Below are 72,089 nucleotides of genomic sequence, written 5' to 3' on the forward strand. Positions count from 1 at the left end.
GAGTTATTTTTTCTGTATTCAGTATTGCTGCATAAATTATTTTGGCCTGTGATTTCATAGAATTTTTATTGTTATTTATATGCCTCCTTCTTTTTTATTTATTTATTTATTCTCCCACTTTCCTAAATTCTTTGATGTGCTTCTTAAGTAATTTTCAAGCAAATATGGTTCATAAGTTGAATTGAAGTCAGTTGATAAGTAGTTTTCCGTTGTTGACACTTTAATTAGTTTTATGTTAGAGTAGAATAATCTCATGTGAGCTCATTTCTAAGTGTATTTATTTCAGTTCAAAGAAAGTTTAATCAAATTTTTGTTTGTTTCTTTGTAGCTTTCCTAATTTCTTGGACAATGCAATCATGCTATTTAATGCTGAATGGTGAGATAGAGATTTGATTGACTGATTCACTGTGAATTTCAAAGGGCATTTTTGGATTATCTTGGTATGATTGTTTTCCTAATTTTATTTTAGTTGTTTTTCTTTTCCTGACTGTACAAATGGCTTTAGTGAATTCAGTTATTCTAAATGTATAAGTGCTGTAGCAAATTTGTTATCCTTGCCTGTGAAAATGTGGCTTGATCAGCTTCTTTGCTACACTCGTAACCAGACAGGTTGTCAGTTCGAATCTTGTTGTCAGCGAATTGTCCAAACATTTGTTCCATGATGATTTCTTTTGTGTTGTCTCTGTTTTCTTACAAATTAGTTGTTCCAGTTATTATTATTGTTATCATGAAATGTAATTGCATCTTTCTAAACATGGGAAGTTCCAGGTGTTTTGTTAATTGTTATAATTATCTGAATTTGAGATGAGTGTTTTTTCTGTCTGCAATGAATTCCCGATAATTCATCTACATGACATGCATGTTTGCTTTATGTACTTAACGAAATCAAATTGCCATTTTAATGCACTTCTGTCCAAATGGCAATATTTACAAGGTATTCTATAGCTCCATTTGAACCCTCTTCTCAGAACACATGAAACATCTTTTAGAAACTGAGATAGAAATAAATAACTTTTGCAATTGTATTTGTGATACAGAAGCTCTCTTTTGTGTAGATTTCAAAGAAATTTTAATGTGACATATCAGATGAGATCATTTCCTTCACTGTGCCGTTGCCTGTTTCTCAGTGACATTTGTTTAAATGTTGGCAACGAGTTGTCATACCACGTGCTGCTTCTCCAAGTGAGCAGTTAGGCCAGATGCAGTGCGTGTCACCCACGGAGGAGGTTGTGTCTCTGCGAGATGGGTCCAGAAGCCTTCTGTGGGGGAGAGGAGGGCCGAATTATGTGGAAGAAAGCATTGGCCCCCCCTCAAATTTTTTTAAATTTTTAAATTCTTTATCGCTTCTCGGCCTTTTGGCTAAGATCAAAGTGTAGTATCTGTTCTTATCAGCTTAATATCTGATAGGGCCCCCATCGGGTGCCTATTGATGTTAAACTAATTTTTGGAACATGTACCAGTTTCGCAATTCATTGCAGCTGGTACGCGCGGTTATGTTGGCTTGCACTGTCCCAACGTTAGCCGCATTTAATGCAAAAAATTAGAATTCATCAGAAATTACCAGTAAAAAAGCCTTACCACCCACAGATGTCTCCTCACATGAATGTTTGCCGTCTCTTTCCTAACCATGGAAAAGCCCTGGCAAGTCGCTGAGTACAAGTCACCATGTGTGAATTTCAACATGTCGCCAAATGAAAATACTGCAACTGTATCTTCCTCAGGACACACAGAAATCCCTGTTTATTTAAAATCTTGTCATTCGTTTCGTCTTTTCCACCGTCACCTGCATTTCTCTGAAGCGAATCTCTGTTTCTGCTTGTTAAGTGTAAAATGATATGTTTGTAATTAAATTGTCTGTATTCATTCATGAATTGTGTTTATTTTGTAATAATGTGGCAAAGCTGACTGCATTTACTTTCTCTTTAGTTAAAATGGGTGACTTGAATGAACATTAGATTTTTATACAAATCACCCATTGATCAATAGTTAAAAGTGCAATGTTACATACAAAATGTGTTCATTTAACATATATCAAACAGGAAAGACTCATTGAAACACAACGAACAGACCAAAAGAAAGCAAGATTAGCTTTGTGTCTTTAAAAACATCAGAATTATTGATGTAATCTCTGTATTTCCTTTCACATGTAAATGCTATCCACTTTACATATACACTCTTGAAATGTGATATTACTTTTCATAAATGCTTAAGAAAGCATTAACTTAACTTCACCAGTCTTTGTAGTAATTATTCCTACTGTGATGTAGCCCCACTCTACCCTACGTTTCCCTCTTCCTTCTAGGGTGCGTATCGCGCGTCCTGCGTTTGTGCGGCCATGCGGGGGGGCCCCCACTTTTTTGGGCCCGCGGCTAAAGCCGCGGGCCCAAAAAAGGCGAAAAGGGGGCCGCCCAAACGCAGGACGCGCGATACGCACCCTAGAAGGAAGAGGGAAACGTAGGGCGCTGTGCTAAGCATCGACTTTATTCTTCGTTATATATATTTCTGCTTTTTCATGGCATCCTCCCCCCGTCTGGCTAGATGGCTCCGTGTCCGTCGCACACGAATCGAGAGTAATCAGTCTGCCTGCAGGCGAGCTTTCCCGTGGAGATCCGGTTCAGTTTTACCTCTAGCGATGCACTTGGCTTGGTCGCGTCATTGGATTGAAGTCGTGTTTTTCGTCGCTCCTGCATTTTGGTCCAGAAGTGCGGAAATAATGGTACCAGCATCGTAATTTTTATATGTGTGTGTGCAGCTAAGTGAGATCTACTGCTTCATATTATTTTTGTCTTGTTTCGTCAATTAGTTTCCATGTTTTTTGCGAAAAATGAGTGAACTTTGCCATTTTCGCGCCAAAAGTGAAGCCCCCGGAGTGGAAAAAAGTTGTTATCTGCTTGTTCTTCGAAGGAAAGAGCGGTTTTCTGGTGAAATATATACTCCGGAGTGATTTCTGCATCGATTGGTGTGTTACAAGCAAGTTTTGTGCAAAAACTGTGTGATTTATTAAATGTGTTCTTCTTCTTCTCCCCCTATGTTGTGCTACCATTGGGATGAAATTGGATTAATTTAAACCGGGATCCGCTCCGGGTGAGTACACATTGGTTTTATTTTCACAGAGATCTTGTAATTCCGATCATTTTGGTACTAATTTTGTGTGATTCGATGCGGTAGATAAGAAGTTATGTTAATTTTTGTGTTTTCGTATTGTCCGTTTGGAAACGATACTGTGTTAACTGTACAATTCTACCTATTTTTAATTTATTTATGCTTTAATTTAATGTTTAAAATTTATATGTGATATATACAGTATGCATATTGAATCGGGGAATCGATCTGTAGTATTCATTTTTGTTTTTGAATCGATTTAATGTGTTATTTCAGTAGTTTTTATGTGTTAATTTTAGCACGTGGTCTCGCCGATGCTCCGAGTATCGCGGTAAAATCGTATTGTTATTATCGCTAAAATTGATTATTCTTATGTGAATATCATTCACATAAGTCTATTATTTAATATAGTGTGGATATTTTTAATGGTTATTTTGTGGATTGATATGGATGGAGTCGGATTAAGATTAGTCATTCCCTTTCGGATGACACTTTGATCATAAATGCCGGCCCTGGCGGGAGAATTAAAATTGATTATTATTCTGTTTTCCTCTTCCCTAATAATTTTAAAAGTACTCTAATATTAATCTTGAACATTTAAAGTATGTTTTAAGTTCATTGGAGATGGATTCTCTAAGATTAATTGATTAAGATTGATATTTAATTCTCTCCGTGTTGACTTATGAACAATAATGGTGGTGGCGTCCTGTTCGGAAATTAAACGCTTTGATTTCTCTCTTATTTCAATTAATTGGGAGAAATTTATACCTGTAAATTATTGCGAGGGAGTTTTTTTAATGGATATGGAGTGGTTTTAGTGTACTGTAAATGCTATGTAATTAATTTAGTTTGAATTTCGTTTTCACCGTCTGCTGACCAAACAAGGCGCAGTTTGGGGCAGTGATTACTGATTAGAAAAACGATTCTCTTTGGGGCTTCGTGTGCCCCCCCCCCCCCTCCGCTTGTCGTTTTGTCGCATGGTCTCTGAATCTGACTAGTTTCGATTCCATTTGCTCTTGAAATCTAACATTATTCCCACTTCACATTCAATATTGTTATTCCGTTCCTTGCTGAATGTATGTTTTTATTTATGTGTTTTTATTAATAAATATTTCTTTTATTTGTGACATATTCAGATTATTTTTTCCACTGAACTAATTTTGTTTTGATCATTATGATTTTTTGATTCTTACCATTAAGGGATTTTATGTGCTTTTATTCTTTTAATGTTGATATCCCTTTTCAGGCGTTTATTTACCCATTTATTTATTTTATTTTATTTCATTATGCATTTGGTACCTTGATTTATGCATTTATTTTTCTCTTATGCCTATTTGTTTTTTGGATCTGTATATTGTCTGATCTTATATCTCAATTTTATTACGATTACCAATATTAACATTTTTAAATATTTTTTGAACATATATATTACTGTATATACCATGCATGTCATCACAACTGATCTCTGCATTGAATGTACTATTTCCCTGTCATTGTTATTTTTATTTATTATATTTTTCTTCATTTTGCCTTTGATCCCTTACTTTAATGTTTTGTTTATTAATCTGTTTTCACAATATGAAAATTCTTACTTATTGATTTCCTTGTTTCTTCTCAAGTTTCTTAAGTGTCCTTGTTAATTTTAAAATCTCTTGTTTTCTTGCTTTTCCCAAAAATGTATTTCTAACTGAAGCCTTGTTTTAACCTATTCCCCACTTATCACCAGTTGTGAATTAACTTTTTCAAGTCATAATTCTATTTTGTCTTTTTATTATTATTATTATTATTCTTTTTTGGTCATGTTTTGTCTCATCAATCTGCACACAAAGCAGTGAATTCTCTCCCCCCCCCCCAATTTATTTGGTGTTTTTCATTCTTTCATTTATTTTCTTTCTCTCTCTTGAATTTTGGTTCATTTGCCCCTGTCCCAATCATTTAAATTTTACTTCCATTTCATACTATTTACTAAAATTGTGTGTGGCAGTGGGTACTGATAAGAAAGGCGTTTCGTTTCAAAGCGATTTTGCTCCCCCCCCCCCCCATCGACTTGTTATGATACTGTCACGTGATCCCCCGAGCTGTCAGATTTCTAAATCTGATTACTAATAACCACTTTACATATAATTTATTTCTTCCGTTACCTTACTGAATATATGTGTTTAATGATTCTTTCTTATTATTTAATCTTGTTGATTTCACGTATTCGGTTTATTTTTCTCCGAAACTGATCCTGTTTTAGTAATAATGATTTCTGACTTTCATTTTTTTTCCCCCTCTGTTTGTTTGTGTGTTTTTATTTATTTTTTCATTCTTTTAATACTGATTTCCTTTTTCATGCTTTTTATCTATCTTTAAATTAATTTCGATTTATATATATTTGATATTTCCGTTTATGCATTTTTCCCCCTTTCATGACCATTTTATTTTGCGATTCTTTTTATTGAATATTTTTATATCTCAGGGTTTATTGTGATTTTATCATGATTACCAATGAGATCATTTCTACATACTTTTGATCATATACACTATTTATTGTATCTTCCATATATGTGCACACAACTGACCTTTGCATTGAAAACACTGTTTGCACTGTGGTCATGTCACTGGGCTGCGAACCACAAGGTCCTGGGTTCTATCCTAGCTCATCGCAATCCGCCACAATTTCAACAGTTTCCTGCTCGAAAGATTTCCAGGCAATGTAACAAGCTACTGGTGCCTCACAGTCCAACACGAAAACCTTGCTGCTGGCATGTTTTGAAATGAAATTGCGTGTCAGATTTTGGTTTTCTAGTGTCGGATATTCCCCACTTGAATAAGAAGTTTTGCGCTTCAGAGAGGGTTAAAAATGGCAGAGGGTGAGTATTTTGTTGTTTGTTTTAAGTTTTTAATCATTATCATAATACTTGAAAAATTTTCATTTCTAAATGTCACTTCTTTTTGTATTATTATTATTTTCCTACCTCTCATTTATTTGCGACATAATTACTTTCTTATTTCATGCATAATATTTGCCACATTGTTTATTACTCAAATCTTGTGGAAAAACTGATTGCCAGTGCTATCACTAAATTCCTTTGATTTTTTTTTTTTTTTTTTTTTTCTTTAGAGAAACCTTTTTTATATGTATCTCCTTGTGAGTATGCTTTCTGTGACTTTCATTTTAATTTCACTTTTATTTTTAATTAGCTTACATATGTGTCCTGTACATTATTTTGTGTGTGTGTGTGTGTTTTCATGTTTCATTTGAACTGTTACTTTATTTTTAATACTTTTTAATATGTCAATTCTTACTATTATTATCTATGCTCTGCAATGCCCTGTGTTCATCTTGAAATTCAGCATCTGTGTTCAGCATTTTTCTGAGCCTGTTTTGAGCAGGCTTGAAACTGGACTGTGATGGTAATATAAACATTTTTGATTTGAACTTGCGTATATATACTGTTCTGTATTTTTTAGGAATTAGAAATGTTATTTATGTGCACGTATATTATTTTCTGTAGCTTACTTTGTCGTCTTTTCTTACAAATGCATATTCATTCCACAATAGTATTACTTTTACAAATAGTAAGGCTAATTTTTCATGGCTGGTAATGTTGCTCATCTTGAAGATCCTCAATAACTGAGTTATTTTTTCTGTATTCAGTATTGCTGCATAAATTATTTTGGCCTGTGATTTCATAGAATTTTTATTGTTATTTATATGCCTCCTTCTTTTTTATTTATTTATTTATTCTCCCACTTTCCTAAATTCTTTGATGTGCTTCTTAAGTAATTTTCAAGCAAATATGGTTCATAAGTTGAATTGAAGTCAGTTGATAAGTAGTTTTCCGTTGTTGACACTTTAATTAGTTTTATGTTAGAGTAGAATAATCTCATGTGAGCTCATTTCTAAGTGTATTTATTTCAGTTCAAAGAAAGTTTAATCAAATTTTTGTTTGTTTCTTTGTAGCTTTCCTAATTTCTTGGACAATGCAATCATGCTATTTAATGCTGAATGGTGAGATAGAGATTTGATTGACTGATTCACTGTGAATTTCAAAGGGCATTTTTGGATTATCTTGGTATGATTGTTTTCCTAATTTTATTTTAGTTGTTTTTCTTTTCCTGACTGTACAAATGGCTTTAGTGAATTCAGTTATTCTAAATGTATAAGTGCTGTAGCAAATTTGTTATCCTTGCCTGTGAAAATGTGGCTTGATCAGCTTCTTTGCTACACTCGTAACCAGACAGGTTGTCAGTTCGAATCTTGTTGTCAGCGAATTGTCCAAACATTTGTTCCATGATGATTTCTTTTGTGTTGTCTCTGTTTTCTTACAAATTAGTTGTTCCAGTTATTATTATTGTTATCATGAAATGTAATTGCATCTTTCTAAACATGGGAAGTTCCAGGTGTTTTGTTAATTGTTATAATTATCTGAATTTGAGATGAGTGTTTTTTCTGTCTGCAATGAATTCCCGATAATTCATCTACATGACATGCATGTTTGCTTTATGTACTTAACGAAATCAAATTGCCATTTTAATGCACTTCTGTCCAAATGGCAATATTTACAAGGTATTCTATAGCTCCATTTGAACCCTCTTCTCAGAACACATGAAACATCTTTTAGAAACTGAGATAGAAATAAATAACTTTTGCAATTGTATTTGTGATACAGAAGCTCTCTTTTGTGTAGATTTCAAAGAAATTTTAATGTGACATATCAGATGAGATCATTTCCTTCACTGTGCCGTTGCCTGTTTCTCAGTGACATTTGTTTAAATGTTGGCAACGAGTTGTCATACCACGTGCTGCTTCTCCAAGTGAGCAGTTAGGCCAGATGCAGTGCGTGTCACCCACGGAGGAGGTTGTGTCTCTGCGAGATGGGTCCAGAAGCCTTCTGTGGGGGAGAGGAGGGCCGAATTATGTGGAAGAAAGCATTGGCCCCCCCTCAAATTTTTTTAAATTTTTAAATTCTTTATCGCTTCTCGGCCTTTTGGCTAAGATCAAAGTGTAGTCGTGTTTTTTTGAGCTCCCGTTTCGAAGTCGAAAAAATGCGGAAATTTTGATGTTAGCTGAGATTTTTTTGTATGTGCGTGTGCAGCTCGACTAGTGCTACAAGATGATCTAATTGGTGTGTTTCTGCGTTAATTAGTTTTCGTGCTAATTAGAAAATTAGCGCGAACTTTGCCATTTTCGAGTGTCTAGTGAAGCCCCGCCGACAGAAAAAAGTTGTTTTCTACCGGTTTTCCTCAGAAAAGTGCGGTTTTTCTGCTGGAATACTATTCTAGAGTGAATTATTCATCGATTGGTGTGTCAATAACCACTTTTGGTTAATATTTGTGTTTTTTGTGATAGAAAATGTGTTTTTCTTCTCCCTCCGTGTTGGCTACCCACGGGGATGAATTTGGATTAATCTAATTCGGGAGCCGTGCCGGGTGAGTTCATAATGATTTTATTTTCATAGAGATCTTTTAATTCCGATCATTTTGGTACAAATTTCATGAATTTCGGTGCAGTAGATCGGGAGTTATGATTATTTTTGTGTTTATGTGCCATCCGCCTGGTAACGATGCCATGTTGACATCGTGCAACGTGCGCTATCGTTATCAGGATTTGACCCAGTTTTTAATTTATTTTGCATATTTAATCTATGTTTAACCATGATTTATTATTTGTATATTGTGTAACTTTTTACAGGCTATGAGAGGGTATTTTTATTTTTTACATTTGAGTGCATTTAGTATGTTTTTTTTTGCAATTTGTGCGAAAAACGCAACACGTGGTCTCGCGGGAACACGTGGTCGCGTTTCCAAGTTGCGGCTTATTTTTTAATATTAATTGTTATTTCTGTGTATTTCTTTTTTAAATATGATTCTATGCATTTTAGTGTATTTATTTTGTTTATTTTGTGTATTCTATGCTATTTCTGGCGGTTTGGGATGGATCGAGTTGGATTTCCGTCGCTCGTGAGCCCCGATCCAGCCCACGTGGTCGCGTTTAAAAGTTGTGGCTTATTGTTGATATTGAATGTTATTTCTGTGTATTTCTTTTTTTAAAATGTGTTTTTATGCATTTTAGTATATTTATTTTGTGTACTTTGCGCTATTTCTGGCGGATTGGTATGGATCGAGTTGGATTACCGTCGCGCTAGAGCCCCGTTCCAACCCACGTGTCCTCGCGGAAATTTTGTTTATTTTTATTGGTATTCATTTATTTTTGTGTCTTACGCCTTCTCATAGCCTTCTTACGTAACCTAGATTAGTTATTTTTGTGTTATTGCGCGGATTAGGGCCGATGGAATTAGATCAAATTCGACTGCCATCCCCTTCCGTTAACGGGAGAGCTAATTTTAGCGATCCGCTGCGGAATTGGCAGGATGCAGTTGAATTTGTTTCTTTCTCCGTTTCCTTCCCCCCAATAATTCGAAAACCTGTATTTTTATAATCTAGATCATTTTAAACATGTTTTCTTTTAATTTCTATGTCTGTTGAGTTAATTTGGTGCATACAGCTAGTGCTTCTCCTCGCGTCTCTTAATGTAAACATTAGCGGCGGAGTGCGGATCCGAGATTAAACGCTCTGATTTCTCTCCTATCTTAATTATTTTAGTAGAACTTTTTACATTTAACTTATCGCGGGGAATAATCTTATGGATAGGGAGTGGTTTCTATGTGTACTTTTGCCTAATTTCCCTAAAATTGTAATTTTTCTCCTTTCCTGGCCGTTGACCAATCACAGCGCAGTATGACATCCTAGTAGGTGCAGGTGATAGCGCGCGCGGAGAAACGATACGTTTTAACGATTCGTGTTCCCCCCCCTCCCTCCCTCTAGGTTTGTTTACTTCTGCCCGCGTGTTTGTGTCAACTGTCAATGCTGTCATCGTGTTGATTTGATGGGTTTGCGTTGGGACTAGTACCATGTTTATCACTCACGCCTTCTTTTCTAGATTTGTTTTGTATTATTTGTATGTGCCCGATTAATGCGATAGCTTTATACGTAGCTTTTATTTTATTTCTTAATTGTCTTTATTTTATTTATTTATCTTTTTATTTTTGTTGGTTCTGGAGAATACTGTGCCCTTTTTTGTGTTTCCTTTTCAGATAACAAATTGCTCTTTATTATATTATTTTTGACCTTATTTAGTCGGGTATTTTTATCTTTTTTCAGTTTAAGTGATTTTTGTTTGTGTATACTTTTTGGTTCAGTGGGGTCTATTTTATTGTGTTGTATGCATGTGTTCTCAGTGTTAAAGGGTTATTTCTCCCACTGGGTAAATTCTTATTTATGTGGTCTCCTCGGTCATTTTATTTGATTTTGAGTATTGATCTTTCGACTAACTAATCATACATGCGATCCCGATCTCTGCATCGTGTATAGTTACTCCTTGTTTAAATACTTTTTGGTCTCTTCGGAGAATGTGTTTTAATAGTTAATCGTGTGTTTTTATTTTTTTGTTCCTGGTTTTAAGTTGTTAAAGCTTCCCCCCCTGGCCTAAGTTTGTGTTTTAATAGTTAATCGTGTGTTTTTATTTTTTTTTGTTTCTGGTTTTAAGTTGTTAAAGCTTCCCCCCCTGGCTTAAGTTTGGGCTTTTCATTTTACTGATTTTTTAAATAGTTTGCTGCCTCCTTTTTTGCACTCCTGTTTGTTCTGCGCAACCTATGTTTTCTTAAGTTTAAGTGTATTCCTGTTTATTAAATCTCCCCCCCCCCCTCTTTTTTTTTTTTTATTTTGTGTGTATTTGTTAATTTTTTATGGTGGGCTTGGTTTGTCGGTTGTCGGTTCTCTCCCATCTCCCTTTGCTGTTTTTGTCTTCCTGTCCTTTTCATTAATGTTTTTCCCCTCTAATTTTTTTTTAAATCTGTTTAAGCTTGTCTTCTCTGTACCATGATGATCGGTCTTGGGGGGTCTCTGTGCTGGATCTGGAGATTGTGGGGTGTGTGAGGCGGCCCCCAAACTTGTCTAACCTGTTTTAAATAATCCCCTCAATAGTGTCTTTTTTTTTGTAATGTCCTCCCCCCGGCCCTCTTTTTTTTTAGTTTAATCTGTTTTGTTTGTTTCCGTTTTTCGTGTTTTTTTTTTTTTTTTTTTTTTTTTTTTTTTTTTCTGGTTTTTGGATACACCATTCTCTTAACTTTTAGTTGCTTAATAATTTTTTCTTTAATGTTTAACTGGCCCCATGTAATTTCTGTTAGCTTTACGTTCATACAGTAATAAGTTCTACCCCCTTGCTCGCCCCACCATCTCCGGATTCTAGTAAACAAGTGATCGGTTTATGTATGTTGCTCTTATGTCTCACCCGGCACCCCTGTCTGATCTTCTGAATTCTTGTTCAGTTTATAGCCAAAAATGTCTTCCCCGACTAAGGTCTCGGAAAATTTGTCTTTCCCTGCGACTGCCTCGCTAGTAAGTCCGCCAAAAACTTTTGCGCTGCCGAGTGTTGTGCTTTCCCCGCGGTCTCCCAATTGTTCTAATGTGGGTCCGCCACTGCCCCCTTCGCCGGACAAAACGTGCTTGGGCAATAGTCCTTCTTCTCATGATCCTGTGCGGCCTTCTCGTAACTCCGATCCCAGTAATGCTCTGAATTGCCCGGATCCCTCCCAGTGCGACAAATTTGCTGTCAACGATAGTTCTACGTCGTGCTCTGGTCTGGGTACAGTCGCTTCAAAACCTGGATCTGCTGTGTGCGAGAGGACCCGCTCCAAACTTGCTGCTAAGAAGCAGGTTGAAGCCAGCGCTTCGCCTCAGTTGAAGTCACAAGCTGTGCCACCTGACTCTCAAGAGAAATTGTCTTGCGATCCCTTGAAAATGCCGTTGGGACCCCTTCTTGCCACAGAGGAGTGCACTGACTTGGTCGCAGCTTCTACGTCTGAACCTCTTCCACTTGGAACACACTCTACAGCTGGGAACCTCCCACACGTTGTAACATCTCCAGAGAAGAAGCCGGACAAGGATGCCTGCCCCAAAGGTCACCCTTCCGATCCACAGTGCCAGGATGTGATGCCTAACTTTTCTCTGGGTTCTCTTGGACTGAATACTCTCCCATCTCAGAGTTCTCCAGTCTTGGCCAAATCTCCTCCCTCCTCTCTGGAAGACCAGCTGTATCTGTCCCCCTCCCCTGAAAAACCAGATGTTCGGGAGGTGGTCACCCTAAATGATAGTCCGCTGGCCAATTTTCCTGACGATCCATCTGAGTGGACAAAGATGTTCCTGGGCTTGTTAAGTGGGCCCCCTCCTGCCAAGGCGTTTGCATCTCTGCCTCCTGTGACCAAGTCCGTCTGCAAATATTGCGAGCTAGTACTCTCCTCTCCTGTATCTCTCAAGTTACATCTCGAAGAGGTACACCTTATTCGCAGCCCTACAAAATCTGCTGCTCCTGTAGCGCCCTCAAGATCTAATCCAGCTCTGAGGCTGTTGCCTCAATTTGTTTGCGACAAGTGCAAGGCAGCATTTCATTTCAAGCCTTCGCTCCTTGCCCATCGCTGCCTAGAAACGGCTGACGCTTCCTCCAAGAGTCCCCTGAGTTCAGATCCCCCTGAACTGGCCTCTTCTTCTACAAAGCGAACACGCCCTGCAACTTCCTACTCCAAACAGGTGGTCTCCAATAAAGGGTCTCTCTCGTACGCAGCTGCGACTTCGAAGAAACTTCCGGCCAACCCTCCTCCAAGGCCTGCATTCCAGTGTCCGCGCTGCCTGGCATTTTTTAGCATGCGGTCTGCCTACGTGTTGCACAAGTGCCCTATGTCACCGGTTGCTCCCTCGGCTCCGGGTGATACCTCTTCGCGCTTTTGTTGCCAATGTAGTATCCTCTTCGACAACAAGAAAGCGCTCCGGGAGCATAATTACAACTCCCATAATCCCTTGAGGCCCATCCAGCCCAGTGCCACTAGTTCGAAAGCTGCTCCTCCAACGCAGAAACCGAAGTCCACCGACGCAAGCAACTCCTCTTCTTGTGTCAGAAATTTGGGAGGTGCTCTCGGAGTGTCTTCTTCTTCTACACCTCCGGAGCCTAGGCCTACGTTGCCCTGTGTGGACTGCAACTTCCTGGCCAAAACAAGGAAGGGGTTGCGGTTCCACAGGTATCGTCAGCATTCTGTTCCTATTGCAAAGAGGTCGACCACTCGTTCGCAGGAGCATGTTCCGCCTCCCACCACTCAGGATGCCAATTTAACATCTCCGCCTCCCTCGGGAGTAGTTAACAAGATCCACCCAGACCGAGCCGGCTGTAGCGCTGCTCAGATTAATTCAAGTCTGCCCAGCAACACTCAGTCAGTGGTCCAGTCCCCGGAACTCACGAATACCAGCCCTTCTTCTAGACAGAGCACGTGGCACACTCCTGCGCCTGACAACATCCCTGCAGAGTTGTGTAGGAATGGAAATTCTGTAAACATCCTGTTTCCCATTGAAGGATGCCTCTCTTGTCCTGAGCCAGACTGTTCCTCTTCGTTTGTGTCCAAGTCATGGAACTCAATGAAGGGGAACTTGCTGCGCCATTTCAAGAGAGAACACTCTATCCAGATCGAGGCCTCTTACTTTTGGTGCGCACTGTGCAAGTGCCGCATATCTAAGGCGCCATCGAGCCACCCGTGCCTGCAGAATTCTGGGCCTATTCTTCCCCCGCTAATGCCATTCAATTGGAGGTGCAACTCCTGTCCGGCCTCTTTCCCTTCTGAAAATGGGCTGAAGAATCACGCTGCCAGCCACGCTAAGGATGCCATCGCTAGCTCTGGCCCCCAACTCCAACTCGCGGTGCCTAAGAGGAGACGGAGACGTCGCTTGGGTGTCAATCCTAACGCTGCGAGCAATGTGGACGAGAGCATATCTCATCCCTCGGCTGTGCTCTTGCCCACAAATTCCATTCTGCCCACTCCTCCTCCCTCCAACAACGCAAGTGGGGATGACTCCAGTCTGCTTGCTCCCTACATTGCCATCTTTGACGAAATGCTAGCGGTGGACCCCGATGATAATAGTTTCAACTATTTTCAGTCCACCCTGGACCAGGCCCTTGCGGAGATTTACTCGTCAGTTGTCCCTGGAGGCCCTGGCCGGCGAGGAACATCTAAAGTAGGGGATTCAATGATTGACATCGAGAACGCAGAGGTCTGCCAAAAATTATACAGAAGGAACAGGCGAAGGGCGATCAGGGAGATCACTGGTGTCTCTGGGGATAGGTGTAGTATTCCCACCTCAACCCTGGATGCCTACTTCAGAGACGCTTGGGGTCAAGCTGACTTCGCCGCTGGCTTCTTCACCGCCTGCTCCGACCAACGGGAGCCCCTTCTTGCCTCTCTGTTTTCTCCGGCAGAGATTGAAAAAAAGATTAAGAAGGCCGAAAACACTGCACCTGGACCGGACCGCCTTACTTACCATCATTGGAGGTCGGTTCCAGGTGCCCCGAAATTTTTGGCAAGAGTTTTCAACGTGGTCCTGCACCTGCGGAAAATTCCGGAGAGTTGGAAATCCTCCACCACCATCCTCCTGCCCAAATCTGGCGACCCAACTCTGCCCGCTAATTGGAGGCCTATTGCCCTCTCCTCCACCATCTACAAGATCTTCACCAAGTGCCTCACGGCTAGGCTGAGCACTTGGTGCGAGAAATACTCGGTTCTATCGCGCTGCCAGAAGGGGTTCACTCCTCATGACGGCGTGATAGAACACAATTATTCCCTCCAGAGGAGACTCGACGCGGCAAGATTACACAAGAAAGACCTTTGTATCGGGTGGCTCGATGTTTCTAACGCATTTGGCTCACTTCCCCATGAAGCCATCTTTGAGGCTCTAGAAGCCGTGGGGACTGGTCCACTTTTCGTCGACATCATTAGAGACCTGTACAGAGGTTCGAGGACTAAGATCCTTTCGGACGGCGGCGTGACGTCCGATATTCCAATCCTTAGCGGGGTCAAGCAGGGGTGCCCTATTAGTGGTCTCCTTTTTAACATCTGTATAGATCCTGTCATCAGGAGCATACAAGGAGACCACGTAGAGCACAAAGTGCTGGCCTTTGCGGACGACCTGTGCCTCCTTGCCGCCAGTCCAGTTGAGCTTCAAAACAACCTTGACTCTGTACAGGCTCAACTTGCTGCACTCGGCATGGCACTAAATCCAAGAAAATCGGTGTCCCTGCACTTCTCTGGCTGCACCCCGGTCGGTGTAAAAAACACAAGTTTTCGAATTGGTGGTGAAAACATCTCTCCGCTAAAGGAGGGTGAATTCACCAAATTCCTTGGCAGACCTGTGGGGTTCAACGCCTGGCCCGACTATAACAGCCTGAATGACCTGTCCGGCATTGGGGCCAAGATCCTTTCCTCTGCCCTTGCTCCATGGCAGAGACTGGATGCCCTCAAGTCATTTTTCTTCCCGGCGCTCCAGTTCCCCATGCGGACAGCGCAGTTCCAGAAAACTGCATGGCAGGCGTTGGACGCCACAATTAGAGGTGAAATTAAGAACACCCTTGGCCTCCCGGAGAACGCGGCCAATGAATACCTGTATGGCCACAAGAGCAAGGGCTCTTGCTCTATTCCAATTGCCGCTGAGGAGTCAGATCTTAATAGGATCGACACTGCATTTAAGCTTCTGACTTCCTCAGACGAAGAGATCGTACTTCTGGCCACTGAAGACCTCAGGCAAACCATCGCCCACAGGCTGAAGATCCCGTCCCCCACCGATGCGCACCTGGAGGAGTTCCTGTCTGGGGTGACGGAGGGCCCGTTCTCCACCTCCGACAACGCCTACTCCAACGTCTGGACTTGTGCCAGACTCGCCTCCAGACGTCTCGGAGTAGTGTGGGAATTTGATGACGGAGTGCCAAGGGTGAAGTTTAACGAAATTGTCGTTCGTGCATCTGGTAGAAGAAAGGTCATCTTCTCCATTAGGGACCGGTTGAGGAACAATCGATCGACCGCCCTAATCAACAAACCCAGTCAGGGCAAGGCAATGGAGTGTGTGGCCCAGTCACCTGCGAGCTCACACTTCATTGCTGATGGCACGTACACCCGCTTTGCTGACTGGCGCTTTGTCCACAGGGCGAGATTGAACCTCCTCCCCCTTAATGGAAGCCAACCATGGAAAGAAGACAAGAGGTGTCGGAGATGTAACGAGGCCGACCTTGAGACTCTGCCCCACGTCCTCAACCATTGTAAGGGCAGGTCTCGTGGCTGGCAACTCCGGCACGACACCATCGTAGCACGGGTGAAAAAGGCGCTTGCTACCAGGTGCACGATTATTTCTGAGAACCAACGAGTGGGCCCCGACAATCTTCGTCCCGACTTAGTGGTGCAGTCGGGGAACAAGATCTTCGTTGTGGATGTAACCATCCCATTTGAAAACAGAATGGAGGGCTTCGAGAAGGCTAAACGCTTGAAGCATGACAAATATGCGAGTCTTCTCCCCCTCTATTCCTCAAATGGAGTGCAGGCGACAATCGTTCCTATTGTTGTTGGAGCACTGGGAGCTTGGGATCCCGAAAACGACAGGTTTTTGTCGAAGTTTATGTCGCGGGGCTACCTCAACAAGTTTCGAAAGTTGTGTGTTAGCGACTGTATCAGGTGGTCTCGTGACATATACGTCGAGCACATTACTGGGCATCGGCAATTCACCGATGGGGTTGACCTCGCCGAACATCTGACCCCTCCGGAGCCACCAAGTGATGTGTAAATTGTTCTTGCCTGCTGTTTTGTGTATTTGTGATGTGTGCGTTTGGGCTGACTCCAGGACTTTCCGTCGGACTTAGACGTCTGGGGTCAGTTCTAACTCTAATGTGTGCTTCACAACTACGGACAAGTTATGTCCATGTCGTCGCTGCTCCTGATAACATCCACGCCTCCTCAGCTGTTGTGTCTTTAGAGTTTACGTATTGTTGAAATCTTTATTAGTTTATGATTGTTAATTGTTTAGAGTTTATATTTGTTGTCAGTGTATAGTTTATTATTGTTATCTCATGTATAGTTTATGTTTGTTTAACCTTTTTATAGTTTATCTTTCAGCTTTCACGAGACGTTAGTCAACGTCGTAAGCAGCCTTTTGCTGTCTTACACGTGACGAAGTCTCATAGAGTAATCGAAAGACTCGCACTAAAGACGTAAGCGAAGCAGGCCTCCGCTTGTCGGACCCGAGTGGTACCTTACTGTCTATGTTAACGCACGCTATGAGCCCATGCTTTAGTGTTTGCAAACATTAGTGCGAGACATCTGTTCTTATCAGCTTAATATCTGATAGGGCCCCCATCGGGTGCCTATTGATGTTAAACTAATTTTTGGAACATGTACCAGTTTCGCAATTCATTGCAGCTGGTACGCGCGGTTATGTTGGCTTGCACTGTCCCAACGTTAGCCGCATTTAATGCAAAAAATTAGAATTCATCAGAAATTACCAGTAAAAAAGCCTTACCACCCACAGATGTCTCCTCACATGAATGTTTGCCGTCTCTTTCCTAACCATGGAAAAGCCCTGGCAAGTCGCTGAGTACAAGTCACCATGTGTGAATTTCAACATGTCGCCAAATGAAAATACTGCAACTGTATCTTCCTCAGGACACACAGAAATCCCTGTTTATTTAAAATCTTGTCATTCGTTTCGTCTTTTCCACCGTCACCTGCATTTCTCTGAAGCGAATCTCTGTTTCTGCTTGTTAAGTGTAAAATGATATGTTTGTAATTAAATTGTCTGTATTCATTCATGAATTGTGTTTATTTTGTAATAATGTGGCAAAGCTGACTGCATTTACTTTCTCTTTAGTTAAAATGGGTGACTTGAATGAACATTAGATTTTTATACAAATCACCCATTGATCAATAGTTAAAAGTGCAATGTTACATACAAAATGTGTTCATTTAACATATATCAAACAGGAAAGACTCATTGAAACACAACGAACAGACCAAAAGAAAGCAAGATTAGCTTTGTGTCTTTAAAAACATCAGAATTATTGATGTAATCTCTGTATTTCCTTTCACATGTAAATGCTATCCACTTTACATATACACTCTTGAAATGTGATATTACTTTTCATAAATGCTTAAGAAAGCATTAACTTAACTTCACCAGTCTTTGTAGTAATTATTCCTACTGTGATGTAGCCCCACTCTACCCTACGTTTCCCTCTTCCTTCTAGGGTGCGTATCGCGCGTCCTGCGTTTGTGCGGCCATGCGGGGGGGCCCCCACTTTTTTGGGCCCGCGGCTAAAGCCGCGGGCCCAAAAAAGGCGAAAAGGGGGCCGCCCAAACGCAGGACGCGCGATACGCACCCTAGAAGGAAGAGGGAAACGTAGGGCGCTGTGCTAAGCATCGACTTTATTCTTCGTTATATATATTTCTGCTTTTTCATGGCATCCTCCCCCCGTCTGGCTAGATGGCTCCGTGTCCGTCGCACACGAATCGAGAGTAATCAGTCTGCCTGCAGGCGAGCTTTCCCGTGGAGATCCGGTTCAGTTTTACCTCTAGCGATGCACTTGGCTTGGTCGCGTCATTGGATTGAAGTCGTGTTTTTCGTCGCTCCTGCATTTTGGTCCAGAAGTGCGGAAATAATGGTACCAGCATCGTAATTTTTATATGTGTGTGTGCAGCTAAGTGAGATCTACTGCTTCATATTATTTTTGTCTTGTTTCGTCAATTAGTTTCCATGTTTTTTGCGAAAAATGAGTGAACTTTGCCATTTTCGCGCCAAAAGTGAAGCCCCCGGAGTGGAAAAAAGTTGTTATCTGCTTGTTCTTCGAAGGAAAGAGCGGTTTTCTGGTGAAATATATACTCCGGAGTGATTTCTGCATCGATTGGTGTGTTACAAGCAAGTTTTGTGCAAAAACTGTGTGATTTATTAAATGTGTTCTTCTTCTTCTCCCCCTATGTTGTGCTACCATTGGGATGAAATTGGATTAATTTAAACCGGGATCCGCTCCGGGTGAGTACACATTGGTTTTATTTTCACAGAGATCTTGTAATTCCGATCATTTTGGTACTAATTTTGTGTGATTCGATGCGGTAGATAAGAAGTTATGTTAATTTTTGTGTTTTCGTATTGTCCGTTTGGAAACGATACTGTGTTAACTGTACAATTCTACCTATTTTTAATTTATTTATGCTTTAATTTAATGTTTAAAATTTATATGTGATATATACAGTATGCATATTGAATCGGGGAATCGATCTGTAGTATTCATTTTTGTTTTTGAATCGATTTAATGTGTTATTTCAGTAGTTTTTATGTGTTAATTTTAGCACGTGGTCTCGCCGATGCTCCGAGTATCGCGGTAAAATCGTATTGTTATTATCGCTAAAATTGATTATTCTTATGTGAATATCATTCACATAAGTCTATTATTTAATATAGTGTGGATATTTTTAATGGTTATTTTGTGGATTGATATGGATGGAGTCGGATTAAGATTAGTCATTCCCTTTCGGATGACACTTTGATCATAAATGCCGGCCCTGGCGGGAGAATTAAAATTGATTATTATTCTGTTTTCCTCTTCCCTAATAATTTTAAAAGTACTCTAATATTAATCTTGAACATTTAAAGTATGTTTTAAGTTCATTGGAGATGGATTCTCTAAGATTAATTGATTAAGATTGATATTTAATTCTCTCCGTGTTGACTTATGAACAATAATGGTGGTGGCGTCCTGTTCGGAAATTAAACGCTTTGATTTCTCTCTTATTTCAATTAATTGGGAGAAATTTATACCTGTAAATTATTGCGAGGGAGTTTTTTTAATGGATATGGAGTGGTTTTAGTGTACTGTAAATGCTATGTAATTAATTTAGTTTGAATTTCGTTTTCACCGTCTGCTGACCAAACAAGGCGCAGTTTGGGGCAGTGATTACTGATTAGAAAAACGATTCTCTTTGGGGCTTCGTGTGCCCCCCCCCCCCCTCCGCTTGTCGTTTTGTCGCATGGTCTCTGAATCTGACTAGTTTCGATTCCATTTGCTCTTGAAATCTAACATTATTCCCACTTCACATTCAATATTGTTATTCCGTTCCTTGCTGAATGTATGTTTTTATTTATGTGTTTTTATTAATAAATATTTCTTTTATTTGTGACATATTCAGATTATTTTTTCCACTGAACTAATTTTGTTTTGATCATTATGATTTTTTGATTCTTACCATTAAGGGATTTTATGTGCTTTTATTCTTTTAATGTTGATATCCCTTTTCAGGCGTTTATTTACCCATTTATTTATTTTATTTTATTTCATTATGCATTTGGTACCTTGATTTATGCATTTATTTTTCTCTTATGCCTATTTGTTTTTTGGATCTGTATATTGTCTGATCTTATATCTCAATTTTATTACGATTACCAATATTAACATTTTTAAATATTTTTTGAACATATATATTACTGTATATACCATGCATGTCATCACAACTGATCTCTGCATTGAATGTACTATTTCCCTGTCATTGTTATTTTTATTTATTATATTTTTCTTCATTTTGCCTTTGATCCCTTACTTTAATGTTTTGTTTATTAATCTGTTTTCACAATATGAAAATTCTTACTTATTGATTTCCTTGTTTCTTCTCAAGTTTCTTAAGTGTCCTTGTTAATTTTAAAATCTCTTGTTTTCTTGCTTTTCCCAAAAATGTATTTCTAACTGAAGCCTTGTTTTAACCTATTCCCCACTTATCACCAGTTGTGAATTAACTTTTTCAAGTCATAATTCTATTTTGTCTTTTTATTATTATTATTATTATTCTTTTTTGGTCATGTTTTGTCTCATCAATCTGCACACAAAGCAGTGAATTCTCTCCCCCCCCCCCAATTTATTTGGTGTTTTTCATTCTTTCATTTATTTTCTTTCTCTCTCTTGAATTTTGGTTCATTTGCCCCTGTCCCAATCATTTAAATTTTACTTCCATTTCATACTATTTACTAAAATTGTGTGTGGCAGTGGGTACTGATAAGAAAGGCGTTTCGTTTCAAAGCGATTTTGCTCCCCCCCCCCCCCATCGACTTGTTATGATACTGTCACGTGATCCCCCGAGCTGTCAGATTTCTAAATCTGATTACTAATAACCACTTTACATATAATTTATTTCTTCCGTTACCTTACTGAATATATGTGTTTAATGATTCTTTCTTATTATTTAATCTTGTTGATTTCACGTATTCGGTTTATTTTTCTCCGAAACTGATCCTGTTTTAGTAATAATGATTTCTGACTTTCATTTTTTTTCCCCCTCTGTTTGTTTGTGTGTTTTTATTTATTTTTTCATTCTTTTAATACTGATTTCCTTTTTCATGCTTTTTATCTATCTTTAAATTAATTTCGATTTATATATATTTGATATTTCCGTTTATGCATTTTTCCCCCTTTCATGACCATTTTATTTTGCGATTCTTTTTATTGAATATTTTTATATCTCAGGGTTTATTGTGATTTTATCATGATTACCAATGAGATCATTTCTACATACTTTTGATCATATACACTATTTATTGTATCTTCCATATATGTGCACACAACTGACCTTTGCATTGAAAACACTGTTTGCACTGTGGTCATGTCACTGGGCTGCGAACCACAAGGTCCTGGGTTCTATCCTAGCTCATCGCAATCCGCCACAATTTCAACAGTTTCCTGCTCGAAAGATTTCCAGGCAATGTAACAAGCTACTGGTGCCTCACAGTCCAACACGAAAACCTTGCTGCTGGCATGTTTTGAAATGAAATTGCGTGTCAGATTTTGGTTTTCTAGTGTCGGATATTCCCCACTTGAATAAGAAGTTTTGCGCTTCAGAGAGGGTTAAAAATGGCAGAGGGTGAGTATTTTGTTGTTTGTTTTAAGTTTTTAATCATTATCATAATACTTGAAAAATTTTCATTTCTAAATGTCACTTCTTTTTGTATTATTATTATTTTCCTACCTCTCATTTATTTGCGACATAATTACTTTCTTATTTCATGCATAATATTTGCCACATTGTTTATTACTCAAATCTTGTGGAAAAACTGATTGCCAGTGCTATCACTAAATTCCTTTGATTTTTTTTTTTTTTTTTTTTTTCTTTAGAGAAACCTTTTTTATATGTATCTCCTTGTGAGTATGCTTTCTGTGACTTTCATTTTAATTTCACTTTTATTTTTAATTAGCTTACATATGTGTCCTGTACATTATTTTGTGTGTGTGTGTGTGTTTTCATGTTTCATTTGAACTGTTACTTTATTTTTAATACTTTTTAATATGTCAATTCTTACTATTATTATCTATGCTCTGCAATGCCCTGTGTTCATCTTGAAATTCAGCATCTGTGTTCAGCATTTTTCTGAGCCTGTTTTGAGCAGGCTTGAAACTGGACTGTGATGGTAATATAAACATTTTTGATTTGAACTTGCGTATATATACTGTTCTGTATTTTTTAGGAATTAGAAATGTTATTTATGTGCACGTATATTATTTTCTGTAGCTTACTTTGTCGTCTTTTCTTACAAATGCATATTCATTCCACAATAGTATTACTTTTACAAATAGTAAGGCTAATTTTTCATGGCTGGTAATGTTGCTCATCTTGAAGATCCTCAATAACTGAGTTATTTTTTCTGTATTCAGTATTGCTGCATAAATTATTTTGGCCTGTGATTTCATAGAATTTTTATTGTTATTTATATGCCTCCTTCTTTTTTATTTATTTATTTATTCTCCCACTTTCCTAAATTCTTTGATGTGCTTCTTAAGTAATTTTCAAGCAAATATGGTTCATAAGTTGAATTGAAGTCAGTTGATAAGTAGTTTTCCGTTGTTGACACTTTAATTAGTTTTATGTTAGAGTAGAATAATCTCATGTGAGCTCATTTCTAAGTGTATTTATTTCAGTTCAAAGAAAGTTTAATCAAATTTTTGTTTGTTTCTTTGTAGCTTTCCTAATTTCTTGGACAATGCAATCATGCTATTTAATGCTGAATGGTGAGATAGAGATTTGATTGACTGATTCACTGTGAATTTCAAAGGGCATTTTTGGATTATCTTGGTATGATTGTTTTCCTAATTTTATTTTAGTTGTTTTTCTTTTCCTGACTGTACAAATGGCTTTAGTGAATTCAGTTATTCTAAATGTATAAGTGCTGTAGCAAATTTGTTATCCTTGCCTGTGAAAATGTGGCTTGATCAGCTTCTTTGCTACACTCGTAACCAGACAGGTTGTCAGTTCGAATCTTGTTGTCAGCGAATTGTCCAAACATTTGTTCCATGATGATTTCTTTTGTGTTGTCTCTGTTTTCTTACAAATTAGTTGTTCCAGTTATTATTATTGTTATCATGAAATGTAATTGCATCTTTCTAAACATGGGAAGTTCCAGGTGTTTTGTTAATTGTTATAATTATCTGAATTTGAGATGAGTGTTTTTTCTGTCTGCAATGAATTCCCGATAATTCATCTACATGACATGCATGTTTGCTTTATGTACTTAACGAAATCAAATTGCCATTTTAATGCACTTCTGTCCAAATGGCAATATTTACAAGGTATTCTATAGCTCCATTTGAACCCTCTTCTCAGAACACATGAAACATCTTTTAGAAACTGAGATAGAAATAAATAACTTTTGCAATTGTATTTGTGATACAGAAGCTCTCTTTTGTGTAGATTTCAAAGAAATTTTAATGTGACATATCAGATGAGATCATTTCCTTCACTGTGCCGTTGCCTGTTTCTCAGTGACATTTGTTTAAATGTTGGCAACGAGTTGTCATACCACGTGCTGCTTCTCCAAGTGAGCAGTTAGGCCAGATGCAGTGCGTGTCACCCACGGAGGAGGTTGTGTCTCTGCGAGATGGGTCCAGAAGCCTTCTGTGGGGGAGAGGAGGGCCGAATTATGTGGAAGAAAGCATTGGCCCCCCCTCAAATTTTTTTAAATTTTTAAATTCTTTATCGCTTCTCGGCCTTTTGGCTAAGATCAAAGTGTAGTATCTGTTCTTATCAGCTTAATATCTGATAGGGCCCCCATCGGGTGCCTATTGATGTTAAACTAATTTTTGGAACATGTACCAGTTTCGCAATTCATTGCAGCTGGTACGCGCGGTTATGTTGGCTTGCACTGTCCCAACGTTAGCCGCATTTAATGCAAAAAATTAGAATTCATCAGAAATTACCAGTAAAAAAGCCTTACCACCCACAGATGTCTCCTCACATGAATGTTTGCCGTCTCTTTCCTAACCATGGAAAAGCCCTGGCAAGTCGCTGAGTACAAGTCACCATGTGTGAATTTCAACATGTCGCCAAATGAAAATACTGCAACTGTATCTTCCTCAGGACACACAGAAATCCCTGTTTATTTAAAATCTTGTCATTCGTTTCGTCTTTTCCACCGTCACCTGCATTTCTCTGAAGCGAATCTCTGTTTCTGCTTGTTAAGTGTAAAATGATATGTTTGTAATTAAATTGTCTGTATTCATTCATGAATTGTGTTTATTTTGTAATAATGTGGCAAAGCTGACTGCATTTACTTTCTCTTTAGTTAAAATGGGTGACTTGAATGAACATTAGATTTTTATACAAATCACCCATTGATCAATAGTTAAAAGTGCAATGTTACATACAAAATGTGTTCATTTAACATATATCAAACAGGAAAGACTCATTGAAACACAACGAACAGACCAAAAGAAAGCAAGATTAGCTTTGTGTCTTTAAAAACATCAGAATTATTGATGTAATCTCTGTATTTCCTTTCACATGTAAATGCTATCCACTTTACATATACACTCTTGAAATGTGATATTACTTTTCATAAATGCTTAAGAAAGCATTAACTTAACTTCACCAGTCTTTGTAGTAATTATTCCTACTGTGATGTAGCCCCACTCTACCCTACGTTTCCCTCTTCCTTCTAGGGTGCGTATCGCGCGTCCTGCGTTTGTGCGGCCATGCGGGGGGGCCCCCACTTTTTTGGGCCCGCGGCTAAAGCCGCGGGCCCAAAAAAGGCGAAAAGGGGGCCGCCCAAACGCAGGACGCGCGATACGCACCCTAGAAGGAAGAGGGAAACGTAGGGCGCTGTGCTAAGCATCGACTTTATTCTTCGTTATATATATTTCTGCTTTTTCATGGCATCCTCCCCCCGTCTGGCTAGATGGCTCCGTGTCCGTCGCACACGAATCGAGAGTAATCAGTCTGCCTGCAGGCGAGCTTTCCCGTGGAGATCCGGTTCAGTTTTACCTCTAGCGATGCACTTGGCTTGGTCGCGTCATTGGATTGAAGTCGTGTTTTTCGTCGCTCCTGCATTTTGGTCCAGAAGTGCGGAAATAATGGTACCAGCATCGTAATTTTTATATGTGTGTGTGCAGCTAAGTGAGATCTACTGCTTCATATTATTTTTGTCTTGTTTCGTCAATTAGTTTCCATGTTTTTTGCGAAAAATGAGTGAACTTTGCCATTTTCGCGCCAAAAGTGAAGCCCCCGGAGTGGAAAAAAGTTGTTATCTGCTTGTTCTTCGAAGGAAAGAGCGGTTTTCTGGTGAAATATATACTCCGGAGTGATTTCTGCATCGATTGGTGTGTTACAAGCAAGTTTTGTGCAAAAACTGTGTGATTTATTAAATGTGTTCTTCTTCTTCTCCCCCTATGTTGTGCTACCATTGGGATGAAATTGGATTAATTTAAACCGGGATCCGCTCCGGGTGAGTACACATTGGTTTTATTTTCACAGAGATCTTGTAATTCCGATCATTTTGGTACTAATTTTGTGTGATTCGATGCGGTAGATAAGAAGTTATGTTAATTTTTGTGTTTTCGTATTGTCCGTTTGGAAACGATACTGTGTTAACTGTACAATTCTACCTATTTTTAATTTATTTATGCTTTAATTTAATGTTTAAAATTTATATGTGATATATACAGTATGCATATTGAATCGGGGAATCGATCTGTAGTATTCATTTTTGTTTTTGAATCGATTTAATGTGTTATTTCAGTAGTTTTTATGTGTTAATTTTAGCACGTGGTCTCGCCGATGCTCCGAGTATCGCGGTAAAATCGTATTGTTATTATCGCTAAAATTGATTATTCTTATGTGAATATCATTCACATAAGTCTATTATTTAATATAGTGTGGATATTTTTAATGGTTATTTTGTGGATTGATATGGATGGAGTCGGATTAAGATTAGTCATTCCCTTTCGGATGACACTTTGATCATAAATGCCGGCCCTGGCGGGAGAATTAAAATTGATTATTATTCTGTTTTCCTCTTCCCTAATAATTTTAAAAGTACTCTAATATTAATCTTGAACATTTAAAGTATGTTTTAAGTTCATTGGAGATGGATTCTCTAAGATTAATTGATTAAGATTGATATTTAATTCTCTCCGTGTTGACTTATGAACAATAATGGTGGTGGCGTCCTGTTCGGAAATTAAACGCTTTGATTTCTCTCTTATTTCAATTAATTGGGAGAAATTTATACCTGTAAATTATTGCGAGGGAGTTTTTTTAATGGATATGGAGTGGTTTTAGTGTACTGTAAATGCTATGTAATTAATTTAGTTTGAATTTCGTTTTCACCGTCTGCTGACCAAACAAGGCGCAGTTTGGGGCAGTGATTACTGATTAGAAAAACGATTCTCTTTGGGGCTTCGTGTGCCCCCCCCCCCCCTCCGCTTGTCGTTTTGTCGCATGGTCTCTGAATCTGACTAGTTTCGATTCCATTTGCTCTTGAAATCTAACATTATTCCCACTTCACATTCAATATTGTTATTCCGTTCCTTGCTGAATGTATGTTTTTATTTATGTGTTTTTATTAATAAATATTTCTTTTATTTGTGACATATTCAGATTATTTTTTCCACTGAACTAATTTTGTTTTGATCATTATGATTTTTTGATTCTTACCATTAAGGGATTTTATGTGCTTTTATTCTTTTAATGTTGATATCCCTTTTCAGGCGTTTATTTACCCATTTATTTATTTTATTTTATTTCATTATGCATTTGGTACCTTGATTTATGCATTTATTTTTCTCTTATGCCTATTTGTTTTTTGGATCTGTATATTGTCTGATCTTATATCTCAATTTTATTACGATTACCAATATTAACATTTTTAAATATTTTTTGAACATATATATTACTGTATATACCATGCATGTCATCACAACTGATCTCTGCATTGAATGTACTATTTCCCTGTCATTGTTATTTTTATTTATTATATTTTTCTTCATTTTGCCTTTGATCCCTTACTTTAATGTTTTGTTTATTAATCTGTTTTCACAATATGAAAATTCTTACTTATTGATTTCCTTGTTTCTTCTCAAGTTTCTTAAGTGTCCTTGTTAATTTTAAAATCTCTTGTTTTCTTGCTTTTCCCAAAAATGTATTTCTAACTGAAGCCTTGTTTTAACCTATTCCCCACTTATCACCAGTTGTGAATTAACTTTTTCAAGTCATAATTCTATTTTGTCTTTTTATTATTATTATTATTATTCTTTTTTGGTCATGTTTTGTCTCATCAATCTGCACACAAAGCAGTGAATTCTCTCCCCCCCCCCCAATTTATTTGGTGTTTTTCATTCTTTCATTTATTTTCTTTCTCTCTCTTGAATTTTGGTTCATTTGCCCCTGTCCCAATCATTTAAATTTTACTTCCATTTCATACTATTTACTAAAATTGTGTGTGGCAGTGGGTACTGATAAGAAAGGCGTTTCGTTTCAAAGCGATTTTGCTCCCCCCCCCCCCCATCGACTTGTTATGATACTGTCACGTGATCCCCCGAGCTGTCAGATTTCTAAATCTGATTACTAATAACCACTTTACATATAATTTATTTCTTCCGTTACCTTACTGAATATATGTGTTTAATGATTCTTTCTTATTATTTAATCTTGTTGATTTCACGTATTCGGTTTATTTTTCTCCGAAACTGATCCTGTTTTAGTAATAATGATTTCTGACTTTCATTTTTTTTCCCCCTCTGTTTGTTTGTGTGTTTTTATTTATTTTTTCATTCTTTTAATACTGATTTCCTTTTTCATGCTTTTTATCTATCTTTAAATTAATTTCGATTTATATATATTTGATATTTCCGTTTATGCATTTTTCCCCCTTTCATGACCATTTTATTTTGCGATTCTTTTTATTGAATATTTTTATATCTCAGGGTTTATTGTGATTTTATCATGATTACCAATGAGATCATTTCTACATACTTTTGATCATATACACTATTTATTGTATCTTCCATATATGTGCACACAACTGACCTTTGCATTGAAAACACTGTTTGCACTGTGGTCATGTCACTGGGCTGCGAACCACAAGGTCCTGGGTTCTATCCTAGCTCATCGCAATCCGCCACAATTTCAACAGTTTCCTGCTCGAAAGATTTCCAGGCAATGTAACAAGCTACTGGTGCCTCACAGTCCAACACGAAAACCTTGCTGCTGGCATGTTTTGAAATGAAATTGCGTGTCAGATTTTGGTTTTCTAGTGTCGGATATTCCCCACTTGAATAAGAAGTTTTGCGCTTCAGAGAGGGTTAAAAATGGCAGAGGGTGAGTATTTTGTTGTTTGTTTTAAGTTTTTAATCATTATCATAATACTTGAAAAATTTTCATTTCTAAATGTCACTTCTTTTTGTATTATTATTATTTTCCTACCTCTCATTTATTTGCGACATAATTACTTTCTTATTTCATGCATAATATTTGCCACATTGTTTATTACTCAAATCTTGTGGAAAAACTGATTGCCAGTGCTATCACTAAATTCCTTTGATTTTTTTTTTTTTTTTTTTTTTCTTTAGAGAAACCTTTTTTATATGTATCTCCTTGTGAGTATGCTTTCTGTGACTTTCATTTTAATTTCACTTTTATTTTTAATTAGCTTACATATGTGTCCTGTACATTATTTTGTGTGTGTGTGTGTGTTTTCATGTTTCATTTGAACTGTTACTTTATTTTTAATACTTTTTAATATGTCAATTCTTACTATTATTATCTATGCTCTGCAATGCCCTGTGTTCATCTTGAAATTCAGCATCTGTGTTCAGCATTTTTCTGAGCCTGTTTTGAGCAGGCTTGAAACTGGACTGTGATGGTAATATAAACATTTTTGATTTGAACTTGCGTATATATACTGTTCTGTATTTTTTAGGAATTAGAAATGTTATTTATGTGCACGTATATTATTTTCTGTAGCTTACTTTGTCGTCTTTTCTTACAAATGCATATTCATTCCACAATAGTATTACTTTTACAAATAGTAAGGCTAATTTTTCATGGCTGGTAATGTTGCTCATCTTGAAGATCCTCAATAACTGAGTTATTTTTTCTGTATTCAGTATTGCTGCATAAATTATTTTGGCCTGTGATTTCATAGAATTTTTATTGTTATTTATATGCCTCCTTCTTTTTTATTTATTTATTTATTCTCCCACTTTCCTAAATTCTTTGATGTGCTTCTTAAGTAATTTTCAAGCAAATATGGTTCATAAGTTGAATTGAAGTCAGTTGATAAGTAGTTTTCCGTTGTTGACACTTTAATTAGTTTTATGTTAGAGTAGAATAATCTCATGTGAGCTCATTTCTAAGTGTATTTATTTCAGTTCAAAGAAAGTTTAATCAAATTTTTGTTTGTTTCTTTGTAGCTTTCCTAATTTCTTGGACAATGCAATCATGCTATTTAATGCTGAATGGTGAGATAGAGATTTGATTGACTGATTCACTGTGAATTTCAAAGGGCATTTTTGGATTATCTTGGTATGATTGTTTTCCTAATTTTATTTTAGTTGTTTTTCTTTTCCTGACTGTACAAATGGCTTTAGTGAATTCAGTTATTCTAAATGTATAAGTGCTGTAGCAAATTTGTTATCCTTGCCTGTGAAAATGTGGCTTGATCAGCTTCTTTGCTACACTCGTAACCAGACAGGTTGTCAGTTCGAATCTTGTTGTCAGCGAATTGTCCAAACATTTGTTCCATGATGATTTCTTTTGTGTTGTCTCTGTTTTCTTACAAATTAGTTGTTCCAGTTATTATTATTGTTATCATGAAATGTAATTGCATCTTTCTAAACATGGGAAGTTCCAGGTGTTTTGTTAATTGTTATAATTATCTGAATTTGAGATGAGTGTTTTTTCTGTCTGCAATGAATTCCCGATAATTCATCTACATGACATGCATGTTTGCTTTATGTACTTAACGAAATCAAATTGCCATTTTAATGCACTTCTGTCCAAATGGCAATATTTACAAGGTATTCTATAGCTCCATTTGAACCCTCTTCTCAGAACACATGAAACATCTTTTAGAAACTGAGATAGAAATAAATAACTTTTGCAATTGTATTTGTGATACAGAAGCTCTCTTTTGTGTAGATTTCAAAGAAATTTTAATGTGACATATCAGATGAGATCATTTCCTTCACTGTGCCGTTGCCTGTTTCTCAGTGACATTTGTTTAAATGTTGGCAACGAGTTGTCATACCACGTGCTGCTTCTCCAAGTGAGCAGTTAGGCCAGATGCAGTGCGTGTCACCCACGGAGGAGGTTGTGTCTCTGCGAGATGGGTCCAGAAGCCTTCTGTGGGGGAGAGGAGGGCCGAATTATGTGGAAGAAAGCATTGGCCCCCCCTCAAATTTTTTTAAATTTTTAAATTCTTTATCGCTTCTCGGCCTTTTGGCTAAGATCAAAGTGTAGTATCTGTTCTTATCAGCTTAATATCTGATAGGGCCCCCATCGGGTGCCTATTGATGTTAAACTAATTTTTGGAACATGTACCAGTTTCGCAATTCATTGCAGCTGGTACGCGCGGTTATGTTGGCTTGCACTGTCCCAACGTTAGCCGCATTTAATGCAAAAAATTAGAATTCATCAGAAATTACCAGTAAAAAAGCCTTACCACCCACAGATGTCTCCTCACATGAATGTTTGCCGTCTCTTTCCTAACCATGGAAAAGCCCTGGCAAGTCGCTGAGTACAAGTCACCATGTGTGAATTTCAACATGTCGCCAAATGAAAATACTGCAACTGTATCTTCCTCAGGACACACAGAAATCCCTGTTTATTTAAAATCTTGTCATTCGTTTCGTCTTTTCCACCGTCACCTGCATTTCTCTGAAGCGAATCTCTGTTTCTGCTTGTTAAGTGTAAAATGATATGTTTGTAATTAAATTGTCTGTATTCATTCATGAATTGTGTTTATTTTGTAATAATGTGGCAAAGCTGACTGCATTTACTTTCTCTTTAGTTAAAATGGGTGACTTGAATGAACATTAGATTTTTATACAAATCACCCATTGATCAATAGTTAAAAGTGCAATGTTACATACAAAATGTGTTCATTTAACATATATCAAACAGGAAAGACTCATTGAAACACAACGAACAGACCAAAAGAAAGCAAGATTAGCTTTGTGTCTTTAAAAACATCAGAATTATTGATGTAATCTCTGTATTTCCTTTCACATGTAAATGCTATCCACTTTACATATACACTCTTGAAATGTGATATTACTTTTCATAAATGCTTAAGAAAGCATTAACTTAACTTCACCAGTCTTTGTAGTAATTATTCCTACTGTGATGTAGCCCCACTCTACCCTACGTTTCCCTCTTCCTTCTAGGGTGCGTATCGCGCGTCCTGCGTTTGTGCGGCCATGCGGGGGGGCCCCCACTTTTTTGGGCCCGCGGCTAAAGCCGCGGGCCCAAAAAAGGCGAAAAGGGGGCCGCCCAAACGCAGGACGCGCGATACGCACCCTAGAAGGAAGAGGGAAACGTAGGGCGCTGTGCTAAGCATCGACTTTATTCTTCGTTATATATATTTCTGCTTTTTCATGGCATCCTCCCCCCGTCTGGCTAGATGGCTCCGTGTCCGTCGCACACGAATCGAGAGTAATCAGTCTGCCTGCAGGCGAGCTTTCCCGTGGAGATCCGGTTCAGTTTTACCTCTAGCGATGCACTTGGCTTGGTCGCGTCATTGGATTGAAGTCGTGTTTTTCGTCGCTCCTGCATTTTGGTCCAGAAGTGCGGAAATAATGGTACCAGCATCGTAATTTTTATATGTGTGTGTGCAGCTAAGTGAGATCTACTGCTTCATATTATTTTTGTCTTGTTTCGTCAATTAGTTTCCATGTTTTTTGCGAAAAATGAGTGAACTTTGCCATTTTCGCGCCAAAAGTGAAGCCCCCGGAGTGGAAAAAAGTTGTTATCTGCTTGTTCTTCGAAGGAAAGAGCGGTTTTCTGGTGAAATATATACTCCGGAGTGATTTCTGCATCGATTGGTGTGTTACAAGCAAGTTTTGTGCAAAAACTGTGTGATTTATTAAATGTGTTCTTCTTCTTCTCCCCCTATGTTGTGCTACCATTGGGATGAAATTGGATTAATTTAAACCGGGATCCGCTCCGGGTGAGTACACATTGGTTTTATTTTCACAGAGATCTTGTAATTCCGATCATTTTGGTACTAATTTTGTGTGATTCGATGCGGTAGATAAGAAGTTATGTTAATTTTTGTGTTTTCGTATTGTCCGTTTGGAAACGATACTGTGTTAACTGTACAATTCTACCTATTTTTAATTTATTTATGCTTTAATTTAATGTTTAAAATTTATATGTGATATATACAGTATGCATATTGAATCGGGGAATCGATCTGTAGTATTCATTTTTGTTTTTGAATCGATTTAATGTGTTATTTCAGTAGTTTTTATGTGTTAATTTTAGCACGTGGTCTCGCCGATGCTCCGAGTATCGCGGTAAAATCGTATTGTTATTATCGCTAAAATTGATTATTCTTATGTGAATATCATTCACATAAGTCTATTATTTAATATAGTGTGGATATTTTTAATGGTTATTTTGTGGATTGATATGGATGGAGTCGGATTAAGATTAGTCATTCCCTTTCGGATGACACTTTGATCATAAATGCCGGCCCTGGCGGGAGAATTAAAATTGATTATTATTCTGTTTTCCTCTTCCCTAATAATTTTAAAAGTACTCTAATATTAATCTTGAACATTTAAAGTATGTTTTAAGTTCATTGGAGATGGATTCTCTAAGATTAATTGATTAAGATTGATATTTAATTCTCTCCGTGTTGACTTATGAACAATAATGGTGGTGGCGTCCTGTTCGGAAATTAAACGCTTTGATTTCTCTCTTATTTCAATTAATTGGGAGAAATTTATACCTGTAAATTATTGCGAGGGAGTTTTTTTAATGGATATGGAGTGGTTTTAGTGTACTGTAAATGCTATGTAATTAATTTAGTTTGAATTTCGTTTTCACCGTCTGCTGACCAAACAAGGCGCAGTTTGGGGCAGTGATTACTGATTAGAAAAACGATTCTCTTTGGGGCTTCGTGTGCCCCCCCCCCCCCTCCGCTTGTCGTTTTGTCGCATGGTCTCTGAATCTGACTAGTTTCGATTCCATTTGCTCTTGAAATCTAACATTATTCCCACTTCACATTCAATATTGTTATTCCGTTCCTTGCTGAATGTATGTTTTTATTTATGTGTTTTTATTAATAAATATTTCTTTTATTTGTGACATATTCAGATTATTTTTTCCACTGAACTAATTTTGTTTTGATCATTATGATTTTTTGATTCTTACCATTAAGGGATTTTATGTGCTTTTATTCTTTTAATGTTGATATCCCTTTTCAGGCGTTTATTTACCCATTTATTTATTTTATTTTATTTCATTATGCATTTGGTACCTTGATTTATGCATTTATTTTTCTCTTATGCCTATTTGTTTTTTGGATCTGTATATTGTCTGATCTTATATCTCAATTTTATTACGATTACCAATATTAACATTTTTAAATATTTTTTGAACATATATATTACTGTATATACCATGCATGTCATCACAACTGATCTCTGCATTGAATGTACTATTTCCCTGTCATTGTTATTTTTATTTATTATATTTTTCTTCATTTTGCCTTTGATCCCTTACTTTAATGTTTTGTTTATTAATCTGTTTTCACAATATGAAAATTCTTACTTATTGATTTCCTTGTTTCTTCTCAAGTTTCTTAAGTGTCCTTGTTAATTTTAAAATCTCTTGTTTTCTTGCTTTTCCCAAAAATGTATTTCTAACTGAAGCCTTGTTTTAACCTATTCCCCACTTATCACCAGTTGTGAATTAACTTTTTCAAGTCATAATTCTATTTTGTCTTTTTATTATTATTATTATTATTCTTTTTTGGTCATGTTTTGTCTCATCAATCTGCACACAAAGCAGTGAATTCTCTCCCCCCCCCCCAATTTATTTGGTGTTTTTCATTCTTTCATTTATTTTCTTTCTCTCTCTTGAATTTTGGTTCATTTGCCCCTGTCCCAATCATTTAAATTTTACTTCCATTTCATACTATTTACTAAAATTGTGTGTGGCAGTGGGTACTGATAAGAAAGGCGTTTCGTTTCAAAGCGATTTTGCTCCCCCCCCCCCCCATCGACTTGTTATGATACTGTCACGTGATCCCCCGAGCTGTCAGATTTCTAAATCTGATTACTAATAACCACTTTACATATAATTTATTTCTTCCGTTACCTTACTGAATATATGTGTTTAATGATTCTTTCTTATTATTTAATCTTGTTGATTTCACGTATTCGGTTTATTTTTCTCCGAAACTGATCCTGTTTTAGTAATAATGATTTCTGACTTTCATTTTTTTTCCCCCTCTGTTTGTTTGTGTGTTTTTATTTATTTTTTCATTCTTTTAATACTGATTTCCTTTTTCATGCTTTTTATCTATCTTTAAATTAATTTCGATTTATATATATTTGATATTTCCGTTTATGCATTTTTCCCCCTTTCATGACCATTTTATTTTGCGATTCTTTTTATTGAATATTTTTATATCTCAGGGTTTATTGTGATTTTATCATGATTACCAATGAGATCATTTCTACATACTTTTGATCATATACACTATTTATTGTATCTTCCATATATGTGCACACAACTGACCTTTGCATTGAAAACACTGTTTGCACTGTGGTCATGTCACTGGGCTGCGAACCACAAGGTCCTGGGTTCTATCCTAGCTCATCGCAATCCGCCACAATTTCAACAGTTTCCTGCTCGAAAGATTTCCAGGCAATGTAACAAGCTACTGGTGCCTCACAGTCCAACACGAAAACCTTGCTGCTGGCATGTTTTGAAATGAAATTGCGTGTCAGATTTTGGTTTTCTAGTGTCGGATATTCCCCACTTGAATAAGAAGTTTTGCGCTTCAGAGAGGGTTAAAAATGGCAGAGGGTGAGTATTTTGTTGTTTGTTTTAAGTTTTTAATCATTATCATAATACTTGAAAAATTTTCATTTCTAAATGTCACTTCTTTTTGTATTATTATTATTTTCCTACCTCTCATTTATTTGCGACATAATTACTTTCTTATTTCATGCATAATATTTGCCACATTGTTTATTACTCAAATCTTGTGGAAAAACTGATTGCCAGTGCTATCACTAAATTCCTTTGATTTTTTTTTTTTTTTTTTTTTTCTTTAGAGAAACCTTTTTTATATGTATCTCCTTGTGAGTATGCTTTCTGTGACTTTCATTTTAATTTCACTTTTATTTTTAATTAGCTTACATATGTGTCCTGTACATTATTTTGTGTGTGTGTGTGTGTTTTCATGTTTCATTTGAACTGTTACTTTATTTTTAATACTTTTTAATATGTCAATTCTTACTATTATTATCTATGCTCTGCAATGCCCTGTGTTCATCTTGAAATTCAGCATCTGTGTTCAGCATTTTTCTGAGCCTGTTTTGAGCAGGCTTGAAACTGGACTGTGATGGTAATATAAACATTTTTGATTTGAACTTGCGTATATATACTGTTCTGTATTTTTTAGGAATTAGAAATGTTATTTATGTGCACGTATATTATTTTCTGTAGCTTACTTTGTCGTCTTTTCTTACAAATGCATATTCATTCCACAATAGTATTACTTTTACAAATAGTAAGGCTAATTTTTCATGGCTGGTAATGTTGCTCATCTTGAAGATCCTCAATAACTGAGTTATTTTTTCTGTATTCAGTATTGCTGCATAAATTATTTTGGCCTGTGATTTCATAGAATTTTTATTGTTATTTATATGCCTCCTTCTTTTTTATTTATTTATTTATTCTCCCACTTTCCTAAATTCTTTGATGTGCTTCTTAAGTAATTTTCAAGCAAATATGGTTCATAAGTTGAATTGAAGTCAGTTGATAAGTAGTTTTCCGTTGTTGACACTTTAATTAGTTTTATGTTAGAGTAGAATAATCTCATGTGAGCTCATTTCTAAGTGTATTTATTTCAGTTCAAAGAAAGTTTAATCAAATTTTTGTTTGTTTCTTTGTAGCTTTCCTAATTTCTTGGACAATGCAATCATGCTATTTAATGCTGAATGGTGAGATAGAGATTTGATTGACTGATTCACTGTGAATTTCAAAGGGCATTTTTGGATTATCTTGGTATGATTGTTTTCCTAATTTTATTTTAGTTGTTTTTCTTTTCCTGACTGTACAAATGGCTTTAGTGAATTCAGTTATTCTAAATGTATAAGTGCTGTAGCAAATTTGTTATCCTTGCCTGTGAAAATGTGGCTTGATCAGCTTCTTTGCTACACTCGTAACCAGACAGGTTGTCAGTTCGAATCTTGTTGTCAGCGAATTGTCCAAACATTTGTTCCATGATGATTTCTTTTGTGTTGTCTCTGTTTTCTTACAAATTAGTTGTTCCAGTTATTATTATTGTTATCATGAAATGTAATTGCATCTTTCTAAACATGGGAAGTTCCAGGTGTTTTGTTAATTGTTATAATTATCTGAATTTGAGATGAGTGTTTTTTCTGTCTGCAATGAATTCCCGATAATTCATCTACATGACATGCATGTTTGCTTTATGTACTTAACGAAATCAAATTGCCATTTTAATGCACTTCTGTCCAAATGGCAATATTTACAAGGTATTCTATAGCTCCATTTGAACCCTCTTCTCAGAACACATGAAACATCTTTTAGAAACTGAGATAGAAATAAATAACTTTTGCAATTGTATTTGTGATACAGAAGCTCTCTTTTGTGTAGATTTCAAAGAAATTTTAATGTGACATATCAGATGAGATCATTTCCTTCACTGTGCCGTTGCCTGTTTCTCAGTGACATTTGTTTAAATGTTGGCAACGAGTTGTCATACCACGTGCTGCTTCTCCAAGTGAGCAGTTAGGCCAGATGCAGTGCGTGTCACCCACGGAGGAGGTTGTGTCTCTGCGAGATGGGTCCAGAAGCCTTCTGTGGGGGAGAGGAGGGCCGAATTATGTGGAAGAAAGCATTGGCCCCCCCTCAAATTTTTTTAAATTTTTAAATTCTTTATCGCTTCTCGGCCTTTTGGCTAAGATCAAAGTGTAGTATCTGTTCTTATCAGCTTAATATCTGATAGGGCCCCCATCGGGTGCCTATTGATGTTAAACTAATTTTTGGAACATGTACCAGTTTCGCAATTCATTGCAGCTGGTACGCGCGGTTATGTTGGCTTGCACTGTCCCAACGTTAGCCGCATTTAATGCAAAAAATTAGAATTCATCAGAAATTACCAGTAAAAAAGCCTTACCACCCACAGATGTCTCCTCACATGAATGTTTGCCGTCTCTTTCCTAACCATGGAAAAGCCCTGGCAAGTCGCTGAGTACAAGTCACCATGTGTGAATTTCAACATGTCGCCAAATGAAAATACTGCAACTGTATCTTCCTCAGGACACACAGAAATCCCTGTTTATTTAAAATCTTGTCATTCGTTTCGTCTTTTCCACCGTCACCTGCATTTCTCTGAAGCGAATCTCTGTTTCTGCTTGTTAAGTGTAAAATGATATGTTTGTAATTAAATTGTCTGTATTCATTCATGAATTGTGTTTATTTTGTAATAATGTGGCAAAGCTGACTGCATTTACTTTCTCTTTAGTTAAAATGGGTGACTTGAATGAACATTAGATTTTTATACAAATCACCCATTGATCAATAGTTAAAAGTGCAATGTTACATACAAAATGTGTTCATTTAACATATATCAAACAGGAAAGACTCATTGAAACACAACGAACAGACCAAAAGAAAGCAAGATTAGCTTTGTGTCTTTAAAAACATCAGAATTATTGATGTAATCTCTGTATTTCCTTTCACATGTAAATGCTATCCACTTTACATATACACTCTTGAAATGTGATATTACTTTTCATAAATGCTTAAGAAAGCATTAACTTAACTTCACCAGTCTTTGTAGTAATTATTCCTACTGTGATGTAGCCCCACTCTACCCTACGTTTCCCTCTTCCTTCTAGGGTGCGTATCGCGCGTCCTGCGTTTGTGCGGCCATGCGGGGGGGCCCCCACTTTTTTGGGCCCGCGGCTAAAGCCGCGGGCCCAAAAAAGGCGAAAAGGGGGCCGCCCAAACGCAGGACGCGCGATACGCACCCTAGAAGGAAGAGGGAAACGTAGGGCGCTGTGCTAAGCATCGACTTTATTCTTCGTTATATATATTTCTGCTTTTTCATGGCATCCTCCCCCCGTCTGGCTAGATGGCTCCGTGTCCGTCGCACACGAATCGAGAGTAATCAGTCTGCCTGCAGGCGAGCTTTCCCGTGGAGATCCGGTTCAGTTTTACCTCTAGCGATGCACTTGGCTTGGTCGCGTCATTGGATTGAAGTCGTGTTTTTCGTCGCTCCTGCATTTTGGTCCAGAAGTGCGGAAATAATGGTACCAGCATCGTAATTTTTATATGTGTGTGTGCAGCTAAGTGAGATCTACTGCTTCATATTATTTTTGTCTTGTTTCGTCAATTAGTTTCCATGTTTTTTGCGAAAAATGAGTGAACTTTGCCATTTTCGCGCCAAAAGTGAAGCCCCCGGAGTGGAAAAAAGTTGTTATCTGCTTGTTCTTCGAAGGAAAGAGCGGTTTTCTGGTGAAATATATACTCCGGAGTGATTTCTGCATCGATTGGTGTGTTACAAGCAAGTTTTGTGCAAAAACTGTGTGATTTATTAAATGTGTTCTTCTTCTTCTCCCCCTATGTTGTGCTACCATTGGGATGAAATTGGATTAATTTAAACCGGGATCCGCTCCGGGTGAGTACACATTGGTTTTATTTTCACAGAGATCTTGTAATTCCGATCATTTTGGTACTAATTTTGTGTGATTCGATGCGGTAGATAAGAAGTTATGTTAATTTTTGTGTTTTCGTATTGTCCGTTTGGAAACGATACTGTGTTAACTGTACAATTCTACCTATTTTTAATTTATTTATGCTTTAATTTAATGTTTAAAATTTATATGTGATATATACAGTATGCATATTGAATCGGGGAATCGATCTGTAGTATTCATTTTTGTTTTTGAATCGATTTAATGTGTTATTTCAGTAGTTTTTATGTGTTAATTTTAGCACGTGGTCTCGCCGATGCTCCGAGTATCGCGGTAAAATCGTATTGTTATTATCGCTAAAATTGATTATTCTTATGTGAATATCATTCACATAAGTCTATTATTTAATATAGTGTGGATATTTTTAATGGTTATTTTGTGGATTGATATGGATGGAGTCGGATTAAGATTAGTCATTCCCTTTCGGATGACACTTTGATCATAAATGCCGGCCCTGGCGGGAGAATTAAAATTGATTATTATTCTGTTTTCCTCTTCCCTAATAATTTTAAAAGTACTCTAATATTAATCTTGAACATTTAAAGTATGTTTTAAGTTCATTGGAGATGGATTCTCTAAGATTAATTGATTAAGATTGATATTTAATTCTCTCCGTGTTGACTTATGAACAATAATGGTGGTGGCGTCCTGTTCGGAAATTAAACGCTTTGATTTCTCTCTTATTTCAATTAATTGGGAGAAATTTATACCTGTAAATTATTGCGAGGGAGTTTTTTTAATGGATATGGAGTGGTTTTAGTGTACTGTAAATGCTATGTAATTAATTTAGTTTGAATTTCGTTTTCACCGTCTGCTGACCAAACAAGGCGCAGTTTGGGGCAGTGATTACTGATTAGAAAAACGATTCTCTTTGGGGCTTCGTGTGCCCCCCCCCCCCCTCCGCTTGTCGTTTTGTCGCATGGTCTCTGAATCTGACTAGTTTCGATTCCATTTGCTCTTGAAATCTAACATTATTCCCACTTCACATTCAATATTGTTATTCCGTTCCTTGCTGAATGTATGTTTTTATTTATGTGTTTTTATTAATAAATATTTCTTTTATTTGTGACATATTCAGATTATTTTTTCCACTGAACTAATTTTGTTTTGATCATTATGATTTTTTGATTCTTACCATTAAGGGATTTTATGTGCTTTTATTCTTTTAATGTTGATATCCCTTTTCAGGCGTTTATTTACCCATTTATTTATTTTATTTTATTTCATTATGCATTTGGTACCTTGATTTATGCATTTATTTTTCTCTTATGCCTATTTGTTTTTTGGATCTGTATATTGTCTGATCTTATATCTCAATTTTATTACGATTACCAATATTAACATTTTTAAATATTTTTTGAACATATATATTACTGTATATACCATGCATGTCATCACAACTGATCTCTGCATTGAATGTACTATTTCCCTGTCATTGTTATTTTTATTTATTATATTTTTCTTCATTTTGCCTTTGATCCCTTACTTTAATGTTTTGTTTATTAATCTGTTTTCACAATATGAAAATTCTTACTTATTGATTTCCTTGTTTCTTCTCAAGTTTCTTAAGTGTCCTTGTTAATTTTAAAATCTCTTGTTTTCTTGCTTTTCCCAAAAATGTATTTCTAACTGAAGCCTTGTTTTAACCTATTCCCCACTTATCACCAGTTGTGAATTAACTTTTTCAAGTCATAATTCTATTTTGTCTTTTTATTATTATTATTATTATTCTTTTTTGGTCATGTTTTGTCTCATCAATCTGCACACAAAGCAGTGAATTCTCTCCCCCCCCCCCAATTTATTTGGTGTTTTTCATTCTTTCATTTATTTTCTTTCTCTCTCTTGAATTTTGGTTCATTTGCCCCTGTCCCAATCATTTAAATTTTACTTCCATTTCATACTATTTACTAAAATTGTGTGTGGCAGTGGGTACTGATAAGAAAGGCGTTTCGTTTCAAAGCGATTTTGCTCCCCCCCCCCCCCATCGACTTGTTATGATACTGTCACGTGATCCCCCGAGCTGTCAGATTTCTAAATCTGATTACTAATAACCACTTTACATATAATTTATTTCTTCCGTTACCTTACTGAATATATGTGTTTAATGATTCTTTCTTATTATTTAATCTTGTTGATTTCACGTATTCGGTTTATTTTTCTCCGAAACTGATCCTGTTTTAGTAATAATGATTTCTGACTTTCATTTTTTTTCCCCCTCTGTTTGTTTGTGTGTTTTTATTTATTTTTTCATTCTTTTAATACTGATTTCCTTTTTCATGCTTTTTATCTATCTTTAAATTAATTTCGATTTATATATATTTGATATTTCCGTTTATGCATTTTTCCCCCTTTCATGACCATTTTATTTTGCGATTCTTTTTATTGAATATTTTTATATCTCAGGGTTTATTGTGATTTTATCATGATTACCAATGAGATCATTTCTACATACTTTTGATCATATACACTATTTATTGTATCTTCCATATATGTGCACACAACTGACCTTTGCATTGAAAACACTGTTTGCACTGTGGTCATGTCACTGGGCTGCGAACCACAAGGTCCTGGGTTCTATCCTAGCTCATCGCAATCCGCCACAATTTCAACAGTTTCCTGCTCGAAAGATTTCCAGGCAATGTAACAAGCTACTGGTGCCTCACAGTCCAACACGAAAACCTTGCTGCTGGCATGTTTTGAAATGAAATTGCGTGTCAGATTTTGGTTTTCTAGTGTCGGATATTCCCCACTTGAATAAGAAGTTTTGCGCTTCAGAGAGGGTTAAAAATGGCAGAGGGTGAGTATTTTGTTGTTTGTTTTAAGTTTTTAATCATTATCATAATACTTGAAAAATTTTCATTTCTAAATGTCACTTCTTTTTGTATTATTATTATTTTCCTACCTCTCATTTATTTGCGACATAATTACTTTCTTATTTCATGCATAATATTTGCCACATTGTTTATTACTCAAATCTTGTGGAAAAACTGATTGCCAGTGCTATCACTAAATTCCTTTGATTTTTTTTTTTTTTTTTTTTTTCTTTAGAGAAACCTTTTTTATATGTATCTCCTTGTGAGTATGCTTTCTGTGACTTTCATTTTAATTTCACTTTTATTTTTAATTAGCTTACATATGTGTCCTGTACATTATTTTGTGTGTGTGTGTGTGTTTTCATGTTTCATTTGAACTGTTACTTTATTTTTAATACTTTTTAATATGTCAATTCTTACTATTATTATCTATGCTCTGCAATGCCCTGTGTTCATCTTGAAATTCAGCATCTGTGTTCAGCATTTTTCTGAGCCTGTTTTGAGCAGGCTTGAAACTGGACTGTGATGGTAATATAAACATTTTTGATTTGAACTTGCGTATATATACTGTTCTGTATTTTTTAGGAATTAGAAATGTTATTTATGTGCACGTATATTATTTTCTGTAGCTTACTTTGTCGTCTTTTCTTACAAATGCATATTCATTCCACAATAGTATTACTTTTACAAATAGTAAGGCTAATTTTTCATGGCTGGTAATGTTGCTCATCTTGAAGATCCTCAATAACTGAGTTATTTTTTCTGTATTCAGTATTGCTGCATAAATTATTTTGGCCTGTGATTTCATAGAATTTTTATTGTTATTTATATGCCTCCTTCTTTTTTATTTATTTATTTATTCTCCCACTTTCCTAAATTCTTTGATGTGCTTCTTAAGTAATTTTCAAGCAAATATGGTTCATAAGTTGAATTGAAGTCAGTTGATAAGTAGTTTTCCGTTGTTGACACTTTAATTAGTTTTATGTTAGAGTAGAATAATCTCATGTGAGCTCATTTCTAAGTGTATTTATTTCAGTTCAAAGAAAGTTTAATCAAATTTTTGTTTGTTTCTTTGTAGCTTTCCTAATTTCTTGGACAATGCAATCATGCTATTTAATGCTGAATGGTGAGATAGAGATTTGATTGACTGATTCACTGTGAATTTCAAAGGGCATTTTTGGATTATCTTGGTATGATTGTTTTCCTAATTTTATTTTAGTTGTTTTTCTTTTCCTGACTGTACAAATGGCTTTAGTGAATTCAGTTATTCTAAATGTATAAGTGCTGTAGCAAATTTGTTATCCTTGCCTGTGAAAATGTGGCTTGATCAGCTTCTTTGCTACACTCGTAACCAGACAGGTTGTCAGTTCGAATCTTGTTGTCAGCGAATTGTCCAAACATTTGTTCCATGATGATTTCTTTTGTGTTGTCTCTGTTTTCTTACAAATTAGTTGTTCCAGTTATTATTATTGTTATCATGAAATGTAATTGCATCTTTCTAAACATGGGAAGTTCCAGGTGTTTTGTTAATTGTTATAATTATCTGAATTTGAGATGAGTGTTTTTTCTGTCTGCAATGAATTCCCGATAATTCATCTACATGACATGCATGTTTGCTTTATGTACTTAACGAAATCAAATTGCCATTTTAATGCACTTCTGTCCAAATGGCAATATTTACAAGGTATTCTATAGCTCCATTTGAACCCTCTTCTCAGAACACATGAAACATCTTTTAGAAACTGAGATAGAAATAAATAACTTTTGCAATTGTATTTGTGATACAGAAGCTCTCTTTTGTGTAGATTTCAAAGAAATTTTAATGTGACATATCAGATGAGATCATTTCCTTCACTGTGCCGTTGCCTGTTTCTCAGTGACATTTGTTTAAATGTTGGCAACGAGTTGTCATACCACGTGCTGCTTCTCCAAGTGAGCAGTTAGGCCAGATGCAGTGCGTGTCACCCACGGAGGAGGTTGTGTCTCTGCGAGATGGGTCCAGAAGCCTTCTGTGGGGGAGAGGAGGGCCGAATTATGTGGAAGAAAGCATTGGCCCCCCCTCAAATTTTTTTAAATTTTTAAATTCTTTATCGCTTCTCGGCCTTTTGGCTAAGATCAAAGTGTAGTATCTGTTCTTATCAGCTTAATATCTGATAGGGCCCCCATCGGGTGCCTATTGATGTTAAACTAATTTTTGGAACATGTACCAGTTTCGCAATTCATTGCAGCTGGTACGCGCGGTTATGTTGGCTTGCACTGTCCCAACGTTAGCCGCATTTAATGCAAAAAATTAGAATTCATCAGAAATTACCAGTAAAAAAGCCTTACCACCCACAGATGTCTCCTCACATGAATGTTTGCCGTCTCTTTCCTAACCATGGAAAAGCCCTGGCAAGTCGCTGAGTACAAGTCACCATGTGTGAATTTCAACATGTCGCCAAATGAAAATACTGCAACTGTATCTTCCTCAGGACACACAGAAATCCCTGTTTATTTAAAATCTTGTCATTCGTTTCGTCTTTTCCACCGTCACCTGCATTTCTCTGAAGCGAATCTCTGTTTCTGCTTGTTAAGTGTAAAATGATATGTTTGTAATTAAATTGTCTGTATTCATTCATGAATTGTGTTTATTTTGTAATAATGTGGCAAAGCTGACTGCATTTACTTTCTCTTTAGTTAAAATGGGTGACTTGAATGAACATTAGATTTTTATACAAATCACCCATTGATCAATAGTTAAAAGTGCAATGTTACATACAAAATGTGTTCATTTAACATATATCAAACAGGAAAGACTCATTGAAACACAACGAACAGACCAAAAGAAAGCAAGATTAGCTTTGTGTCTTTAAAAACATCAGAATTATTGATGTAATCTCTGTATTTCCTTTCACATGTAAATGCTATCCACTTTACATATACACTCTTGAAATGTGATATTACTTTTCATAAATGCTTAAGAAAGCATTAACTTAACTTCACCAGTCTTTGTAGTAATTATTCCTACTGTGATGTAGCCCCACTCTACCCTACGTTTCCCTCTTCCTTCTAGGGTGCGTATCGCGCGTCCTGCGTTTGTGCGGCCATGCGGGGGGGCCCCCACTTTTTTGGGCCCGCGGCTAAAGCCGCGGGCCCAAAAAAGGCGAAAAGGGGGCCGCCCAAACGCAGGACGCGCGATACGCACCCTAGAAGGAAGAGGGAAACGTAGGGCGCTGTGCTAAGCATCGACTTTATTCTTCGTTATATATATTTCTGCTTTTTCATGGCATCCTCCCCCCGTCTGGCTAGATGGCTCCGTGTCCGTCGCACACGAATCGAGAGTAATCAGTCTGCCTGCAGGCGAGCTTTCCCGTGGAGATCCGGTTCAGTTTTACCTCTAGCGATGCACTTGGCTTGGTCGCGTCATTGGATTGAAGTCGTGTTTTTCGTCGCTCCTGCATTTTGGTCCAGAAGTGCGGAAATAATGGTACCAGCATCGTAATTTTTATATGTGTGTGTGCAGCTAAGTGAGATCTACTGCTTCATATTATTTTTGTCTTGTTTCGTCAATTAGTTTCCATGTTTTTTGCGAAAAATGAGTGAACTTTGCCATTTTCGCGCCAAAAGTGAAGCCCCCGGAGTGGAAAAAAGTTGTTATCTGCTTGTTCTTCGAAGGAAAGAGCGGTTTTCTGGTGAAATATATACTCCGGAGTGATTTCTGCATCGATTGGTGTGTTACAAGCAAGTTTTGTGCAAAAACTGTGTGATTTATTAAATGTGTTCTTCTTCTTCTCCCCCTATGTTGTGCTACCATTGGGATGAAATTGGATTAATTTAAACCGGGATCCGCTCCGGGTGAGTACACATTGGTTTTATTTTCACAGAGATCTTGTAATTCCGATCATTTTGGTACTAATTTTGTGTGATTCGATGCGGTAGATAAGAAGTTATGTTAATTTTTGTGTTTTCGTATTGTCCGTTTGGAAACGATACTGTGTTAACTGTACAATTCTACCTATTTTTAATTTATTTATGCTTTAATTTAATGTTTAAAATTTATATGTGATATATACAGTATGCATATTGAATCGGGGAATCGATCTGTAGTATTCATTTTTGTTTTTGAATCGATTTAATGTGTTATTTCAGTAGTTTTTATGTGTTAATTTTAGCACGTGGTCTCGCCGATGCTCCGAGTATCGCGGTAAAATCGTATTGTTATTATCGCTAAAATTGATTATTCTTATGTGAATATCATTCACATAAGTCTATTATTTAATATAGTGTGGATATTTTTAATGGTTATTTTGTGGATTGATATGGATGGAGTCGGATTAAGATTAGTCATTCCCTTTCGGATGACACTTTGATCATAAATGCCGGCCCTGGCGGGAGAATTAAAATTGATTATTATTCTGTTTTCCTCTTCCCTAATAATTTTAAAAGTACTCTAATATTAATCTTGAACATTTAAAGTATGTTTTAAGTTCATTGGAGATGGATTCTCTAAGATTAATTGATTAAGATTGATATTTAATTCTCTCCGTGTTGACTTATGAACAATAATGGTGGTGGCGTCCTGTTCGGAAATTAAACGCTTTGATTTCTCTCTTATTTCAATTAATTGGGAGAAATTTATACCTGTAAATTATTGCGAGGGAGTTTTTTTAATGGATATGGAGTGGTTTTAGTGTACTGTAAATGCTATGTAATTAATTTAGTTTGAATTTCGTTTTCACCGTCTGCTGACCAAACAAGGCGCAGTTTGGGGCAGTGATTACTGATTAGAAAAACGATTCTCTTTGGGGCTTCGTGTGCCCCCCCCCCCCCTCCGCTTGTCGTTTTGTCGCATGGTCTCTGAATCTGACTAGTTTCGATTCCATTTGCTCTTGAAATCTAACATTATTCCCACTTCACATTCAATATTGTTATTCCGTTCCTTGCTGAATGTATGTTTTTATTTATGTGTTTTTATTAATAAATATTTCTTTTATTTGTGACATATTCAGATTATTTTTTCCACTGAACTAATTTTGTTTTGATCATTATGATTTTTTGATTCTTACCATTAAGGGATTTTATGTGCTTTTATTCTTTTAATGTTGATATCCCTTTTCAGGCGTTTATTTACCCATTTATTTATTTTATTTTATTTCATTATGCATTTGGTACCTTGATTTATGCATTTATTTTTCTCTTATGCCTATTTGTTTTTTGGATCTGTATATTGTCTGATCTTATATCTCAATTTTATTACGATTACCAATATTAACATTTTTAAATATTTTTTGAACATATATATTACTGTATATACCATGCATGTCATCACAACTGATCTCTGCATTGAATGTACTATTTCCCTGTCATTGTTATTTTTATTTATTATATTTTTCTTCATTTTGCCTTTGATCCCTTACTTTAATGTTTTGTTTATTAATCTGTTTTCACAATATGAAAATTCTTACTTATTGATTTCCTTGTTTCTTCTCAAGTTTCTTAAGTGTCCTTGTTAATTTTAAAATCTCTTGTTTTCTTGCTTTTCCCAAAAATGTATTTCTAACTGAAGCCTTGTTTTAACCTATTCCCCACTTATCACCAGTTGTGAATTAACTTTTTCAAGTCATAATTCTATTTTGTCTTTTTATTATTATTATTATTATTCTTTTTTGGTCATGTTTTGTCTCATCAATCTGCACACAAAGCAGTGAATTCTCTCCCCCCCCCCCAATTTATTTGGTGTTTTTCATTCTTTCATTTATTTTCTTTCTCTCTCTTGAATTTTGGTTCATTTGCCCCTGTCCCAATCATTTAAATTTTACTTCCATTTCATACTATTTACTAAAATTGTGTGTGGCAGTGGGTACTGATAAGAAAGGCGTTTCGTTTCAAAGCGATTTTGCTCCCCCCCCCCCCCATCGACTTGTTATGATACTGTCACGTGATCCCCCGAGCTGTCAGATTTCTAAATCTGATTACTAATAACCACTTTACATATAATTTATTTCTTCCGTTACCTTACTGAATATATGTGTTTAATGATTCTTTCTTATTATTTAATCTTGTTGATTTCACGTATTCGGTTTATTTTTCTCCGAAACTGATCCTGTTTTAGTAATAATGATTTCTGACTTTCATTTTTTTTCCCCCTCTGTTTGTTTGTGTGTTTTTATTTATTTTTTCATTCTTTTAATACTGATTTCCTTTTTCATGCTTTTTATCTATCTTTAAATTAATTTCGATTTATATATATTTGATATTTCCGTTTATGCATTTTTCCCCCTTTCATGACCATTTTATTTTGCGATTCTTTTTATTGAATATTTTTATATCTCAGGGTTTATTGTGATTTTATCATGATTACCAATGAGATCATTTCTACATACTTTTGATCATATACACTATTTATTGTATCTTCCATATATGTGCACACAACTGACCTTTGCATTGAAAACACTGTTTGCACTGTGGTCATGTCACTGGGCTGCGAACCACAAGGTCCTGGGTTCTATCCTAGCTCATCGCAATCCGCCACAATTTCAACAGTTTCCTGCTCGAAAGATTTCCAGGCAATGTAACAAGCTACTGGTGCCTCACAGTCCAACACGAAAACCTTGCTGCTGGCATGTTTTGAAATGAAATTGCGTGTCAGATTTTGGTTTTCTAGTGTCGGATATTCCCCACTTGAATAAGAAGTTTTGCGCTTCAGAGAGGGTTAAAAATGGCAGAGGGTGAGTATTTTGTTGTTTGTTTTAAGTTTTTAATCATTATCATAATACTTGAAAAATTTTCATTTCTAAATGTCACTTCTTTTTGTATTATTATTATTTTCCTACCTCTCATTTATTTGCGACATAATTACTTTCTTATTTCATGCATAATATTTGCCACATTGTTTATTACTCAAATCTTGTGGAAAAACTGATTGCCAGTGCTATCACTAAATTCCTTTGATTTTTTTTTTTTTTTTTTTTTTCTTTAGAGAAACCTTTTTTATATGTATCTCCTTGTGAGTATGCTTTCTGTGACTTTCATTTTAATTTCACTTTTATTTTTAATTAGCTTACATATGTGTCCTGTACATTATTTTGTGTGTGTGTGTGTGTTTTCATGTTTCATTTGAACTGTTACTTTATTTTTAATACTTTTTAATATGTCAATTCTTACTATTATTATCTATGCTCTGCAATGCCCTGTGTTCATCTTGAAATTCAGCATCTGTGTTCAGCATTTTTCTGAGCCTGTTTTGAGCAGGCTTGAAACTGGACTGTGATGGTAATATAAACATTTTTGATTTGAACTTGCGTATATATACTGTTCTGTATTTTTTAGGAATTAGAAATGTTATTTATGTGCACGTATATTATTTTCTGTAGCTTACTTTGTCGTCTTTTCTTACAAATGCATATTCATTCCACAATAGTATTACTTTTACAAATAGTAAGGCTAATTTTTCATGGCTGGTAATGTTGCTCATCTTGAAGATCCTCAATAACTGAGTTATTTTTTCTGTATTCAGTATTGCTGCATAAATTATTTTGGCCTGTGATTTCATAGAATTTTTATTGTTATTTATATGCCTCCTTCTTTTTTATTTATTTATTTATTCTCCCACTTTCCTAAATTCTTTGATGTGCTTCTTAAGTAATTTTCAAGCAAATATGGTTCATAAGTTGAATTGAAGTCAGTTGATAAGTAGTTTTCCGTTGTTGACACTTTAATTAGTTTTATGTTAGAGTAGAATAATCTCATGTGAGCTCATTTCTAAGTGTATTTATTTCAGTTCAAAGAAAGTTTAATCAAATTTTTGTTTGTTTCTTTGTAGCTTTCCTAATTTCTTGGACAATGCAATCATGCTATTTAATGCTGAATGGTGAGATAGAGATTTGATTGACTGATTCACTGTGAATTTCAAAGGGCATTTTTGGATTATCTTGGTATGATTGTTTTCCTAATTTTATTTTAGTTGTTTTTCTTTTCCTGACTGTACAAATGGCTTTAGTGAATTCAGTTATTCTAAATGTATAAGTGCTGTAGCAAATTTGTTATCCTTGCCTGTGAAAATGTGGCTTGATCAGCTTCTTTGCTACACTCGTAACCAGACAGGTTGTCAGTTCGAATCTTGTTGTCAGCGAATTGTCCAAACATTTGTTCCATGATGATTTCTTTTGTGTTGTCTCTGTTTTCTTACAAATTAGTTGTTCCAGTTATTATTATTGTTATCATGAAATGTAATTGCATCTTTCTAAACATGGGAAGTTCCAGGTGTTTTGTTAATTGTTATAATTATCTGAATTTGAGATGAGTGTTTTTTCTGTCTGCAATGAATTCCCGATAATTCATCTACATGACATGCATGTTTGCTTTATGTACTTAACGAAATCAAATTGCCATTTTAATGCACTTCTGTCCAAATGGCAATATTTACAAGGTATTCTATAGCTCCATTTGAACCCTCTTCTCAGAACACATGAAACATCTTTTAGAAACTGAGATAGAAATAAATAACTTTTGCAATTGTATTTGTGATACAGAAGCTCTCTTTTGTGTAGATTTCAAAGAAATTTTAATGTGACATATCAGATGAGATCATTTCCTTCACTGTGCCGTTGCCTGTTTCTCAGTGACATTTGTTTAAATGTTGGCAACGAGTTGTCATACCACGTGCTGCTTCTCCAAGTGAGCAGTTAGGCCAGATGCAGTGCGTGTCACCCACGGAGGAGGTTGTGTCTCTGCGAGATGGGTCCAGAAGCCTTCTGTGGGGGAGAGGAGGGCCGAATTATGTGGAAGAAAGCATTGGCCCCCCCTCAAATTTTTTTAAATTTTTAAATTCTTTATCGCTTCTCGGCCTTTTGGCTAAGATCAAAGTGTAGTCGTGTTTTTTGAGCTCCCGTTTCGAAGTCGAAAAAATGCGGAAATTTTGATGTTAGCTGAGATTTTTTTGTATGTGCGTGTGCAGCTCGACTAGTGCTACAAGATGATCTAATTAGTGTGTTTCTGCGTTAATTAGTTTTCGCGCTAATTAGAAAATTAGCGCGAAATTTGCCATTTTCGAGTGTCTAGTGAAGCCCCGCCGACAGAAAAAAGTTGTTTTCTACCGGTTTTCCTCAGAAAAGTGCGGTTTTTCTGCTGGAATACTATTCTAGAGTGAATTCTTCATCGATTGGTGTGTCAATAACCACTTTTGGTTAATTTTTGTGTTTTTTGTGATAGAAAATGTGTTTTTCTTCTCCCTCCGTGTTGGCTACCCACGGGGATGAATTTGGATTAAACTAATTCGGGAGCCGTGCCGGGTGAGTTCATAATGATTTTATTTTCATAGAGATCTTTTAATTCCGATCATTTTGGTACAAATTTCATGAATTTCGGTGCAGTAGATCGGGAGTTATGATTATTTTTGTGTTTATGTGCCATCCGCCTGGTAACGATGCCATGTTGACATCGTGCAACGTGCGCTATCGTTATCAGGAATTGACCCAGTTTTTAATTTATTTTGCATATTTAATCTATGTTTAACCATGATTTATTATTTGTATATTGTGTAACTTTTTACGGGCTATGAGAGGGTATTTTTATTTTTTACATTTGAGTGCATTTAGTATGTTTTATTTTGCAATTTGTGCGAAAAACGCAACACGTGGTCTCGCGGGAACACGTGGTCGCGTTTCCAAGTTGCGGCTTATTTTTTACTATTAATTGTTATTTCTGTGTATTTCTTTTTTAAATATGATTCTATGCATTTTAGTGTATTTATTTTGTTTATTTTGTGTATTTTATGCTATTTCTGGCGGTTTGGGATGGATCGAGTTGGATTTCCGTCGCTCGTGAGCCCCGATCCAGCCCACGTGGTCGCGTTTAAAAGTGGTGGCTTATTTTTGATATTGAATGTTATTTCTGTGTATTTCTTTTTTTAAATGTGTTTTTATGCATTTTAGTATATTTATTTTGTGTATTTTGCGCTATTTCTGGCGGATTGGTATGGATCGAGTTGGATTACCGTCGCGCTAGAGCCCCGATCCAACCCACGTGTCCTCGCGGAAATTTTGTTTATTTTATTGGTATTCATTTATTTTTGTGTCTTAAGCCTTCTCATAGCCTTCTTACGTAACCTAGATTAGTTATTTTTGTGTTATTGCGCGGATTAGGGCCGATGGAATTAGATCAAATTCGACTGCCATCCCCTTCCGTTAACGGGAGAGCTAATTTTAGCGATCCGCTGCGGAATTGGCAGGATGCAGTTGAATTTGTTTCTTTCTCCGTTTCCTTCCCCCCAATAATTCCAAAACCTGTATTGTATATTCTAGATCATTTTAAACATGTTTTCTTTTAATTTCTATGTCTGTTGAGTTAATTTGGTGCATACGGCTAGTGCTTCTCCTCGCGTCTCTTAATGTAAACATTAGCGGCGGAGTGCGGATCTGAGATTAAACGCTCTGATTTCTCTCCTATCCTTATTATTTTTGTAGAACTTTTTGCATTATTTGATCGCGGGGAATAATCTTAATAGATAGGGAGTGGTTTCAATGAGTACTTTTGCCTAATTTTCCTAAAATCGTAATTTTTCTCCTTTCCTGGCCGTTGACCAATCACAGCGCAGTATGACATCCTAGTAGGTGCAGGTGATAGCGCGCGCGGAGAAACGATACGTTTTAACGATTCGTGTTCCCCCCCCCTCCCTCCCTCTAGGTTTGTTTACTTCTGCCCGCGTGTTTGTGTCAACTGTCAATGTTGTCATCGTGTTGATTTGATGGGTTTGCGTTGGGGCTAGTACCTTGTTTATCACTCACGCCTTCTTTTCTAGATTTGTTTTGTATTAGTTGTGTGTGCCCGATTGATGCGATAGCTTTATACGTAGCTTTTTTATTTTATTTCTTAATTGTCTTTATTTTATTTATTTATCTTTTTATTTTTGTTTGATTGTCACTATTTTGTTGTCTTGAGTTCTGTCCTCTCGAACCGAGTTGGTTCTGGAGTATACTGTGCCCTTTTTTGTGTTTCTTTTTCAGATAACAAATTGCTCTTTTTTTATATTATTTTTGACCTTATTTAGTCGGGTATTTTTATCTTTTTTTTAGTTTAAGTGATTTTTGCTTGTGTATACTTATTGTTTCAGTGGGGTCTATTTTATTGTGTTGCATGCATTTGAGCTCAGTGTTAAAGGGTTTTTTCTCCCACTGGGTAAATTCTTACTTATGTGGTTTTCTCGGTCATTGTATTTGATTTTGAGTATTGATCTTTTGACTAGCTATTCATACATGCGATCCCGATCTCTGCATCGTGTATAGTTACTCCTTGTTTAAATATTTTTTGGTCTCTTCGGAGAATGTGTTTTAATAGTTAATCGTGTGTTTTTATTTTTCTGTACCTGGTTTTAAATTGTTAATGCTTCCCCCCCGGCTTAAGTTTGTGTTGCAATAGTTAATCGTTTTTTTTTTTTTTTTTTTTTTTTTTTTTTGTTTCTAGTTCTAAGTTGTTACCTTTTCATTAATGTTTTTCCCCTCTAATGTTAATTTTTATTTGTTTAAGATTGTCTTCTATGTACCATGATGATCGGTCTTGGGGGGTCTCTGTGCTGGATCTGGTGATTGTGGGGTGTCTGAGGCGGCCCCCAAACTTGTCTAACCTGTTCTAAATAATCTCCTCAATAGTGTCTTTTTTTTTTTTTTTTTTTTTTTTTTTTTTTTTTTGTAATGTCCTCCCCCCGGCCCTCTTGTTTTTTAGTTTAATCTGTTTTGTTTGCTTCCGCTTTCCGTGTTTTAATATTTTGGTTTTTGTGTACACCATTCTCTTGACTTTTAGTTGCTTTATAATTATTTTTTTTTTTTTTTTTTTTTTTTTTTTTTTTTTATGTTTAACTGGCCCCATGTAATTTCTGTTAGCTTTCCGTTCTTTCAGTATTAAGTTCTACCCCCTTGCACGCCCCACCATCTCCGGATTCTAGTAAACAAGTGATCGGTTTATGTATGTTGCTCTTATGTCTCACCCGGCACTCCTGTCTGATCTTCTGAAGTTTAGTTCAGTTTATAGCCAAAAATGTCTTCCCCGACTAAGGTCTCGGAAAATTTGTCTTTCCCTAAGACTGCCTCGCTAGTAAGTCCGCCAAAAACTTTTGCGCTGCCGAGTGTTGTGCTTTCCCCGCGGTCTCCCAATTGTGCTAATGTGGGTCCGCCACTGCCCCCTTCGCCGGACAAAACGTGCTTGGGCAATAGTCCTTCTTCTCACGATCCTGTGCGGCCTTCTCGTAACTCCGATCCCAGTAATGCTCTGAATTGCCCGGATCCCTCCCAGTGCGACAAATTTGCTGTCAACGATAGTTCTACGTCGTGCTCTGGTCTGGGTACAGTCGCTACAAAACCTGGATCTGCTGTGTGCGAGAGGACCCGCTCCAAACTTGCTGCTAAGAAGCAGGTTGAAGCCAGCGCTTCGCCTCAGTTGAAGTCACAAGCTGTGCCTCCTAACTCTCAAGAGAAATTGTCTTGCGATCCCTTGAAAATGCCGTTGGGACCCCTTCTTGCCACAGAGGAGTGCACTGACTTGGTCGCAGCTTCTACGTCTGAACCTCTTCCTCTTGGAACACATTCTACAGCTGGGAACCTCCCCCACGTTGTAACATCTCCAGAGAAGAAGCCGGACAAGGATGCCTGCCCCAAAGGTCACCCTTCCGATCCACAGTGCCAGAATGTGATGCCTAACTTTTCTCTGGGTTCTCTTGGACTGAATACTCTCCCATCTCAGAGTTCTCCAGTCTTGGCCAAATCTCCTCCCTCCTCTCTGGAAGACCAGCTGTATCTGTCCCCCTCCCCTGAAAAACCAGATGTTCAGGAGGTGGTCACCCTAAATGATAGTCCGCTGGCCAATTTTCCTGACGATCCATCTGAGTGGACAAAGATGTTCCTGGGCTTGTTAAGTGGGCCCCCTCCTGCCAAGGCGTTTGCATCTCTGCCTCCTGTGACCAAATCCATCTGCAAATACTGCGAGCTAGTACTCTCCTCTCCTGTATCTCTCAAGTTACATCTCGAAGAGGTACATCTTATCCGCAGCCCTTCAAAATCTGCTGCTCCTGTAGCGCCCTCAAGATCAAATCCTGCTCTGAGGTTGTTGCCTCAATTTGTTTGCGACAAGTGCAAGGCAGCATTTCATTTCAAGCCTTCGCTCCTTGCCCATCGCTGCCTAGAAACGGCTGACGCTTCCTCCAAGAGTCCCCTGGGTTCAGATCCCCCTGAACTGGCCTCTTCTTCTACAAAGCGGACACGCCCTGCAACTTCCAACTCCAAACAGGTGGTCTCCAATAAAGGGTCTCTCTCGTACGCAGCTGCGACTTCGAGGAAACTTCCGGCCAACCCTCCTCCAAGGCCAGCATTCCAGTGTCCGCGCTGCCTGGCATTTTTTAGCATGCGGTCTGCCTACGTTTTGCACAAGTGCCCTATGTCACCGGTTGCTCCCTCGGCTCCGGGTGATACCTCTTCACGCTTTTGTTGCCAATGTAGTATCCTCTTCGACAACAAGAAAGCGCTCCGGGAGCATAACTATAACTCCCATAATCCCTTGAGGCCCACCCAGCCCAGTGCCACTAGTTCGAAAGCTGCTCCTCCAACGCAGAAGCCGAAGTCCACCGACGCAAGCAACTCCTCTTCATGTGTCAGAAACTTGGGAGGTGCTCTCGGAGTGTCTTCTTCTTCTACTCCACCGGAGCCAAGGCCTATGTTGCCCTGTGTGGACTGCAACTTCCTGGCCAAAACTAGGAAGGGGTTGCGGTTCCACAGGTATCGTCAGCATTCTGTTCCTATTGCAAAGAGGTCGACCACTCGTTCGCAGGAGCATGTTCCGCCTCCCACCACTCTGGATGCCAATTTAACATCTCCGCCTCCCTTGGGAGTAGTTCACAAGATCCACCCAGACCGAGCCGGCTGTAGCGCTGCTCAGATTACTTCAAGTTTGCCCAGCAACACTCAGTCAGTGGTCCAGTCCCCGGATCTCCCGAATTCCAGCCCTTCTTCTAGACAGAGCACGCGGCACACTCCTGCGCCTGCCAACATCCCAGCGGAGTTGTGCAGGAATGGAAATTCTGTAAACATCCTGTTTCCCATTGAAGGATGCCTCTCTTGTCCTGAGCCGGACTGTTCCTCTTCGTTTGTGTCCAAGTCATGGAACTCAATGAAGGGGAACTTGCTGCGCCATTTCAAGAGAGAACACTCTATCCTGATCGAGGCCTCATACTTTTGGTGCGCCCTGTGCAAGGGCCGCATTTCTAAGGCGCCATCGAGCCACCCGTGCCTGCAGAGTTCTGGGCCTATTCTTCCCCCGCTTATGCCTTTCAATTGGAGGTGCAACTCCTGTCCGGCCTCATTCCCTTCTGAGAATGGGCTGAAGAATCACTCTGCCAGTCACGCTAAGGATGCCATCGCTAGCTCTGGCCCCCAACTCCAACTCGCGGTGCCTAAGAGGAGACGGAGACGTCGCTTGGGTGTCAATCCTAACGCTGCGAGCAATGTGGACGAGAGCATATCTCATCCCTCGGCTGTGCTCTTGCCCACAAATTCCATCCTGCCCACTCCTCCTCCCTCCAACAACGCAAGTGGGGATGACTCCAGTCTTCTTGCTCCCTACATTGCCATGTTTGACGAAATGTTAGCGGTGGACCCCGATGACAATAGCATCAACTATTTCCAGGCCACCCTGGACCAGGCCCTTGCGGAGATTTACTCGTCTGTTGTCCCTGGAGACCCTGGCCGGCGAGGAACATCTAAAGTAGGGGATTCAATGATTGACATCGAAAACGCAGAGGTCTGCCAAAAGTTATACAGAAGGAACAGGCGAAGGGCGATCAGGGAGATCACTGGTGTCTCTGGGGATAGGTGTAGCATTCCCACCTCCACCCTGGATGCCTACTTCAGAGACGCTTGGGGTCAAGCTGACTTCGCCTCTGGCTTCTTCACCGCCTGCTCCGACCAACGGGAGCCCCTTCTTGCTTCTCTGTTTACTCCGGCAGAGATCGAAAAAAAGATTAAGAAGGCCGAAAACACTGCACCTGGACCGGACCGCCTTACTTACCATCATTGGAGGTCGGTTCCAGGTGCCCCGAAATTTTTGGCAAGAGTCTTCAACGTGGTCCTGCACCTGCGGAAAATACCCGAGAGTTGGAAAACCTCCACCACCATCCTCCTGCCCAAATCTGGAGACCCAACTCTGCCCGTTAATTGGAGGCCTATTGCCCTCTCCTCCACAATCTACAAGATCTTCACCAAGTGCCTCACGGCTAGGCTGAGCACTTGGTGCGAGAAATACTCGGTTCTATCGCGCTGCCAGAAGGGGTTCACTCCTCATGACGGCGTGATAGAACACAATTATTCCCTCCAGAGGAGACTCGACGCGGCAAGATTACACAAGAAAGACCTTTGTATCGGGTGGCTCGATGTCTCGAACGCCTTTGGCTCACTTCCTCATGAAGCCATCTTTGAGGCCCTAGAAGCCGTGGGGACTGGTCCTCTTTTTGTAGACATCATTAGAGACCTGTACAGAGGTTCGAGGACTAAGATCCTTTCGGACGGCGGCGTGACGTCCGAAATTCCAATCCTTAGCGGGGTCAAGCAGGGGTGCCCTATTAGTGGTCTCCTTTTTAACATCTGTATAGATCCTGTCATCAGGAGCATACAAGGAGACCACGTAGAGCACAAAGTGCTGGCCTTTGCGGATGACCTGTGCCTCCTAGCCGCCAGTCCAGTTGAGCTTCAAAACAACCTTGACTCTGTACAGGCTCAACTTGCTGCACTCGGCATGGCATTGAATCCAAGAAAATCGGTGTCCCTGCACTTCTCTGGCTGCACCCCGGTCGGTGTAAAAAACACAAGTTTTCGAATTGGTGGTGAAAACATCTCTCCGCTAAAGGAGGGTGAATTCACCAAATTCCTAGGCAGACCTGTGGGGTTCAACGCCTGGCCCGACTATAACAGCTTGAATGACCTGTCCGGCATTGGGGCCAAGATCCTTTCCTCTGCCCTTGCTCCATGGCAGAGACTGGATGCACTCAAGTCATTTTTCTTCCCGGCTCTCCAGTTCCCCATGCGGACAGCGCAGTTCCAGAAAACTGCATGGCAGGCGTTGGACGCCACAATTAGAGGCGAAATTAAGAACACCCTTGGCCTCCCGGAGAACGCGGCCAATGAATACCTGTATGGCCACAAGAGCAAGGGCTCTTGCTCTATACCAATTGCCGCTGAGGAGTCAGATCTTAATAGGATCGACACTGCATTTAAGCTTCTGACTTCCTCAGACGAAGAGATAGTTCTTCTGGCCACTGAAGACCTCAGGCAAACCATCGCCCACAGGCTGAAGATCCCGTCCCCCACTGATGCACACCTGGAGGAGTTCCTGTCTGGGGTGACGGAGGGCCCGTTCTCCACCTCCGACAACGCCTACTCCAACGTCTGGACTTGTGCCAGACTCGCCTCCAGACGTCTCGGAGTAGTGTGGGAATTTGACGACGGAGTGCCAAGGGTGAAGTATAACGAAATTGTCGTTCGTGCATCTGGTAGAAGAAAGGTCATCTTCTCCATTAGGGACCGGTTGAGGAACAATCGATCGACCGCCCTAATCAACAAACCCAGTCAGGGTAAGGCAATGGAGTGTGTGGCCCAGTCACCTGCGAGCTCACACTTCATTGCTGATGGCACGTACACCCGCTTTGCTGACTGGCGCTTTGTCCACAGGGCGAGATTGAACCTCCTCCCCCTTAATGGAAGCCAACCATGGAAAGATAACAAGAGGTGTCGGAGATGTAACGAGGCCGACCTTGAGACTCTGCCCCACGTCCTCAACCATTGTAAGGGCAGGTCTCGTGGCTGGCAACTCCGGCACGACACCATCGTAGCACGGGTGAAAAAGGCGCTTGCTACCAGGTGCACGATTATTTCAGAGAACCAACGAGTGGGCCCCGACAATCTTCGTCCCGACTTAGTGGTGCAGTCGGGGAACAAGATCTTCGTCGTGGATGTAACCATCCCATTTGAAAACAGAATGGAGGGCTTCGAGAAGGCTAAACGCTTGAAGCATGACAAATATGCGAGTCTTCTCCCCCTCTATTCCTCAAATGGAGTGCAGGCGACAATCGTTCCTATTGTTGTTGGAGCACTGGGAGCTTGGGATCCCGAAAACGACAGGTTTTTGTCGAAGTTTATGTCGCGGGGCTACCTCAACAAGTTTCGAAAGTTGTGTGTTAGCGACTGTATCAGGTGGTCTCGTGACATATACGTCGAGCACATTACTGGGCATCGGCAATTCACCGATGGGGTTGACCTCGCCGAACATCTGACCCCTCCGGAGCCACCAAGTGATGTGTAAATCGTTATTGCCTGCTGTTTTGTGTATTTGTGATGTGTGCGTTTGGGCTGACTCCAGGACTTTCCGTCGGACTTAGACGTCTGGGGTCAGTTCTAACTCTAATGTGTGCTTCACAACTACGGACAAGTTATGTCCATGTCGTCGCTGCTCCTGATAACATCCACGCCTCCTCAGCTGTTGTGTCTTTAGAGTTTACGTATTGTTGAAATCTTTATTAGTTTATGATTGTTAATTGTTTAGAGTTTATATTTGTTGTCAGTGTATAGTTTATTATTGTTATTCCATGTATAGTTTATGTTTGTTTAACCTTTTTATAGTTTATCTTTCAGCTTTCACGAGGCGTTAGTCAACGTCGTAAGCAGCCTCTTGCTGTCTTACACGTGACGAAGTCTCATAGAGTAATCGAAAGACTCGCACTAAAGACGTAAGCGAAGCAGGCCTCCGCTTGTCGGACCCGAGTGGTACCTTACTGTCTATGTTAACGCACGCTATGAGCCCATGCTTTAGTGTTTGCAAACATTAGTGCGAGACATCTGTTCTTATCAGCTTAATATCTGATAGGGCCCCCATCGGGTGCCTATTGATGTTAAACTAATTTTTGGAACATGTACCAGTTTCGCAATTCATTGCAGCTGGTACGCGCGGTTATGTTGGCTTGCACTGTCCCAACGTTAGCCGCATTTAATGCAAAAAATTAGAATTCATCAGAAATTACCAGTAAAAAAGCCTTACCACCCACAGATGTCTCCTCACATGAATGTTTGCCGTCTCTTTCCTAACCATGGAAAAGCCCTGGCAAGTCGCTGAGTACAAGTCACCATGTGTGAATTTCAACATGTCGCCAAATGAAAATACTGCAACTGTATCTTCCTCAGGACACACAGAAATCCCTGTTTATTTAAAATCTTGTCATTCGTTTCGTCTTTTCCACCGTCACCTGCATTTCTCTGAAGCGAATCTCTGTTTCTGCTTGTTAAGTGTAAAATGATATGTTTGTAATTAAATTGTCTGTATTCATTCATGAATTGTGTTTATTTTGTAATAATGTGGCAAAGCTGACTGCATTTACTTTCTCTTTAGTTAAAATGGGTGACTTGAATGAACATTAGATTTTTATACAAATCACCCATTGATCAATAGTTAAAAGTGCAATGTTACATACAAAATGTGTTCATTTAACATATATCAAACAGGAAAGACTCATTGAAACACAACGAACAGACCAAAAGAAAGCAAGATTAGCTTTGTGTCTTTAAAAACATCAGAATTATTGATGTAATCTCTGTATTTCCTTTCACATGTAAATGCTATCCACTTTACATATACACTCTTGAAATGTGATATTACTTTTCATAAATGCTTAAGAAAGCATTAACTTAACTTCACCAGTCTTTGTAGTAATTATTCCTACTGTGATGTAGCCCCACTCTACCCTACGTTTCCCTCTTCCTTCTAGGGTGCGTATCGCGCGTCCTGCGTTTGTGCGGCCATGCGGGGGGGCCCCCACTTTTTTGGGCCCGCGGCTAAAGCCGCGGGCCCAAAAAAGGCGAAAAGGGGGCCGCCCAAACGCAGGACGCGCGATACGCACCCTAGAAGGAAGAGGGAAACGTAGGGCGCTGTGCTAAGCATCGACTTTATTCTTCGTTATATATATTTCTGCTTTTTCATGGCATCCTCCCCCCGTCTGGCTAGATGGCTCCGTGTCCGTCGCACACGAATCGAGAGTAATCAGTCTGCCTGCAGGCGAGCTTTCCCGTGGAGATCCGGTTCAGTTTTACCTCTAGCGATGCACTTGGCTTGGTCGCGTCATTGGATTGAAGTCGTGTTTTTCGTCGCTCCTGCATTTTGGTCCAGAAGTGCGGAAATAATGGTACCAGCATCGTAATTTTTATATGTGTGTGTGCAGCTAAGTGAGATCTACTGCTTCATATTATTTTTGTCTTGTTTCGTCAATTAGTTTCCATGTTTTTTGCGAAAAATGAGTGAACTTTGCCATTTTCGCGCCAAAAGTGAAGCCCCCGGAGTGGAAAAAAGTTGTTATCTGCTTGTTCTTCGAAGGAAAGAGCGGTTTTCTGGTGAAATATATACTCCGGAGTGATTTCTGCATCGATTGGTGTGTTACAAGCAAGTTTTGTGCAAAAACTGTGTGATTTATTAAATGTGTTCTTCTTCTTCTCCCCCTATGTTGTGCTACCATTGGGATGAAATTGGATTAATTTAAACCGGGATCCGCTCCGGGTGAGTACACATTGGTTTTATTTTCACAGAGATCTTGTAATTCCGATCATTTTGGTACTAATTTTGTGTGATTCGATGCGGTAGATAAGAAGTTATGTTAATTTTTGTGTTTTCGTATTGTCCGTTTGGAAACGATACTGTGTTAACTGTACAATTCTACCTATTTTTAATTTATTTATGCTTTAATTTAATGTTTAAAATTTATATGTGATATATACAGTATGCATATTGAATCGGGGAATCGATCTGTAGTATTCATTTTTGTTTTTGAATCGATTTAATGTGTTATTTCAGTAGTTTTTATGTGTTAATTTTAGCACGTGGTCTCGCCGATGCTCCGAGTATCGCGGTAAAATCGTATTGTTATTATCGCTAAAATTGATTATTCTTATGTGAATATCATTCACATAAGTCTATTATTTAATATAGTGTGGATATTTTTAATGGTTATTTTGTGGATTGATATGGATGGAGTCGGATTAAGATTAGTCATTCCCTTTCGGATGACACTTTGATCATAAATGCCGGCCCTGGCGGGAGAATTAAAATTGATTATTATTCTGTTTTCCTCTTCCCTAATAATTTTAAAAGTACTCTAATATTAATCTTGAACATTTAAAGTATGTTTTAAGTTCATTGGAGATGGATTCTCTAAGATTAATTGATTAAGATTGATATTTAATTCTCTCCGTGTTGACTTATGAACAATAATGGTGGTGGCGTCCTGTTCGGAAATTAAACGCTTTGATTTCTCTCTTATTTCAATTAATTGGGAGAAATTTATACCTGTAAATTATTGCGAGGGAGTTTTTTTAATGGATATGGAGTGGTTTTAGTGTACTGTAAATGCTATGTAATTAATTTAGTTTGAATTTCGTTTTCACCGTCTGCTGACCAAACAAGGCGCAGTTTGGGGCAGTGATTACTGATTAGAAAAACGATTCTCTTTGGGGCTTCGTGTGCCCCCCCCCCCCCTCCGCTTGTCGTTTTGTCGCATGGTCTCTGAATCTGACTAGTTTCGATTCCATTTGCTCTTGAAATCTAACATTATTCCCACTTCACATTCAATATTGTTATTCCGTTCCTTGCTGAATGTATGTTTTTATTTATGTGTTTTTATTAATAAATATTTCTTTTATTTGTGACATATTCAGATTATTTTTTCCACTGAACTAATTTTGTTTTGATCATTATGATTTTTTGATTCTTACCATTAAGGGATTTTATGTGCTTTTATTCTTTTAATGTTGATATCCCTTTTCAGGCGTTTATTTACCCATTTATTTATTTTATTTTATTTCATTATGCATTTGGTACCTTGATTTATGCATTTATTTTTCTCTTATGCCTATTTGTTTTTTGGATCTGTATATTGTCTGATCTTATATCTCAATTTTATTACGATTACCAATATTAACATTTTTAAATATTTTTTGAACATATATATTACTGTATATACCATGCATGTCATCACAACTGATCTCTGCATTGAATGTACTATTTCCCTGTCATTGTTATTTTTATTTATTATATTTTTCTTCATTTTGCCTTTGATCCCTTACTTTAATGTTTTGTTTATTAATCTGTTTTCACAATATGAAAATTCTTACTTATTGATTTCCTTGTTTCTTCTCAAGTTTCTTAAGTGTCCTTGTTAATTTTAAAATCTCTTGTTTTCTTGCTTTTCCCAAAAATGTATTTCTAACTGAAGCCTTGTTTTAACCTATTCCCCACTTATCACCAGTTGTGAATTAACTTTTTCAAGTCATAATTCTATTTTGTCTTTTTATTATTATTATTATTATTCTTTTTTGGTCATGTTTTGTCTCATCAATCTGCACACAAAGCAGTGAATTCTCTCCCCCCCCCCCAATTTATTTGGTGTTTTTCATTCTTTCATTTATTTTCTTTCTCTCTCTTGAATTTTGGTTCATTTGCCCCTGTCCCAATCATTTAAATTTTACTTCCATTTCATACTATTTACTAAAATTGTGTGTGGCAGTGGGTACTGATAAGAAAGGCGTTTCGTTTCAAAGCGATTTTGCTCCCCCCCCCCCCCATCGACTTGTTATGATACTGTCACGTGATCCCCCGAGCTGTCAGATTTCTAAATCTGATTACTAATAACCACTTTACATATAATTTATTTCTTCCGTTACCTTACTGAATATATGTGTTTAATGATTCTTTCTTATTATTTAATCTTGTTGATTTCACGTATTCGGTTTATTTTTCTCCGAAACTGATCCTGTTTTAGTAATAATGATTTCTGACTTTCATTTTTTTTCCCCCTCTGTTTGTTTGTGTGTTTTTATTTATTTTTTCATTCTTTTAATACTGATTTCCTTTTTCATGCTTTTTATCTATCTTTAAATTAATTTCGATTTATATATATTTGATATTTCCGTTTATGCATTTTTCCCCCTTTCATGACCATTTTATTTTGCGATTCTTTTTATTGAATATTTTTATATCTCAGGGTTTATTGTGATTTTATCATGATTACCAATGAGATCATTTCTACATACTTTTGATCATATACACTATTTATTGTATCTTCCATATATGTGCACACAACTGACCTTTGCATTGAAAACACTGTTTGCACTGTGGTCATGTCACTGGGCTGCGAACCACAAGGTCCTGGGTTCTATCCTAGCTCATCGCAATCCGCCACAATTTCAACAGTTTCCTGCTCGAAAGATTTCCAGGCAATGTAACAAGCTACTGGTGCCTCACAGTCCAACACGAAAACCTTGCTGCTGGCATGTTTTGAAATGAAATTGCGTGTCAGATTTTGGTTTTCTAGTGTCGGATATTCCCCACTTGAATAAGAAGTTTTGCGCTTCAGAGAGGGTTAAAAATGGCAGAGGGTGAGTATTTTGTTGTTTGTTTTAAGTTTTTAATCATTATCATAATACTTGAAAAATTTTCATTTCTAAATGTCACTTCTTTTTGTATTATTATTATTTTCCTACCTCTCATTTATTTGCGACATAATTACTTTCTTATTTCATGCATAATATTTGCCACATTGTTTATTACTCAAATCTTGTGGAAAAACTGATTGCCAGTGCTATCACTAAATTCCTTTGATTTTTTTTTTTTTTTTTTTTTTCTTTAGAGAAACCTTTTTTATATGTATCTCCTTGTGAGTATGCTTTCTGTGACTTTCATTTTAATTTCACTTTTATTTTTAATTAGCTTACATATGTGTCCTGTACATTATTTTGTGTGTGTGTGTGTGTTTTCATGTTTCATTTGAACTGTTACTTTATTTTTAATACTTTTTAATATGTCAATTCTTACTATTATTATCTATGCTCTGCAATGCCCTGTGTTCATCTTGAAATTCAGCATCTGTGTTCAGCATTTTTCTGAGCCTGTTTTGAGCAGGCTTGAAACTGGACTGTGATGGTAATATAAACATTTTTGATTTGAACTTGCGTATATATACTGTTCTGTATTTTTTAGGAATTAGAAATGTTATTTATGTGCACGTATATTATTTTCTGTAGCTTACTTTGTCGTCTTTTCTTACAAATGCATATTCATTCCACAATAGTATTACTTTTACAAATAGTAAGGCTAATTTTTCATGGCTGGTAATGTTGCTCATCTTGAAGATCCTCAATAACTGAGTTATTTTTTCTGTATTCAGTATTGCTGCATAAATTATTTTGGCCTGTGATTTCATAGAATTTTTATTGTTATTTATATGCCTCCTTCTTTTTTATTTATTTATTTATTCTCCCACTTTCCTAAATTCTTTGATGTGCTTCTTAAGTAATTTTCAAGCAAATATGGTTCATAAGTTGAATTGAAGTCAGTTGATAAGTAGTTTTCCGTTGTTGACACTTTAATTAGTTTTATGTTAGAGTAGAATAATCTCATGTGAGCTCATTTCTAAGTGTATTTATTTCAGTTCAAAGAAAGTTTAATCAAATTTTTGTTTGTTTCTTTGTAGCTTTCCTAATTTCTTGGACAATGCAATCATGCTATTTAATGCTGAATGGTGAGATAGAGATTTGATTGACTGATTCACTGTGAATTTCAAAGGGCATTTTTGGATTATCTTGGTATGATTGTTTTCCTAATTTTATTTTAGTTGTTTTTCTTTTCCTGACTGTACAAATGGCTTTAGTGAATTCAGTTATTCTAAATGTATAAGTGCTGTAGCAAATTTGTTATCCTTGCCTGTGAAAATGTGGCTTGATCAGCTTCTTTGCTACACTCGTAACCAGACAGGTTGTCAGTTCGAATCTTGTTGTCAGCGAATTGTCCAAACATTTGTTCCATGATGATTTCTTTTGTGTTGTCTCTGTTTTCTTACAAATTAGTTGTTCCAGTTATTATTATTGTTATCATGAAATGTAATTGCATCTTTCTAAACATGGGAAGTTCCAGGTGTTTTGTTAATTGTTATAATTATCTGAATTTGAGATGAGTGTTTTTTCTGTCTGCAATGAATTCCCGATAATTCATCTACATGACATGCATGTTTGCTTTATGTACTTAACGAAATCAAATTGCCATTTTAATGCACTTCTGTCCAAATGGCAATATTTACAAGGTATTCTATAGCTCCATTTGAACCCTCTTCTCAGAACACATGAAACATCTTTTAGAAACTGAGATAGAAATAAATAACTTTTGCAATTGTATTTGTGATACAGAAGCTCTCTTTTGTGTAGATTTCAAAGAAATTTTAATGTGACATATCAGATGAGATCATTTCCTTCACTGTGCCGTTGCCTGTTTCTCAGTGACATTTGTTTAAATGTTGGCAACGAGTTGTCATACCACGTGCTGCTTCTCCAAGTGAGCAGTTAGGCCAGATGCAGTGCGTGTCACCCACGGAGGAGGTTGTGTCTCTGCGAGATGGGTCCAGAAGCCTTCTGTGGGGGAGAGGAGGGCCGAATTATGTGGAAGAAAGCATTGGCCCCCCCTCAAATTTTTTTAAATTTTTAAATTCTTTATCGCTTCTCGGCCTTTTGGCTAAGATCAAAGTGTAGTATCTGTTCTTATCAGCTTAATATCTGATAGGGCCCCCATCGGGTGCCTATTGATGTTAAACTAATTTTTGGAACATGTACCAGTTTCGCAATTCATTGCAGCTGGTACGCGCGGTTATGTTGGCTTGCACTGTCCCAACGTTAGCCGCATTTAATGCAAAAAATTAGAATTCATCAGAAATTACCAGTAAAAAAGCCTTACCACCCACAGATGTCTCCTCACATGAATGTTTGCCGTCTCTTTCCTAACCATGGAAAAGCCCTGGCAAGTCGCTGAGTACAAGTCACCATGTGTGAATTTCAACATGTCGCCAAATGAAAATACTGCAACTGTATCTTCCTCAGGACACACAGAAATCCCTGTTTATTTAAAATCTTGTCATTCGTTTCGTCTTTTCCACCGTCACCTGCATTTCTCTGAAGCGAATCTCTGTTTCTGCTTGTTAAGTGTAAAATGATATGTTTGTAATTAAATTGTCTGTATTCATTCATGAATTGTGTTTATTTTGTAATAATGTGGCAAAGCTGACTGCATTTACTTTCTCTTTAGTTAAAATGGGTGACTTGAATGAACATTAGATTTTTATACAAATCACCCATTGATCAATAGTTAAAAGTGCAATGTTACATACAAAATGTGTTCATTTAACATATATCAAACAGGAAAGACTCATTGAAACACAACGAACAGACCAAAAGAAAGCAAGATTAGCTTTGTGTCTTTAAAAACATCAGAATTATTGATGTAATCTCTGTATTTCCTTTCACATGTAAATGCTATCCACTTTACATATACACTCTTGAAATGTGATATTACTTTTCATAAATGCTTAAGAAAGCATTAACTTAACTTCACCAGTCTTTGTAGTAATTATTCCTACTGTGATGTAGCCCCACTCTACCCTACGTTTCCCTCTTCCTTCTAGGGTGCGTATCGCGCGTCCTGCGTTTGTGCGGCCATGCGGGGGGGCCCCCACTTTTTTGGGCCCGCGGCTAAAGCCGCGGGCCCAAAAAAGGCGAAAAGGGGGCCGCCCAAACGCAGGACGCGCGATACGCACCCTAGAAGGAAGAGGGAAACGTAGGGCGCTGTGCTAAGCATCGACTTTATTCTTCGTTATATATATTTCTGCTTTTTCATGGCATCCTCCCCCCGTCTGGCTAGATGGCTCCGTGTCCGTCGCACACGAATCGAGAGTAATCAGTCTGCCTGCAGGCGAGCTTTCCCGTGGAGATCCGGTTCAGTTTTACCTCTAGCGATGCACTTGGCTTGGTCGCGTCATTGGATTGAAGTCGTGTTTTTCGTCGCTCCTGCATTTTGGTCCAGAAGTGCGGAAATAATGGTACCAGCATCGTAATTTTTATATGTGTGTGTGCAGCTAAGTGAGATCTACTGCTTCATATTATTTTTGTCTTGTTTCGTCAATTAGTTTCCATGTTTTTTGCGAAAAATGAGTGAACTTTGCCATTTTCGCGCCAAAAGTGAAGCCCCCGGAGTGGAAAAAAGTTGTTATCTGCTTGTTCTTCGAAGGAAAGAGCGGTTTTCTGGTGAAATATATACTCCGGAGTGATTTCTGCATCGATTGGTGTGTTACAAGCAAGTTTTGTGCAAAAACTGTGTGATTTATTAAATGTGTTCTTCTTCTTCTCCCCCTATGTTGTGCTACCATTGGGATGAAATTGGATTAATTTAAACCGGGATCCGCTCCGGGTGAGTACACATTGGTTTTATTTTCACAGAGATCTTGTAATTCCGATCATTTTGGTACTAATTTTGTGTGATTCGATGCGGTAGATAAGAAGTTATGTTAATTTTTGTGTTTTCGTATTGTCCGTTTGGAAACGATACTGTGTTAACTGTACAATTCTACCTATTTTTAATTTATTTATGCTTTAATTTAATGTTTAAAATTTATATGTGATATATACAGTATGCATATTGAATCGGGGAATCGATCTGTAGTATTCATTTTTGTTTTTGAATCGATTTAATGTGTTATTTCAGTAGTTTTTATGTGTTAATTTTAGCACGTGGTCTCGCCGATGCTCCGAGTATCGCGGTAAAATCGTATTGTTATTATCGCTAAAATTGATTATTCTTATGTGAATATCATTCACATAAGTCTATTATTTAATATAGTGTGGATATTTTTAATGGTTATTTTGTGGATTGATATGGATGGAGTCGGATTAAGATTAGTCATTCCCTTTCGGATGACACTTTGATCATAAATGCCGGCCCTGGCGGGAGAATTAAAATTGATTATTATTCTGTTTTCCTCTTCCCTAATAATTTTAAAAGTACTCTAATATTAATCTTGAACATTTAAAGTATGTTTTAAGTTCATTGGAGATGGATTCTCTAAGATTAATTGATTAAGATTGATATTTAATTCTCTCCGTGTTGACTTATGAACAATAATGGTGGTGGCGTCCTGTTCGGAAATTAAACGCTTTGATTTCTCTCTTATTTCAATTAATTGGGAGAAATTTATACCTGTAAATTATTGCGAGGGAGTTTTTTTAATGGATATGGAGTGGTTTTAGTGTACTGTAAATGCTATGTAATTAATTTAGTTTGAATTTCGTTTTCACCGTCTGCTGACCAAACAAGGCGCAGTTTGGGGCAGTGATTACTGATTAGAAAAACGATTCTCTTTGGGGCTTCGTGTGCCCCCCCCCCCCCTCCGCTTGTCGTTTTGTCGCATGGTCTCTGAATCTGACTAGTTTCGATTCCATTTGCTCTTGAAATCTAACATTATTCCCACTTCACATTCAATATTGTTATTCCGTTCCTTGCTGAATGTATGTTTTTATTTATGTGTTTTTATTAATAAATATTTCTTTTATTTGTGACATATTCAGATTATTTTTTCCACTGAACTAATTTTGTTTTGATCATTATGATTTTTTGATTCTTACCATTAAGGGATTTTATGTGCTTTTATTCTTTTAATGTTGATATCCCTTTTCAGGCGTTTATTTACCCATTTATTTATTTTATTTTATTTCATTATGCATTTGGTACCTTGATTTATGCATTTATTTTTCTCTTATGCCTATTTGTTTTTTGGATCTGTATATTGTCTGATCTTATATCTCAATTTTATTACGATTACCAATATTAACATTTTTAAATATTTTTTGAACATATATATTACTGTATATACCATGCATGTCATCACAACTGATCTCTGCATTGAATGTACTATTTCCCTGTCATTGTTATTTTTATTTATTATATTTTTCTTCATTTTGCCTTTGATCCCTTACTTTAATGTTTTGTTTATTAATCTGTTTTCACAATATGAAAATTCTTACTTATTGATTTCCTTGTTTCTTCTCAAGTTTCTTAAGTGTCCTTGTTAATTTTAAAATCTCTTGTTTTCTTGCTTTTCCCAAAAATGTATTTCTAACTGAAGCCTTGTTTTAACCTATTCCCCACTTATCACCAGTTGTGAATTAACTTTTTCAAGTCATAATTCTATTTTGTCTTTTTATTATTATTATTATTATTCTTTTTTGGTCATGTTTTGTCTCATCAATCTGCACACAAAGCAGTGAATTCTCTCCCCCCCCCCCAATTTATTTGGTGTTTTTCATTCTTTCATTTATTTTCTTTCTCTCTCTTGAATTTTGGTTCATTTGCCCCTGTCCCAATCATTTAAATTTTACTTCCATTTCATACTATTTACTAAAATTGTGTGTGGCAGTGGGTACTGATAAGAAAGGCGTTTCGTTTCAAAGCGATTTTGCTCCCCCCCCCCCCCATCGACTTGTTATGATACTGTCACGTGATCCCCCGAGCTGTCAGATTTCTAAATCTGATTACTAATAACCACTTTACATATAATTTATTTCTTCCGTTACCTTACTGAATATATGTGTTTAATGATTCTTTCTTATTATTTAATCTTGTTGATTTCACGTATTCGGTTTATTTTTCTCCGAAACTGATCCTGTTTTAGTAATAATGATTTCTGACTTTCATTTTTTTTCCCCCTCTGTTTGTTTGTGTGTTTTTATTTATTTTTTCATTCTTTTAATACTGATTTCCTTTTTCATGCTTTTTATCTATCTTTAAATTAATTTCGATTTATATATATTTGATATTTCCGTTTATGCATTTTTCCCCCTTTCATGACCATTTTATTTTGCGATTCTTTTTATTGAATATTTTTATATCTCAGGGTTTATTGTGATTTTATCATGATTACCAATGAGATCATTTCTACATACTTTTGATCATATACACTATTTATTGTATCTTCCATATATGTGCACACAACTGACCTTTGCATTGAAAACACTGTTTGCACTGTGGTCATGTCACTGGGCTGCGAACCACAAGGTCCTGGGTTCTATCCTAGCTCATCGCAATCCGCCACAATTTCAACAGTTTCCTGCTCGAAAGATTTCCAGGCAATGTAACAAGCTACTGGTGCCTCACAGTCCAACACGAAAACCTTGCTGCTGGCATGTTTTGAAATGAAATTGCGTGTCAGATTTTGGTTTTCTAGTGTCGGATATTCCCCACTTGAATAAGAAGTTTTGCGCTTCAGAGAGGGTTAAAAATGGCAGAGGGTGAGTATTTTGTTGTTTGTTTTAAGTTTTTAATCATTATCATAATACTTGAAAAATTTTCATTTCTAAATGTCACTTCTTTTTGTATTATTATTATTTTCCTACCTCTCATTTATTTGCGACATAATTACTTTCTTATTTCATGCATAATATTTGCCACATTGTTTATTACTCAAATCTTGTGGAAAAACTGATTGCCAGTGCTATCACTAAATTCCTTTGATTTTTTTTTTTTTTTTTTTTTTCTTTAGAGAAACCTTTTTTATATGTATCTCCTTGTGAGTATGCTTTCTGTGACTTTCATTTTAATTTCACTTTTATTTTTAATTAGCTTACATATGTGTCCTGTACATTATTTTGTGTGTGTGTGTGTGTTTTCATGTTTCATTTGAACTGTTACTTTATTTTTAATACTTTTTAATATGTCAATTCTTACTATTATTATCTATGCTCTGCAATGCCCTGTGTTCATCTTGAAATTCAGCATCTGTGTTCAGCATTTTTCTGAGCCTGTTTTGAGCAGGCTTGAAACTGGACTGTGATGGTAATATAAACATTTTTGATTTGAACTTGCGTATATATACTGTTCTGTATTTTTTAGGAATTAGAAATGTTATTTATGTGCACGTATATTATTTTCTGTAGCTTACTTTGTCGTCTTTTCTTACAAATGCATATTCATTCCACAATAGTATTACTTTTACAAATAGTAAGGCTAATTTTTCATGGCTGGTAATGTTGCTCATCTTGAAGATCCTCAATAACTGAGTTATTTTTTCTGTATTCAGTATTGCTGCATAAATTATTTTGGCCTGTGATTTCATAGAATTTTTATTGTTATTTATATGCCTCCTTCTTTTTTATTTATTTATTTATTCTCCCACTTTCCTAAATTCTTTGATGTGCTTCTTA

The 72,089-nt window shown here is 37.3% G+C and overlaps 8 non-coding genes across 8 annotated transcripts; all 8 read left to right on the forward strand.

Moving 5' to 3' along the window:
• Nucleotides 1–1,339: 1,339 nt before the first annotated feature.
• On the forward strand, nt 1,340–1,532 carry LOC129982008 (U2 spliceosomal RNA). The gene has a single exon (XR_008785413.1). It is a non-coding gene; the product is annotated as a U2 spliceosomal RNA (small nuclear RNA).
• A 15,703-nt stretch (nt 1,533–17,235) lies between these two features.
• LOC129981994 (U2 spliceosomal RNA) lies at nt 17,236–17,420 on the forward strand. Its single transcript, XR_008785402.1, has one exon. It is a non-coding gene; the product is annotated as a U2 spliceosomal RNA (small nuclear RNA).
• A 6,530-nt stretch (nt 17,421–23,950) lies between these two features.
• LOC129982009 (U2 spliceosomal RNA) lies at nt 23,951–24,143 on the forward strand. Its single transcript, XR_008785414.1, has one exon. It is a non-coding gene; the product is annotated as a U2 spliceosomal RNA (small nuclear RNA).
• A 6,530-nt stretch (nt 24,144–30,673) lies between these two features.
• LOC129982011 (U2 spliceosomal RNA) lies at nt 30,674–30,866 on the forward strand. The gene has a single exon (XR_008785415.1). It is a non-coding gene; the product is annotated as a U2 spliceosomal RNA (small nuclear RNA).
• A 6,530-nt stretch (nt 30,867–37,396) lies between these two features.
• LOC129981987 (U2 spliceosomal RNA) lies at nt 37,397–37,589 on the forward strand. Its single transcript, XR_008785396.1, has one exon. It is a non-coding gene; the product is annotated as a U2 spliceosomal RNA (small nuclear RNA).
• A 6,530-nt stretch (nt 37,590–44,119) lies between these two features.
• LOC129981989 (U2 spliceosomal RNA) lies at nt 44,120–44,312 on the forward strand. The gene has a single exon (XR_008785397.1). It is a non-coding gene; the product is annotated as a U2 spliceosomal RNA (small nuclear RNA).
• A 15,532-nt stretch (nt 44,313–59,844) lies between these two features.
• Nucleotides 59,845–60,029, forward strand: LOC129981995 (U2 spliceosomal RNA). Its single transcript, XR_008785403.1, has one exon. It is a non-coding gene; the product is annotated as a U2 spliceosomal RNA (small nuclear RNA).
• A 6,530-nt stretch (nt 60,030–66,559) lies between these two features.
• LOC129981990 (U2 spliceosomal RNA) lies at nt 66,560–66,752 on the forward strand. The gene has a single exon (XR_008785398.1). It is a non-coding gene; the product is annotated as a U2 spliceosomal RNA (small nuclear RNA).
• Nucleotides 66,753–72,089: the final 5,337 nt, after the last annotated feature.

This window comes from Argiope bruennichi, chromosome 8, assembly GCF_947563725.1.
Source record: "Argiope bruennichi chromosome 8, qqArgBrue1.1, whole genome shotgun sequence".
Taxonomy (NCBI): Eukaryota; Metazoa; Arthropoda; class Arachnida; order Araneae; family Araneidae; genus Argiope; species Argiope bruennichi.